This window comes from Spermophilus citellus, assembly GCF_964194105.1.
Source record: "Spermophilus citellus genome assembly, chromosome: 4".
NCBI lineage: Eukaryota > Metazoa > Chordata > Mammalia > Rodentia > Sciuridae > Spermophilus > Spermophilus citellus.
This window is the reverse complement of record NC_138185.1, coordinates 13,217,532-13,286,841: the sequence shown is the minus strand read 5'-3', so window position 1 is coordinate 13,286,841 and position 69,310 is coordinate 13,217,532. Positions and strand designations below refer to the sequence as shown.

The window sequence follows — 69,310 nt, the reverse complement described above, 5'->3', positions numbered from 1 at the left end:
ACCCTTCTATTCACTGGACCACGTGCTCCAGGAGCAGGAAGAGGTCTGTGCTGCTCATAACCTGGTTGCCAGGGGCCTGAACTCCAAGGAACATTCTTGGCATCCCATCTGGTGGCGCCAGCGGCTGGGAGATGGAGAGACGTGAGACATTCCCAAGAGGAAAGCTGCAAAGCCTGGACAGAGATGAGCCACGACCCACAACAGCCCTGCCCAGGCTGGACAGGAGGGAAAGAGGGAGACCCCAAAGGACACGTGCCACGTGACTCCATCTTTACGAAGCTCAAGAGCAGGTGAAACAGATCTACAGCGAAAGAAGTCAAATCGTGCTTACTTCTGCAGCCGTGTCAGAGAGCTAGTAACTGAACTTTCTAGAACATTCTCTATTTTGATCTGGCTGGTGGTTACATAGGTGGTTCAGCATAAAAACCCACGGGTCTTTTGGATTTTTGCACTTTATCCATGTTGTATCAAACAGTAAAATCAATGGAGGAGAGCTGTGTGGAGGTGATGGGGCAGGTTCTGTGAACCAGGCTTTCCTCAGGTGGCCTTTCCTGAACCAGCTAAAAACTGTCCTTGCTCTGTCAGGCTGTGGGCAGCTCCAACCCAGTCCCATGTTGATCTGGAAGACCTTGCCAGGCTGTGGACCTCTAGCAGGGCCCGGGAGGTTCATGGGCTGTGACATGGGGCTCTGATCCAAGAGGGGATGAGCTCTGCTACTCTCATCTTGAAATTCTTAATTTCAAGATTTTGAACAAGCAGCCTGAGTTTTTAGTTTGCACTAGACCCCACAGCAGAGCACACTGTCCCGTAGGAGAGCTCCCAGTACAGTTGGAGGGCATAGATTGGTACCTCTTGCATAGGAAGCTGTGGTGTTCAGCTTGGTCCTAAATTTCTGGACTGTTCTATGACAGAGAAGCACATGTATGCTACCAGGAGCAAGAAGGTGTGGAAGTTATAAAGCAGACAGACCTCAGCTCCAGCTAAGGGAGAAATTCCTGCCAACAGCCCTAAATGAACAGCTTCCCAAGAAACATAAATGACCCATAAGGGGCACCTATCCCTTGCCAAGTGCTGCTCCTATATGCCCTTGCTTCTCAGAGCAACCCAGCCAGAAGGGAACCATTGTTAGCCCCATTCTGCAGAAGAGAACTGAGGCTCCGCAGGTTTTGTTACCTACTCCAGTGACTAACTCAGAGCTGGCACCCACCACTGGGGTTTTCAGATGCAAACTGAAGGTCACAAAACCTCGGGGCAGGGGGGCAGTGGAAGATCCCCAGCTGCGGAGGCACAGAGCTCCGGAGCTCCAGAGCTCCAGGTGGGGCAGGAACAGCTGCCAGGTGCAGTCACCTCCTATGTGCCAAGCACTGCGCTAAGAATTGGGTCTTTGAAAGAATCATTCAACAAGTACCGTGGGCAGACCTCCACAAGGTACAGGGTACCTCCCTGCAGTCACGTCCCGGCCCACATCCCGCAGCTCACGTCCTTACAGAAGAGACAAAGTAGGCGTTCTGATAGGGCTGCCCAGTGGAGAAAGAGGGGGAGGTCACATTACGCCCTTGCCGGTCACTGCAGAGACAGCAAGAGTGGGATTCACACGCATCTCTGGCGTGCCACCTTTCCTGGCAGGCCCTGCGTGCGTCAGCAGATGCTCCCAGGACGGTGCTCAGAGGATGCAGCCAGGCTCAGCAAGGCTGAGTCACCTGGTCAAGAAGTGCGGAGGAAGTGCGGAGGAACCGCCCCGAGCCTTGCCCAGCAGCTCTGAGGGCAGCCGCAGCCCCGCCGCACCCGCACCCGGGTCTTTCAGCGCTGCGCAGCACAGGACCCCTGGCCACCACGTGGATTTAAAACCCACGGGGCCGCCGGGGTTCTGCCCCTCTTCTGCAATTGGCCAAGGGCACCAGCACTTGTGTCCAATGGAACTGGCGTCTCCCGGAATCCGAACTTGTGATTGGTCAGTCTGCTGTGCCATTTCGGGCTGCCTGTGACGTCAGCAGTGTCTGGCACCCCGCCTCTTAGGTATCTTGACTCCTGTTAAAGGGGCCGCAGGGCTATAACAGGCTTCTGTTGCTTGGGGGTATGTTTCAGGTAAGCTTTTGAAGCAATTTAAAATTAAAGTGTATTGTAGAAAATGTAGCAGATGAGGGGCTGGGGTTGTGGCTCAGGGGTAGAGCACTTGCCTTGCATGAGGCACTAGGTTTGATCCTTAGCACCACATAAAAATAAATAAATAAAGATATTGTGTCCATCTACAAATAAAAATATACTTAAAAAAAGAAACATAGCAGATGATATAACAGAACTATATCGCATTTAGTACATTACAGAAAGCTAACCAATAATATTTTGACATAGTTTCTTTTTGTACAAAATTGGGTTCTGAACCTAGTTTTTGGTTTTACTTTAAGAGGACTTCTCTGTATCTTCAAATAATCTTTGAAATCTTGATTCTGAACAGTTGTGTTGTCTTTGACCTTCTTTATTTAACCATTGCTTTTCCTTTTCATTGCATTTTTATTTTTTTACAAATAAAGATCAACATTCTTAACACTTTGTTCAGTTCACTGATGGTTATTTCTTAAGGATGTCCTGGACATGAGATCACTGGGTGAGGATGGACGTATTTTTAAAAAATATTCTATTAGTTGTTGATGGACCTTTATTTATTTATATGTGGTGCTGAGAATCAAACCCAGTGCCTCACACATGCTAGGCAAGTGCTCTACCACTGAGCCACCACCTCAGCCCCAGGATAGACATATTTTAAGGGCCTGATCAACATTGCAAAATGGGTCTCCTTTCATCCATCCAGAGCTATTTATTGAGCATTTACACACACACCAGTGAGTGCCGGGAGCTGTGAAGGCAGTCAGTGAGGACGTGTGGGCTGTGCTTTCTTCACAAATGCAATGCAAAGCTTCTTTGTCTTTGAAGTTGGTGCTTGGACACTTTCTCCCAAGCCCCACAGCAGAGCACACTGTCCCGCAGGAGAGCTCCCAGTACAGTTGGAGGGCACAGGTTGGTACCTCAGACCTGGCAGGGGGCTGCAGAGGAAAGGGACAGAATGTCTTCCTGTGCCATACACTAGTGGGCACTGTTGGGACCTTGTGGGACCCCTTCCTCTGGCTTCTGACAGTGCTCGCATCATTCTGGAGGGAGCTGAGCATCTATTCCCAGGACCAGACGCCGGGAACACACGGGACAGTTTGGCTAGGGCAAAACACTGAACAAAGCAACTCACAAATTCACTGAAAAAACTGTGATTTGAGACAAAGGGACAACATGGAATCTAGGGTTCATTTGGGACAGGGAGCCTCCAGAGCATACAGTAATGATGATTATCATCGTCTTTCAAGAGTTTTTTTCCAAGCCGAGCCCTGTGCTAACTGACCTATGTGAGTCTCCACTTAATCCGTCCAATTATAACAAATACTCTTGAGAGTAGGTGTCTTTCAGATCTTCACTTTAGAAAATGAGGAAACAGAGGCCCAGAGTAGTTACTTTCCCAAACCAGGTCACACAGAAGTGGTGAAGTATCCTTGTGTGCCTTGCAGTGCTGAGGACACAGAATCAGAGTTTGGGGAATGGACCAATGAATGAGAGACTCCAGAGGACAGGACAGAGCCTGGTGTGCCCTGGTCACTGTGTCCCCAAGGCCTGTGGTAGCACCTGCACATGGTAGGGAACAGTCTCTGTACCAGGCAAGTACCCTGCTGGCAACGGCACCAACAGGAAGACACCACTGGTTTGTCCTCCGTGGCCGGCTCAGCCTTTGTCATCCACTCAGCCTCGCCTCCTGCCTCTCATGGCAGAGCACCAGGGCCCAGCCTCGCCCCAGTGTCCTCCCTGCCATTGAGAAGCACAGTTTTACATTGTCAAGGACTCATGACAGTAGTGTGTGTGGTTCATGTGGCCAGAGATGCAGAACATATCTGTTCCAGTATTTCTGGGCCATGAAATGAGCTTGAATAACCAATAGTTATTTTAGGAAGTGTTTTAGGGACAAGTGGAGCATCTGGAATCTTTCTGGCCCTTCCCGGGCTCAGTCTGTGATGGAAAGGTCCCTAAGTGATGCCATTTCAAGTAACTGAAAGCCCTGTGGGACCTGGGCCAGGAGTCAGGAGCTGGGTTTGCCCTCGGCTCCGCCTTTCACGAGCAGGTTCTTACCCACGTCCGCCCCTTCTGGGCATCTCCCGGAAGACCTGATTGGATTTACTGCTCCTTTCTGTTCCTCCCAGCTACCTGCCTCCCTTCTTCTTGGAAAGCATCTCAGCTGGAAAGGATGCCCTGGGGCAGGGCACGTGTGTCCTGTCCAGCTGAGCTCAGCCCTGGGACATTTGTCCAGCAACTAAGTTCCTGTGTCTGCATCTAAACACACATGACAGAACCAAGAAGATGCAAAACACACACACACACACACACACACACACACACCATACAGCATGAATATGCAGATATACACCCACACATACACCTAGGAACTCACAACACAGATACACACACACACATACACACACACACACACACACACACACACACACGCCACGCATCTTTAGGGTTCAGACTTCTGGTCTGGTTTTGGTTCCAGGCAAGAACTTAAGAACTTGCTGCCCTTGCCTTGGGAGGTGATGGCCCTGGTTTCTGGCTTCCAGATGTTGGTTGGCAGCAGATTCTGGAGGTGGAGGAGGTGACAAGAAGGGAAAGAGGCTGTTAGCTGCCCAAAATGTGATTTGTATGTTTGTGTGCATAGGTGCCCCTCAGGTGCCCGCTCCACAGAGGTGGATGAGCCCCTCTGCTCACCCGACTGAGACACCAGGACCCAGTGGGGAACAGGCCACAAGGAGGGGGAGGGGCCTGCTCTCCAGGGGCTGCCAGCCAAGGGGAGAGGATAGTGAAGTCATAAGCACACGTGTTTTGATGCCCTGAGCTCTGTTGAGATTGTCCTGTCCACCTCCACTCAGGTGCAGGGGACACAGTCTAGCAAGGCAAAGACCTGCCCAGGTCACCCACATGGGTGCTGGGGCATGTGGCCGGAGGTGCCTCTCACCTCCCAGCGGCCCAGCCTCACACCTCAGCAGGCGACAGTCGCTCTGTGTCTTAGGAGTGAGCTTCGTGAAGGAGAACCACCAAAGACAAGTAGAGGGTCCAGGGGCACGAGGGACTGGTGTGCCTGGTCCCGCAGAGCTGAGCAGGGCTGAGAAGACGCAGTAGTTGCTGAGACCAGTGCCGGGGCTTTGGGACACCAATGTCTGCATCCATATCCCAGAGCCACCTTACTCCCGAGCCTGGGTCTCCCTCTCTGTCAAATGGGAACAGTGTTAGCTTGGACCTGCAGGGCCGTGTGGGAACACAACCTGCCAACCCCTGGCCACGGTGGGGTCCTGAGCTGGGCCTGTTGGCCAATCAGGCAGAAGACTATGAAGAGGGAGATCTGGGCAGGGCCACAGCCGCTCCAGTAAACACCAGCTCCTGTTGGTGTTTGAAAGGAAAAGGAAAAACAAAAACAAAACAAAGCCGACCAGGAAGAGTTGGGAGCTGAAGGACTTGGGATGAGAAGCTGGAGACGAGGTCAAGGGCCGTCCAGCTGCCCAGACTGCCCACATCTGCGCTCTGTCCCAGGTCCTAGGACACCTGCCTGCCTCCTGTCCTCCGCAGGGGACCTTCCACAGTGCCCAGACACCCCCAGCCAGGGGGCACCATCAGGACATTGCCGGCTACCTTGGCCATGGCCAAAACCCACATTGGCTCCCACTGAGCCCAGCTGGCAGCCGCTTGGGCCTGGCATCCGAGCTGGACTGCCTACAGAATTTTTGGAGCTCTTTATTAAAAAAAACTATTAATTATGACAACTTTCAAAACCTCATTAGACCCCAGGGCATTGAACTGGGCCCGGGGCCCTCCGAGCGACGGCCATGTGAGTGCAGGGGTCATACCCATGGGTGAGACCAGCGGCACCCACCCATCCACCCACCTGTGCGCTGGAGCAAAAACCCCTCCCCGGCTCACACAGACCTTTCCTCTCTAAATATCCAGCCCACGGCCAGGGCAGATGGCCATGCATGCTGTCTGGAGTCCCTGAAAGGCCTGTCTCGACAGTCACCCAGGGACACAAACCCATTTCACAATCCAGTGACCATAGCTGGGTTGGGAAATACGTTCCCAAAGCCACACTTTCTGGGACTTAGCTCCCCTGCCGCCAAGATCTTTGGCCTTGACTGCCTGTTGTCCCTGGCCTGGGACTCCTTCCCCACTATTGCTGTCCCTCATTTCATCAAATATCCGGCTCCCACCTCCCCACAGAGGCCACCCTGACTTCTTAGGCTCAGGTCACTGCTCTTCCTGGTTCTTGTCCTTCTCTGAAGTTGTCCGTCAGATTTCCATGTCTGCACATGGCCACATGGTCCATCTCACCTGGGACAGCATGAGCCCCAGGGGGCAGGAGCTGGCACAGGACCCTCGGTGGTGCTCAGTCACATGGGTAGAAGGAGATGCCATCTCCTCAGAGAAGACCTCTCTGACTTTGCCCCGACCCTGGCCTCTAGCACACAGTCATCATATCTGAAATGATGTGTGCATCTGTGATCCCTTTGGCCCTCCATGATGTCACACGAGGAGGGAGTCCTGTTTTGTTTTTGTTCTCAGCCCTGTGCCCAGCAGCTTGGCACTGAATAGAAACACAGTAGCTGTAGAATGTTGTAGAATGAACAGACAATTCCTTCCCTGATTTGTGGCCTCTCTCCCAGGAATCTGACTACCCAGTTGTGACCATTCACACACACACACACACACACACACACACTTCCAGAGACTGAGATCCTGCCTGGCCTCAGGCAGATGCCCCCAACCCTGGCCCCCTGTAGAATCACAAGGAGTGAGCTCTGCTGCCTGTGCTGGGCCTGACAACAGCTATGCTCCCTCATGGCTGAATTCCTAGCTCCAAAATGCCTGGCATACACAGGTTATCAGATTTAGCAAATAAAAATGCAAGACATGCGGTTACAATTGAATTTCAGATAAGTAACATGTACATTTTTAGTATAAGTATATACCAAATATTGCATGGGATATACTTATACTAAACCTTTAGGTTTATCTGAAATTCAAATCTAACGAAGTCTCCTGAGGTTTACAAGACAGCCTTAGGCACCCACATAACCTCCAGAGAGTGCAGACGGTGTAGTCTGGGTTCCTTCCAAAGAAATTTTGTGCTTTCCTAAGACCCAACTCAGCCAGGGCCTCTGCCAGTGGGCAAATCATCAATGGCTCACCCTGCAAAATGGAAAGTGAAGTGACAGCATGTCCCCCCACCCTCAGGGTTGCTGTGAAAGTTGAATTCGGCCTTCTGCCCCCCCCTTCCTCACAGTCATGCCATGTGAAGGTGCTGTCAGTGGCCACAATTTGCAGGGGAAGACACTCAGCCAAGGTCACATAGCTGTGCACCACTCATCTTTAGGGACCCAGTTCTTCCTCCCATGCTGGACACCTAGCATTAAGCCCTCCAGGTGGAATCTGTGGAACCAGGGCAGAAGACCGTAAGCCACTCCCACACAACACCTGAGTCAGGAAGTGGGACTGCACTGTAGCACTCTGAAAAGTGACCACTGCTCTTGTCCCAGACAGATCGATGGAGGTCAAGTGCTGTGAGTGGGTTTGTTTTTGTCAATTCAATGAATTAACTGGTTATTTTGCCTTTGGTGTTCTGCTCCATTGTGTAAAAGCTGCCTCATTTCCAAGACAATCAAAGTGTGATTTCTTGCAGCCAGAGGAGCCAGATCACCCAGAGACTTCCTGGAGGGCAGGGGCTCTGTCTGGCATTGCTGAATTCTGTGCAGGGCTGCAGTTTGTTGATTGAATGAAGGAAAGGATGACTGGTGGGAGGTGTGCCTAGAAGATGAGTGGAACTGGGGTCATGCCAAGGCCCAACCAAGACTTTCAATGCCCTCCAAGGATGTTCGGGACTCCCCAGCCTTCCTTCAAGTTACAGGGGCCACGCTGCAGCAAGACCTTCCCTAGTGAAAGTCCCTCTGGAGAAAAACCTCTTCCCCAAGGCAGAGGCACTACCTTACTGTTGGGGGCTTGGGTCCTGTCCTAGGGCTGGGTAGTGGCTTTACAACAGTTTGGCAACTGTGAACATCTCTCTAGACTGGACACTTGGGGGCTTCCCCACAAAGCTCTGACCAGCCATCCACTGGTGGCTTGAACCCTTTGGGCTGGTTGCCCAGCCTTCCCAGGAGGACTGGACAGTATCAGCCTGTGCTTCCCGGCAGGAGCAGCCGAAACCCGGCTGACTTTCTAACGAGGGTTGCAGAATGAACTGTTCAGGCCCCCATCATTCTCTCTGCACCACCACCTCCCAAATCGCCCTTCTCCTTCTCTATCCAGTCTATTAAAAATAATATGACTTGTAAAAGCTTTTTTCCCTCTGAATACAAAAGGAGCCCTTGCTCATTAATAAAACTCCAGGATTTATAGAATACTGCACGTGGATATTTAAAGAACTAGAAATGTGTGGAGGGGCAGATACCCAGAGACCCTGGTAGGAACTCCACCTCTACCACTGTGTGACCACAGGGAACAGCTTTGCTGACCAGCTTTCTGATTCGCAAAATAGAAACAATAATATTTTGCTTCTCCTAGTTGATACGGGGTTCAGTTACTATTTGGACCCCTTCTGGCACACAGTAGACGCTCCATAAGTGCTTGTTAAATAAGTGGCGATTTAGGGAAGAGTCTACCAGGCGCCACACCACATTTTTGAGAGGTTAGAGTTGTGCTAGGGAGGGGAGGCCTCTTATGTAATATTTTAATATCTCTTTAAACCAGGAGAATGTGTTCTTGTAGCACTCTTGTAATTAAAACTTAATGAAATAAAAGTACACCCCCACAGACCCCCCCCTTTGAACTCCGGAGCCACGCCCCCCACTCCGGGGGCCCCTCGGGCAGCAGACAATGGGTGTGGATTCGTCCGAGGCCCAGCCGGCTGGGGCAGCGACAATACACTAGTCCGGGACACGTATTTACATGACAAGGGCCCCCGGGCGTTTCTCAGAGCTGTCCCGGGCGTGTCTACCCGAGTTCCCGTCTTTCCAAATCGACTGCCTCGGGTCAGGTTAAAGTGCTTGGGGGGCCCAGTGGGCTAGGATCCTCTAGGGGCTGCAGAACTGGAGGCGGAGTCCCCTGCGATATCCGGCAATGGGTGACTGATCTGGGGGCTCCTCCCGCTTTCTCTGACTTCTGAGCCCTAAACCCCAGGGACGTCATGCTCTCCAGAAACAGCCTACCCCCAAAAGCCTGGGTCAGGGACCTCAGGGGTGAGAGTGGGGGGGAGGGCGCGAGCAACTCCCGCGAGTCTCGCTCGTGGGGACGCCCTCTGTGCGGGACCGGAGATCCGAGCTGACTCCAGTTGGGAGGGCGCACAGTGCCCCTCCTTCGCTGCGCGGGTCCCGGGTCTACACCGGCCGCCAAGCTCTGGCCCTTTAAGAGCCCGCCCCGTTTCCCGTCACCCCGCCCCCCGGGCCTGGGAGGGGGTGCGGGGGAACCTCGGCGGGGATTGGCGCAGCGCGCGCCCCCTCCCCGGCCCCCGCGCGGTGGGAACCGGCAGCCCCGTCTAGCGCTGACGTCAGACCGTCTGCCTGCCTCCGACCGCGGTCTCGGAGCGAAACCCGATCTCCTTGGACTTGAATGAGGAGGAGGCGGCGGCGGCGGCGGAGGCGCTCGGCTGGGGGAAGCCAGCGGCAGCGGCTCAGCCCCGGCGGCACCGCGCGCCCCGGCTGCCAGCCCATTTTCCGGACGCCACCCGCGGACACTGCCGACGCCCCCGGGGCTGCCGAGCGGCGGCCGCGGGGCGCGGAGGAGCGCGGCCCAGCGCACTGAGCCCCGAGGCGCCCCGGGAACTTGGCGGCGACCCGAGCCGGGCGAGCCGGGGCGCACCTCCCCCGCCGCGCGCCTCCTGCATGCGGGGCCCGAGCATCGGGCGCAGGCCGGAGCCCCCCCCGGCCGCCCCCGCGCCCCCCGCGCCCCGCGCCGCGCCGCCGCGCCGTCCATGCACCGCTTGATGGGGGTCAACAGCACCGCCACCGCCGCCGCCGGGCAGCCCAATGTCTCCTGCACGTGCAACTGCAAACGCTCTTTGTTCCAGAGCATGGAGATCAGTGAGTGACCCTGCGCCCCCTCCCCGGAGGCCCCATCAGACTCGGACCGGTGTCGGGGCGCAGCTGCGGGCTGGGGCCCGGGAGGTGCGCGCCCCCTCGGGCAGTGCGCCCGGCGGCCCGGCTGCGCCCGGCGCGTCCCGGGCGCGCCCTCCCGGCTCGCGGCAGCTGGCGTCCGGCCCGGCTTTGTCCCGCGGCGCTGCTAGCCTGGCACGGCCCCCCGCTGCCCGCGCCCCGCCCGCCCGGACTCGGACCCGGGGCCCAGCGGCGGCGCGCGGCGCGGGAGGGCTGGGGCGGCCGAATCCGTGAAGTTTAAATATTATTTCCCTCAGGGGCTGTCGCACTGGCGCAATTAGGCCGGCTCTTTATCAACTTTGGCCGGAGGGGGGGGGGCGGCCGTGTGAGACACTGTCTGGTCTGTGAAGTGTCTGGGGCCCGCAGTGTGTGTCTGGAGTGTCTGTGGCGCTGCGTCGCGGTGTCAGAGAGTGGATTTTGGTGTGTCCATGGGGTGTGCGCTTCGGCGTGTCTCTCTGGGGCTTTGGCGTCTCAGGAGTCTCCGTGCATCTCTGGGTTGTCCGTGGGTCTGAGGGAGTCCCAGGAGTGTGTCTCCTAGTCTCCCTGAGCACCTGTGTCGGGGGGGGGGGGGGGATCTAGCCATTCTCTTGCCTGTGTGCATCTCCTGGGGTCTGAGATCTGCTGAATCTAAGGACCAATTATGTCCAGGTGTCTGTGGTCCAGGGCTTAGCCACGGTGCCTCTGGCCCAACGTGGATCCCCAGTTCGTGCCATTGTGACTGTCTGTGTCCCGGCGCACCTATAAATAGCCTCTGTCTGGACAGCTTGGCTCAGTCTGGCTGGGACCGTGGTTACAAATGAGTCAAAGTTTGGGACCTTTGTGGTTGGGACTGCCTTGCCCCAGAAGGGGGCAGTGGATTAGGAGTGGGTGGGGAGCAGGTGTTGAATCCTGGGCTAGTCGCATCCTGTACAACCGGAAGCTGAGCAAACACCCTCTGCTTCCTTCCTCAGTAGCCCACCCAGGTGGATGTTAGGTTGGGTGGGGAGTTGAACCCTTACTCCTTGGTTCTGACTTCTAATATAGATCCCCTCCCCTGGTCCACTCTTTTGGGGACCCTTTGCCTCCCTGAGCTATAGTTTCCTCCTCCTTGTCCCCTAGCGCCCTGGGTACAGGGACACAGCTCTTCCCTGCTGATGGCAGCCTTCTTCCAGTTGGGACCAGGAGCCCACGGGCAACTGTCATGGAACGAGGGCAGTCACTAGGAATGAGGGCAGTCGCTAGGTGACTCATAAGCCAGTTTCCGCAGGCGGCTGCCACAGTTTGGGGCCCCTGAACCTGTATAGTGAGGTGCAAGAAGTAAAAATAACCCATGACCAGCCTGGCAGGGGCAGAGTGGCCAGGCTTCAGTAATGGGTCCTTCTACCCCTTGACCCACTCCGGCCCATCCTGAAATTGAAAACTGGGCTCTCTACCCACCCTCCCCACCCCCACCCCACCTGACCTGTGCAGACCAGGAGGTCCAGGAGAAACTGCCCAGAGCCAGAGTTTGGGGAAGTGGCTTGCATAGGCTCGATTGCTTCCCAGAGGCCATTTGTGCACTGGGGGAGGGGGGGGGGTCATGAAATGCATCATGATGTTATTAAAGTATGTTGGCACTGGTCTGGGGAGAGGCTGGCCCTTGCTCCGGGCTGCTCAGTACCCTTGCTGCCTTATTTATTACTTCTCCCACTCGATAAAGCTGCCTTGGGGGAGGGAGCTGCCTGGGGGACGAAGCTCCCCAACACGGAGTTCACATCACCTGTCAGCCACATTCCAGGATCTAGGTGTAGTTGAATGTTCTGGTTTTGTCCTCTCTTTACTTCCCGGTCATTCTTTCTGTCCCTTCTCAGGCTTCATGAGCACCACAGTGTCATGTTGAACCCCTTGCCTGGGCTCTGGGCACTTCCCAAATACACTCTTTGAGGGGAACCCTGGAGGTTAGTGCTTGAAAAGGTGGTGACCTATCCCTGGGTGTCCCAATTAGGTCCTCCCTGTGTTTCCGGGAAGAAGGCCTCAAGGCAGGGAGGGAACACATCTTTAATACTTGGGTATAATGTAACAGTTTGTTGCAAGTGTTAATCAGATTTCCCTGAAAGGCTGGGCTGGGGAGCCTTAAGGCCTCTGGTTCCCTGGAGTTTCTTTACAACAGAAGATAAGAAGGGAGAGAGGGAGGGAAGGATGGAAGGAAGAAAGGGGAGAAACTAATAAGGGCTGGTGAGTTCCACCTCCTACGTCTTGGGAGCTACTTGTAGCCCTTGTAGAACTTTGAAGATAGATTTGGAGTTGGGCCTCAAGGCAGTGTCCATGGGGTTCTTTTATTAAAAAACAAAACAAAACAAAAAAAAAACTTTCTGCAAAAGGAGATTGACTTCTGAGGTCCCTTAAGCCATCCGGAGCCTGTTTTCCTCACCTGAAAGGTGAGGCCAGGATGGGTGAAATCTAAACTTCTACAGTCTGCCCAGGTTCAGCCTTTGTTCTCCCAGGTCTGGCTCGGGGCTCCCTCCCTACCAGTGGGTTCCCCTGTGTGGCCTTCAGCTGCCCCAGTTTCAGACCTGGGAAGATCCTTGGTGAGCTTGGGCTTTGCACCCTTGGCTTGGAGATGAGGGAAGTCAGCAGTGCAAAGCGTTGCCCAAGGCCCCCTTCATCCCAAGTTTGGTCCAGTATTTATGCAGACTGCACCCTCTACCTCCTGAATTGGGGACTTGGGACCCAGAGCAGATGCACCTTGAACCTGGGAGCAGGAGAGTTTTAATTAGGTATTCCTGTGATCCCACTTTTTGGATAATTGAGAGGTGGAATTCACTGTTCCCAAAGCACACAATGAAAAAATAATACAGTTCTTTTACAGAGCCAGGGGTCCAAGGATTCAAAGCCACCTGCAGGAGTGAAGTGGCCCTAGAGGACTTTCTGGGCACTTTGGAGGAAGCTGTCCTCCTGGCTCACATTTCTGTTGACACTCTTTTCAGTTCTGCTGAAGCTCTCAGAAGTAACCTGTCTCTCTCCAGCCTGAATCTTGATGGCAGGTAGATGCCAACCACACTTTTAGACAACCCAGACTGTGGGCCACACTGCACTAGCCCCTGGGGAGGGTGCCCCCTGCCCTGGACCTGCCTCAGTGCCGTCACCTACAGTGGCTGTCTTGTTTGTCAGCACTGCTATCTAGCTGGGGCCCTTGATCCTCTGATTTCTCTTCTCCAACCTGTTCCAAAAAATGCTTCAAAACCTTAGAAACTCACGGGACACCAGTTCTCCATTTGGCGGATCTGGTGTGAGCTGCCCAGGTTTTGTCGTTGCCTGAACCCAGGGTCTGTCCGCCTCTCCACTAGGACCTTCTGGGTCAGATAAGTTCTGCTGGGTGACAGAGAAAGGCTGTTCTGCACAGTACGGTGTTAGCAGCACTCCTGGCCCCTACCTGCTTGGTGCCAATACTCTTCTCAATTGCCAGCCAAAGGTGTCTCCAGACATGGTTGGTGCCCCTGCCCAGCAACCACTGTCTACTTAGCTGTTGGTTCCCCAAGAGTCAGACTGCTGATTGCTAGAGATGGACCTTGATTCCCTTCAGAAATTAGTCCCTGTAAAGGCCGGGGGAAGCTCACTCTCCAAGTTGGCACCTGCCACTTATCCACTCAGCCTTTAGGGAGCACCTGTTGTGTGCCAGGAGGGAAGGAGGGGCGCCTCTGAAGATGAAGTTCCGGCTCTCACTGCGACGAGGGGAGAGGGGAAGGCATGGGTGTCAGCCAGCTGCTCTGCCCTGGGCCTCTGCGCAGGACTCTTGCCTGCCAGCTTCCTGGCTGCCTGAGTGTGAGGTCATGGTGCCACCAGGGAGTTGAGTGTTGTGGCTGTGCTCTGAGAGCAGACTCCCAGGGGACCTCACTGTCCCAGCCGCGCTGTGCAGAGGGTCAAGGGCCGGTCGGTATTTGTCAAGACGTAGAAGACTGCGTCTGCCCACACACGTACACCGGTGCTTGCACACTCACATACTCACAGCTCCCCCCACCTTTCCTGCCTTCTCTACCAGATTCAGTTTGGGTTGGAGATGGTTAAAACATCTAGGTATGCAGGGGAGAAAGAGGAAAGAGAGGGTGCCTCCCCAGGAAGCCCTGCAGAGCCGTGTGCTCCACCTTCAGAAGAGGAGGAAAGTGAGGGGGCTGTCCCCCAAGAGCCGCCAGCTCAGTGGTGCTCGGACTGCAGGACCAGAGTGTTGAGATGTCCATGATGTGGTCAGTCATAAAGTAAGGAGATGTCCAGGCACAGGGTGGGGTATAGGGCCCAAGCCAGAGGACCTGCGAGGCCTCCTCTCCTCGGGAGTTGCACTCCACAGAGCTGGGCACCTGGAATCCTGCCCACAGGGAAGCAACTCCTACAGATTGAACTTTGAAGGCTGTCGTCTGGCCAGCCCCAGGCTCCTGTATGATGCACAGGCTGAGAGGGGATCAAAGCTAAGGCTCCTCTTTGCTTTTAAAAGGTGTTGTGTAACGCAGGCATGGTGGGGACACGTGTAGGACCGAGTATCTGCGGCGCCTGCTTTCATGGAGCAATGAGGGTGGCACCGCACTGGTCAGGGCTGCCCGAAGCTGGAGGGCAGGGTTCCGGGGAAACTCAGTTGCCTTTGAGGTGCACCTCAGGGAGCTGGGGTGAGTCTTGTCTAAAGGGGTTCCTGCAGGCTGGGGGACCAGCACTCTGGTACAACACTTGCCTGGCATGGGCAAGGTCCTGGTTCCATCCCCACTATTGCAAAAATTAAATTAAATAGAATAAAATAAAATAAAGGGGCTCCTATTTCCACTCAGCTCTTCTTTGCCTGTGGGCCCCATGTGGCCAGGTCTTTCAGCTCCAGGGACCCAGCAGGCTAGATTTTGATGTAAAGCTCCTAGAGTTATTATGATTATTTAGTGCTTCTTTGCAGTGCTGAGCTGGGAACCCAGGGTGTTGGCACACTCTAGGCAAGTGCTCTGCCACTGAGCTGCACTCCAAGCCCCCTAAACTTCTGGGTTTTAAATAGTGACAGTTCCTTTTTTTCCTCCTCCCTGAGAGGCCCTACGAAACCTGCCCGCAACGTGGGTATGGTGGTGCACGCCTGTCAGCCCAGCTCCTCAGGAGGCTGAGCAGGAGGATCGCAAGTTGAGGCTGGCCTGGGCAACGAGCAAGACGCGTGTTGAAATAAAAAATGAAAAGGGCTGGTGCCCTGGCTCAGTGGTGGAGCAGTGCTGCGCTCAATCCCTAGGACTGCCAAAACAAACAAACAAAAAACAAAAAAACTGCTCACAGACCCAGTCTGCCCTGTCTAGTGGCTTGTCCTGCAGTGTGACCAAGGGTCAGAAGGATGGACATCCTGAACTTGCCGTCACTGGGCATGGCTGTGCGGTGTGGTCCCAGTGATGCCGGGTGCATGCTGTTTCTGGTGTTCAGAGATCCTCCCCAGGGCTGTGGCCCTGCTGAGACAGTTCATTGGTGGGGGATGGCAGTGGATTAGACTCCACTGGCCATTCTGCCTGGTCCTTGGAGGCCACCCCCGGGAACACTGCCTAATGAGACCACTCTCACCAGGAAAAGGGCTCCCCATCTTGGGACCAGCTGGGAACGCTACAACCAGCGGCCCACCTGGAGACCCCGACATTGAATGTGGAGGTCGTTGGATATTCGTGTCACATTTCCACATCTTTCCAGGCCCAGCGCAGACTGAGCCGCCAAAACCCCAACTGCCCACCCCTGGTGCAGGAGGCCTTGGGGCTGTCCTCGGGGACCTCCATACCAGCAGCCTTGGTGCCCAGGGGCTGGGAGGGGAGCAAGAAGCACAGAGCTAGGGTGGTGCCATCAGCACCACCCCACGTTCAGGTACTTCGCTGCTCCAGTCCACAAAGCAACCAGGAACAGAAAGCCCAGAAACCTGTGATGGTTTGAGATTCCCAGTTTGGGGGTCACTTTCAGGTTTTCAGAAGTGAGCGTCCATGCAGAGCCAACCGTCTCGGCCAGGACCTGGTCTCTGCAGCCTCCCTCCACTCCTCCCTGAACACTGCTGCTGCCTTCTCCCCCAGGTGGGCTGCACCCTGCGGGAAGCCATGGCAACACCCAGCCAGCAGCCAGCCTCTTTTCCCATCGGGTGACACTACAAAGCCAAACCCTGACACTTCTGGGGTCTCTTCGGGGTCTTGTCAGTCACTGGCAGAAGCGTCTGTCACCAAGCTGGGAAAAAATCACAGAACGGCTGGCTGATGGGGGCAGGAGCTTCAGCACTGCCAGGTGAGCCTGGGAAAGTTTGGAACATCTCTGCACTCTCTGAGAGTCAGAGTGGCTTCTCTTCTGTTCCCAAGTGCCTGGTAGACTTTTCCTTCTCCTGCTTTCCCTAGCTGGATGTGGAGACATTAGTTAGTATGTGCCAGGCACTAGTGACCAATTTTTCTCAGTCTTCAAAGCAACTCTGTGAGCAAAGCCATTGCTGTCACCAACTGCAAATATAGGCCCAGAGAGTGTAAGACGCTTGCTCCAGGTCACAGAGCCAGGAACTGGTGAGAGGCTGAACTCACACTCAGGCTCCCTGGCCCCATAGCCCGTGCTTGTGCACTACCTCGTGCACACCACGCCCAGCCCCTGTGCCCCGGGCTGCTTTGCAAGCCTCACCATTGCAGTGGTATTTTAGGTCTTGTCCATCTTGGCCCGTCCGTTAGGGAAGAATGCTGACAGCTCTGTCACCCCCGAGCAGGCAGCTGGGTCCACTCCAGAAGGCACTGGCTGACGTTCCTTGGAAACGTGCGTGTCAGTCTGCGTAAGGAGCCAGAGTCTACCTCCAGCGCCTGGGCACATCCGGACACCGGCATCAACAGATGTCTCCGTGGTTGCTGGGTGCATGGCTGGTATACACCCCACCCCTGGAGGGACCAAATCGAGGCCTGATGGGGACATTGTGGGACACAGAGCATCTTTCGGTGCTCGAGTGTTGGGTAGCATTTGTCATATGCCTGCTGATGTGATTCAGGTGAACTTGGCCCCTCTGAGACATCAAGGACGTGCCAGTCCATTTCAGGGAGGGAGTGGAGAGGAGTGTGTGCAGGGAGGTCCCCCCACTGGTCTTCCTGTTGGTGTCCAGGAGCTCCTGGTGGCTCTCCAGGTCACACTGTCCTGGCAGTAGCTGCGAGTCCATGTAGACAGTTGTGCTGCGTCTGTCTATTTCCCTCCAGTCGCCAAGCCCCTGCCTCCTGTCTGGTAGGCATCTCATGTGCATCTGGTGAGGTAAAGAAATAGGCAGGGTGGGCAGGCAGGCAGGCAGGCTCCTAGATGCTCCCAGCAAGGCAGGACATGGATGAGGTACGGACTTTGACAACCATCAGTCCCTCTCACGCCTGCACTTGCTCTTCTGAAGTGGGGGGAGGCGTTTGCACCCACCGTGAAGAGTTGTCAGGACATTCGCTGAAGCTATGACAAACCCCCCTGGCACCAAGTATTATTTTTAATGCGCTGAAGAAGTTTCTACCATCAGCGGCAGGAAGCTGTGCCTTCGCCTCCTACCCACCAGCTCCGAGACAGCCAAACGCAGCCCAGGGCTGGTGCAGAAGAGGATGCAGGCCTGTGCCTTCCCACTTCCGCCCGGAGGGGCGGGGGCATCAGGACCACAAAATGCATTGCCAGGGCCTGCCCCCGCCTGCCCGGAGAGAGGGTTTCCAGGGTGACTCTTCCTGCACACATCACTGTGGACTTGAGCAGTGTTGGCTACTCTCCTTCCCCAAAGGGTTTGGCAGCCTCAAGTGGAGCTTGCCTTTGCTCAGATGTGACCTTGAGAGGCCGCACGTGACTCACGTGCCTTCGGATCTTCCTGTAATTTCTAATATGTGTTTGTTTTAGAAGATGGCAGCTCAGAGTGGCCTGCAGTGATGTGGGAGGGTGTCCAGCGCTGGGAAATGCGGCGACTGCTTTGCTTTTCCTTCTCGTGGATTTTGACTAAAACCATTTGTCATTGTACCCGTGGGCTTGGGAAGTGGCTCTGATGGTAGAAGAGAGACCTTTAGTTATTTGGTCACAAGTTTCATATCCCCCTGGGCTCTGGCATCTGGGTACCTGGAGCTGGCTTGCATTTGGTCTCCTCGAGGTGACCCTTGGAGTTCCACTGTCCTCTAGAACTGACACCTCCTGCTGCTTCTTGGTGGCAGTGCCGGGCTGCCCCCAGCCCTCTGAACAGTCAAGCAGTTCAAGTTTTGAGAAAGTGTCCCATGTAGTCTGCCCCTGACATGGGTGCCGGGGGTGGCAGGAGGCTGTGTGGGTCCTGGCTGGGCTGTTAGCGTGGCCTTCTTGGGGCAGCGCAGAGGCGTGTGGTCCTCCTCAGCTGCTGGGGGTGTGGGTGTTGTTGGGTAAAGTGCGGTTTCTGGTGGGGTCTGTCAGGGATGGCCTCTGTTGTCACTGATAGGTTGTCATTGATTTCATTGATCAGAGATGGAAGAGTGTCTATTGGTCCCTCAGGTCACTAGGATGTGATGTGTCCACTCTTGGCTTTGAGAGCTTGGAGTGAAAGTGACAAATCCCACAGTCATCTGTTAGGGTGTCAGTGCCTGAGAATGTAAAAATGTTCTGTGAAATGGCATCTTCACATGTGTAAGCGTGCCTGTGTTTTAGGACACGTGTGCACACACACGTGTACTAGCTGGGAATGTGTGACTCTGTCCACCGGGGCCGGAGGCCTCAGTGCTCCTGCCTCCTCCCAGCCTCACCCTGAGTCCCACTGGCAGGTGAGGTCAGTTTCCCAGGCTCTGTCCTTGGCAGAAGGGCAGTGGGCAGTCATTTCCCAGAAGATTTGGCAACGTGAACCACCCTGTCCCCAGGGTTTTCCAGCCAAGTGGTCTGAGCCGCCTGACTGCCCGCTGCTCCCTGGGCTCAATGTTGAGGGAACGTTGTGCCCCCCCACTTGCCTCCCCTGGCCCATGGGACAGTCCCGCGGGGCAGGAGGCTATGTTGCCAGGTCCTGGGTTGAGGCTTTCAAAGCGACGAGGTCTCCAGGAAGGGACTCCTCCCTGAGCTTAGCTGCCATGCGTGTTCCTGAGCGAGGGTTCAGGAGTCCTGCATTGAGGCCAGGAAAGAAGTCATCCGTCCCGCCCCAGCTTGGGCTCCGTGCCAGTGGCGCTCAGTACACCATGGGGGGTGACGGGCGCTGGCAGGCAAGTCAGGTGTCAGCTGGGTCTCATCCCCTCCTGCACCAGGCTGCCCACGGGATTGGGACACCCTGGGCCCAGGGGCAAACTTGGCAGCAGAGTTCCATGTGATTCAGGTGCTTGGGCAAGTTGGTGCGGTGAGTGCTTCAGGATCCCAGGAGACAGGCTCTCCCTTCCATCTCGGCTGCCTTGTTCAAGGAACTCTGAGTCCCTGCAGAGAGCGGCTGAGCGCAGGTGCTCAAGTCCTGGTCACCTTTGCCGGCTCAGGCAGCTATGCCTGGGAAGGACTAATGGGAGTCTTGAGTGACCCTCCAGAAGTGGGTAGAAGTGAAAGGGAGAGGGTCCAATCCAGCCTGAGAACCCCACAAGAGTTTGGGACCTGCCCCACTCCCGTCCCACTGACCCGGGAGTCCCAGGGGCAGCACGGCCCCTGGCCGAGGCACTGGTGGCCTTCCTAACAGCAACTCAGTTGCTGATGATTCTGTAAACCTCTGAATCAACTTTGCGCAAACACCCTGAGTAATTTCTTTGTTCTTTCTCTTTCTCCTTTGTAATTGGTGTCTGTAAAAGCCAAAGGTTTGGTCTTGCGGAAGGTGTGATTCATTTATTGGTGTCTGTGCCGCCTCGCTACCCTGCAGTCAGTTTAGAATGCCGCTGCGGTGAGCCAGGGTGATTCACTGGGGCTGAGCTGAGCAGCCTATGGGGTCATGGCCACGGGAGGAAACTGTTTTTCTAATCTATTTATGGTGTGGGAGAAAGAGGTGGGCATATGGAGAGGGTGGAGGAGGGGGTGTTGATTACACTGTTGAAATGACTGGTTAAATGCCACCAGCCCCTTTAGATGCCACTCTTGAACACAGATCCAGCAAATGCACCTCCTGTCCAGGTGTGTGTCTCCCCAGGCTTGTGGGTGGTGGTCTCTGGGCAGGCTGGCACTAAGGGCTCTCCCTAGGACCTGGAGGGGAGTCTGAAGTGAGTCACAAGTGCAGAGACCGTTGCCTTTTTGACAATCTAGTGTTGAGTGGATCCACCATGGAATCATCTAGTCATCTAGGCTTAAGTATACAGGGCCACCCCCACCTCCTGTCTCTCTTAACAAAGACAGTCGTTAGGTCTTTGCAAAATTCTGGAGGGTGTATGAACTTACGTGCAATGCTACTGATTTTCCATAATTTTATGAGTTGCTTTGGGCCCCAAATAAAATTGTCACTGTCCTCCCATCTAGAGGGTAATTAGAGTTGCTTGCCACATGCCCAGAGGTGTGATTATAGGTCCAGCTTCCACTTGTCCAAATAAACCCAGGCTCTGCCTGTCAGTGCCTGGCCTCAGTTGCCTGAGTTTAGTTGAGGGTGTTTCCTTGGGATTTCTTTCCTGGAGTCCCTCCTCAGCTTGGTCCTCTGGCCCAGCTTCCCTGCATCCCCTACTTTGCACACTGAATGAAAACCTGGCTTGGGTATTTTTGTATCTACATGTCCTAGGTTGGGGCCAAGTGCAGAGCTTGGCTGTCCAGGTACTGGCTGTGAGGAAGTTCACTGGAAGAGAAATGTGCTGGTAACCCTGTAGTTAGAGGAGGATCCAATCAGGATTTATCAAGCTGCTTTGAGGCTTCCAGAGTATAGATCGGGGTGTTGAGTGCACGGCATTCGACCCGGCACTGTGATTGCTGCCCGTGGCAGACATTGCTAATCAATTGCAACATCCATCCTGGCTGGGCTCAAATCTTTACAGAGGTGGTGCTCTGGGTGTTCTGTGGGCTTGAGTGATGAAATCTATGGGCCATCCAGGATGTAGACAGGCCTCACAGGAAAACTAGAAGTTGTTTGCACAGAGAAATGGCTGAGAGAACAACAGAGGCTGAAGACACACTGGCAGGAGGAGGAATTGTCCCTGCGTGCAGAATCTAGGACCTCCTCCCTCCTGCTGCTCCTGTCCCTGTGGAGTCCCTCTGGGCTGCTTTCAAGCCAGGGCAATCCTCCCGTGATCCCGAGGCTGCTCCTCCTCCATCCCCTGCGGATGACCTAGCCCTACGGCCGGTGCTCAGGCTTGGATCCCCCTCCAAGCATGTATCAGAGACCCCGCAGCCCTCTGGTAAGGTAGCCTCCAGTGCAATGGAGAGCAAAGATCTTGCTAGATCACGGTTAGATATGGAGTGAGATCTAACCACTCTGCAATTTCTCAGTCCCCTGAGCCTTCACTTTAAAACCAGGGTCACAGACCCAGCTGTGCACGATGCCTCTACCTCCTCACCTGCCTCTTTCTGCAAAGGTCTGGAGCCCTCCCTAAGCAGCAGCCCTTTCCACTCCAGTGAGAGTGAGCCCTGGGGTCTCCCCAGAATAGACTCAGGTGAGTGGGGGTGGGTTCGGAAATCTGGGAGACTGTCAGGATTTAGAGAACAAACCCCACGCCCTGCAGCTGCGTGTACTTGAAGGCTTTTCTCAGTGCTCACCACCTCCAAGGTGCTCTCTCAGCCCTCGCCATTCCTGTGGAAGGTAGCAGGTGCCCACAAGGCACATTGCAGGCCCGCTCTGATCCTCAGAGCAGCCCCTTCCACCTGAGGAGGTGGAGCTAAGTCCCTTGCCAGAGCTCCCTCAGCACCCAGCAGCAGAGCCTTGAAACTTGGGCTGTGGGACTCCAAAGCCTGTGCTTCGCCTGTCCATGTGGGGATGGCCCCACCTTCCTCTGGGCCTCAGAACACCTGTCACTGGGCTTAAGGGAGGCTGCACTTGGCCTCCCCACGCCTCTGCCCTCTTGGACTTTCCCAGCTGGGCCCGTGTCCTGTTCAGCTGGCTGGGCACCTGCCCCTCCTCCACACAGTCCCTTCTTGGAAGGGTCACCAGGCTGTGATCCCTGAGGCTCAGAGCAGGAGGCAGCAGGAATCCTCCAGTGTCAGGTTGCAGCTGAAGGGAGAAGGGTCACCGTGACCCACAGGGCACTGGACGCTAGGTGGACTGAGAATCACAGAGAAGCTGGGACAGGAGCTGGAGCCCCAGGTCCAAGGGGAACATTCTATAACCTGAGGTTTTTCTGTCCCCAGAGCCCAGAGGAGCCCTGGCTCGCCTCTATCTCCCTTCCCTCTCCCTCTCTTCTCTTAATTTTCTGCTCTGTAAGAAGGGCCTCTCTGACCCCAGGGGTCCCATAGGGACAAGGAAGCCTTGGGAGGTAAAGGTTCCCTCCTCCTCCCCCCAGGAGCCCTGGTGTTTGTGGAGGGGAAGTTCAGGGCCCGAGGTGCGCCCTCCTGAGCATCTGGGCAGCTGTGTGCACAGCCAGGGCCCAGATCCAGGTGTGAGGCCTCTGCCCAACTCAGCACCTGCCCCCAGAGACCCTGAGGAGCCTGGGCCCCTCACTAGAGAGGATGTTTTCATTGGCAGATTCTGCACAGGGAGCTGCACTGCGTGTGCTTTGGTCTGGTCTCTTGGGGACTTTGATCCCCCCACCCCCGCCCAGTGGCTGCATGTATCAGCAGGGGCTTCTGTTGGTGGAGCATTGCATTGTAACCATTTTAAACAGGGCAGAGGGCTGTGGAAAGGCAAAGCTGGGCCCCTGGTGGGATCCAGGTGCCTCTGAGGGAAAACACTTTGTAACTGAATCTGAGTCCCATGAACAGGTGCCCAGGGCTGGGCACACATCCCAGCCCCAGCTGGTGGGGGGGACACTCAGGGTGGTGGCACAGCCTCAAAGTCACAGCAGCTCCAGCACTTCTGGGGCTCTGCAGCCCAACAGCTGCCAGTGCCAGCCTGGAGCCACCGCCCTCCCCTCTCACCTGGCCCACATTCCTGTGCAGGGAACGAGGATGTGGGTGACCCCAGACAGGTATGAGTCATGTCTTAGGAGGTGTTACTCAGAGGTGGTGAGGACTGAGGCTGCCTTCCTCCAGACAGCGTGGACCGCAGAACGGAGCGGCGTTCTGGGGGTTGGAGCCCGCCACTGATGTGTGCACGCACAGGGCCCAGAGTTAGGTTGCCCTTCAGAGTCGGGGCTCCAGCCCTGTGGCTCCCAGGCCCTGGTTCTTCCTCTGTGAAACCGCCGTGCCATAGGCAGCCCTGACCTCTGGGACTTCACCACTGTGATCCACTGAGGGCCTGCTGGGTGCACGAGTAGTGCCACGTGCCATCCTGGGGCACCCACCAAACCCCTTGTCCAGGTGGAGAGGCTGAGGCTCCGAGGACAGAAGGCATGGGACTGTCTGGCCCACCTGCCACACACACCCTACTAGGTCCACAAGCTCAGAGCAGACTGGTTGCCCAGGAGAGGGTGTCGGTGGCAAGTGGACGGGCTTTAACCCTTGTGTGCGTGGGTCAGTGCGTGTTAACTCTGCACTAGGGAAGCAGAGCAGGACTTCACGAGAGGTGTTGAGACGGGCTAAGCAGAAAAAGTGAACCAGCCGAGTGTGTGTTTCAGTTGGGAAGAAAGACATTGAGACTTTTAAATTCTTTTCATGGAGTATTTAGAGATGGCAAAGGTCAGGGAGACAGAGAGTGACGTTGGGAACTGTGTCCCGGGAACCTTCTGGGCCTTTAACAAGCAATTATAGACCTGGGGCTTCTCTTTCAGAATGGAAGCACTTGGCCCTTTCACCTTCTGAGGTTACCCAACCATTTGAAGGTCAGGGTCAGCTGGATTCTAATGAGATCAAGATCACTGGGTCACATCCTGAGGGAATGAGGGGCCACTGTGGCCTAGGCAGGGTCCTACCATGGGGCAGGGGAGGGGAGAGGCCTCCTGTCCTCACCTGCTGAGGGGCAGCTCAGAGATGCTTCTGGCAGATGCTGTCTCCACCTTGACCTCAGGATCTCTCTCGGATGATGGAGAAGCCAGCCGGTCACTGGGTGCTTCCTGAGAGCTCTGCCAAGCCCCGCTGGACCCTCCCAGTGCCCTCACGATATGCGGCTGCCCCAGGGCATAGCTGCACACATCCTCCTGTCTCTGTTTTTAGCCAACATCTCCATGTTCTGTTTTTGTTTGGAAAAAATTCTTAACTTAATTATTGCAATGCTTGAAGTGCTGTATGTTCCACAGAACAGGCCTGTGACCTCCCTGCCTTGGCGGCCCTCCAGCTCTGGGGAAGGTGGGCTAGAAGGCAAGGCAGGAGGACGCGAGGGCCCTGGGTTGCCGGGCGCCTGCCTGACCCCGAGGCCTCCCTCCCCCTTGCCCAGTGGGTGAGGTGCTGGCGCTGCTGCTGCAGCTTGGCTGGGTTTGGCAGACCTCCCCAGCCCCCTGGGTCCCGGGTCCAGGTTCATCTTGTTAGCTGAACCACGGCAGGGAGGCAAGGACCCGGGCAAGGCAAGGCACCCTCCTCCCCCCTGCTCATCCTGCTGCCTGCCTCTGACCTGACTACCTGTCTAGGAATTTTTATTGCAGCCCACAGGGGCATTGCAGGGGGTGGAATGCAGAAGCTCCTGGCCCTGGGAAGCGCGGGGTGGGCGGGCTTCAGACAGACAGCTCCTGGCACTGGGCAGGAGCCCAGGCTGTGGCCCCCGCTGTTCGCAGGCTGGGTCCGCAGCTTCGGGCCTGCTGGGGTTCCTGACGTACGTTTGTGCTTCGTCTGCTGATTTATTCTGATCTGATTTGGCTTGACCACTTCCTGGGAGACCTTGACCGAGGGCAGGGACTGAGTTAAACAGCCATCCTGATGAGGTGTGACAACCAGGACCCCAGTCTTGACCGCGGCTGGGCCCACGCTGCCCCTCAACGACTGTGGGAGCTGGCTGGTCTGACCCGTAGCTTAGCACCGCTGCACTGCTACAGTGGACGCTGCAGCCGGGCAGTGCTGTCCCAGCCTCGGGTGGGCTGGCAGCAGGCTCTGGCCCTCTGCTCCAGCTCTCACTGATGGCTCAAGCATCGGCTGTGTGCTCAGCCAAGGGACAGTTTCGGCCCCTCCTGGATCTGGTCAGCATTGCTGGTCAGCACCCACCTGAAGGGCAGCAACACAGGGCTTGATCACAGGCTGTCACTCTGGTCCCTGAGGGCTAACTGACCTGCCTGTTCCCCATCTGGCAGCCTTGGCCTTGGAAATTCCTCCAGGGCCCAGAGTGGCCATGCTTGTCCCCAGCTGGCCATAGGCCTGTTGCAGGTTCGGTTCTCAAGGAGCAGCAGCCTGAGCAAGGAGGGGTTTGGTGGGAAGGCCAGGCCTGGGGACCTCCACCCTCTCTCAGTGCCCCCTGGCTTCCTGCCTCCTTTGCCCACAACAGCCCTGTTGTCCAGCCCCTGCCCCACCCTCATGATTCCACCTGCTCACCAGCTCTGAGCCCAGCAGGCTGCACCCCCCAGTGAGGACAGGAGTCAGGAGCCATGGTCAGTCCTGAGAAGGAGGAGGCAGTGGCTCAGGTGTCCATACTCTGTCACGTAGCAAGAGCCTCTGTGGGCTGCTTCCCTTCTCTGAGCCTCTTTTTTCCCACGGGTAAAATGGGGTCTGTAATCCTCACCCCATGCAATAGAGCATGAGAATCAAATGAGATAATATGGGGAGAGTGCTTAGCCCAGTGCTGGGCACGTCTGCAGCTGAAGGAATGTACCTATTCTGTTTCTGAGACATGGTGCAGACAGGAGGAGAGATGGCTACGGGAATCCCAGCACCTTCGAGTGGAAAGAGAGAGGAGAGGGCCTGGGAGCCCCTGGCTCCAGGGGAAGAGCTGGGAGTCTTCCTGGGAGAGGAGACGCTGGAAAGGCGCTGAGGTGGGAGTAGGAGTCCTGCCCAGGGAGAGGTAGATGTCCGTCAGCTCCAGGATGCCTCTCCCCGTCACATCCAGGATTCTTGTCTCTCCATTCCGTAGAGAGAGGCACATTTGTCCAAGGCCACACAGTAGGGGTGGCAAGGAATGGATACTCTCTGTGTTCCATGGTGGGTCTGAGCCACAGGGATGGACTTTTCCTTGTTATTACTCCCTACACAATGCTGGGCAACAACCATTTACACAGTGCTTACCTTGTGTTGGGTCTTAAAAGTCATCTAGAGAGGCTCAGTGTGGCAGGTTTGTTGCTGGGCTGTGGCTGTGTTTCCAGTGGCCCTGACCCTTTGGAACCTGCAGGGGTGTTTACTCCACCCCTTCTGATTGTAAACCGTGATGTGTGCTCCTTCTTTAACCAAAAATTCTAAGAATTTGATAAATGTTAGAGACCAAAGTCAGAGTGCCTGGAGTCCAGCCCTGGGGCTTGACTTGCTCTGCTGACGTGGTTGCAGGTGCATTTGCCCTGGGGGCTGAAAACGGGCTGGCTGGGGGGTGGGTGCAGCACTGCCCTGGGCAGATGTTGGGAGAGGCCAGGAAAGGTCCCCCACTAGATTGTCAGCACCCTGTCACTGTGGCCAGCACTCTGGCAGTGGAGTGGGCGGGGGCTCCAGGGTGAGGCCCCCAGGAGGCCTGGGTTGCTGCAGGGCGATGCAGCCTCTTCCCTGGGGTCCAGGCAGTCAGACCTTAACTAAAAATCAAAGGCTTCTGTGGTTAAACTAGCCTGAAAACCATAATCTGACGTGAGCCTCTGTTTACAGATAGGGGTCCCTGAGACCCCGAGAGGGGCATGCAGCTGTCAGTTCCCAAGTTCACCCACGTTTCCAGGCTTCAGCACAAACCCTCGTCCCTGAGGTGGGGTGCTGCCCCTCCTTCCCCAGGGTGCTGGTCTGAGTGGGAAACAGGCCCCAGGCCCCCAGTTCTGGGGCTTCTCCTGGACACCATGGGAGTGGGGTTCAGGAATGGCTGGGGCCTTCCCCTGCTTGGAACAAGGTGGTTTCTGAGCCAGATACCAGAAGACCCTGGTCTCCTTGCCACCCTGACCTGGGCTGCATGGGACACTTCCAATTGATGATGATAGGCAGCTGAGGTGGTTGGGTGGCTCCAGAGTGCAGGCACATTTTGAGGACGTCCCTCAAGCTACCCTTTAGTTAGACAGGGAGGAGTCCCCGTGTTCCCTCTAGTAGTGACCCAGGGCCAATTCGCTGTGCTGGGCTCCAGCAGCATCCCTGACCCAGAGGGGTGGTGTGTGGGGACCCAGAGGTGGTGAGCAGCTGCTGCCTCCCTGCTCCTGATCCACCCTTGTGCCTGGGAGGCCAGGCTCTGTCCCTGCCACAGGATCTCGGCTCCCATTCAGACCAGCTGTCTAGACGCCCTTGCTGTCTTTTGTTCCAAAGGACCATGGGCTGGGGGTGGGCCCAGGAAGAGGGACTTGGGCCAAGATGAAGAAAGGCAGTGGCTGGTGAGCGAGGGGAAGCTGGCTTCAGAGGAGGCAGGGTGGGTGACCAACCCCACCGTCAGGAGGTGCACTGACTAAGGACCATCATAGCTGCTCCTGGGCGGAAACCCAGGCATTCAGAAGCCCAGTCCAGTGGACGCCCCCTTGGGCCTAGGCTCCCCGAGCCGCTTAGCTGACACTGTCTAAATAAAACCCCACATCCCGAGCCAGGAAGTCTGGGGCGGGCTGCCAGCAGGAACCAAGGCCCAGAGGCAGTGTCAAGCCAGGTCTGAGCCAAAGAAACCCCCGTGGGGAGTCAGGCAGCTAGCCACACAGTGCTGGCTTTCACCTGCCCAGGGGGCCGCCAGGCCTAGGTGCTCCAGAAGGGTAGCACAGGCAGGCTAGTCCCCAAGGAGGAAGGAACCCCAAAGCCACCTTGTTGCCGTGGCAGTTGGTAACAGGAAGGTCCCCTGTATGCTGCCCCAGAGCTGCTGCCGGCCTGAGAGACAGACATCTGCAGTGTGATGCTGTAGAACCAGGTTCTAGACCTGGTCCCTAATGAGCAGGGTCTGTGCCTCCTTGATCCCTGGTCGCTTTAATCTCAGCCGTGTTCCCTGCTTGGCACAGAGTGTGGCCGCTTGGTGTTGGTGACTGATGGCAGATGTTCAACTCTTCCTGTGGTTCTCAGCCACTGCCAGTGTCTGGAGACATTTCTGGCTGTCAAAACTGGGGGTGTCAAAGAGGGTGCTGGTGGCATTCATTGTGTCCAGGCTGGGGGTGCAGCCCAACCTCCCACAGTGCCCAGGACAGCCTTCCAAGGTGTCCACTCCCTAAGAACCATTGTGCTCAGGGGGAGGAACTCGGCTGTAACCCAGTCCACACCCCAGAGACCCCTCCCCACCATGATCCCAGCTTAATTATTCAAATGAGGCTGACGAGAACCTTGGTGGCTCTGACCTGGGTGGGAAGATGGAGAGCCCTTGGCATGGGGAGAATCCTGCCTCCCCAGGAATTCCAGGCCACTGGGGCAGTGCAGAGGCCACTGCAAGGTGGCCAGGCAGCTGGTCAGAAGGACAAGGGCCCAGAGTGGAGAAAGCTGCTGGGGACAGGAGCATCTGTGGACACTGGTGGCCGGCACCGAGCACAGGAGTCAGGCCCAGTGGGACTCAGCCCTGACCCTGTCTGCTTGGCCAGTCACTTGCCCTCTCTGAATGACCTGAGCCCACCAGAAGGCCCCGTGCTGCTCTCACACCCAGGAGACACCCCAGAGGTTAGCACTAAGGCCGGAGAAACCACAGGGCACCTTCGCAACTTCAGAGCTGCGGTGGTGGAGCTGACAGGCCACGGCAGGAACACTTAGGGACAGGGACAGTCAGGCAGACCTGATCCTGCAGGGTCTTAGAGAACTTGGGAGTAACTTGGGGTATGGGAGCCCTGCGGAGGTTTGGAGCAGAGGAGGTTGGCAGGGTCAGTTGATGTCATCTTCAGCCATCGATGCAGAATGGACTGGAAGTGGGTGAGGGGAGGGGTGGTCCAGAGCACAAGGAGGGAGGCTGGGCTGGAGGAAGGGCAAGTTCCAGGTGATGGTGAAGGCAGAGATTGCAGACCTGGATCGCCCTCTGTGACCTTGCGGTGTTCAGAGAGGGGAAGAGGGACTCACCCTCGGGAGTCCCTGGGGGCTTGCGGGCTTGAAGGGGCAGCTGGCAGGATCAGGAAGGCAGGCAGAGCAGGGCCTGGCACGGGCAGGGGTGCCAACGCTGAACTCCCCTGGGTATTTGAGGTGGTTCCCAGTGTCAAGATGCTTTGGTTTGTCCCCAGGGACCCTGATCTTGACCTGTTGGGTTTCTCAGACTTCCCCTGAATATTTTATTATTTCCTTTCAAAGATCCCTGTGACTATATTTGGGGAAGAGTTGGCCAGAAAAGTTTGATTTGCCTAATGGATAGAGGCCCCCAGGGACCCAGGGGAGAGGAGGTTCCCAGGGCCAGGGCTCGGCTCTTTGAAAAAGGTGCGATGTTGGATTAGTAGTGTCTGCCCTAGAACCGCACAAGGGTCGTCATTAAGTGTATGTAGGGGAAAATCACAAACACAAAGAGTCCCCAGGTTCTCTGCCTGCCCTGGGTCATCCTGGGCAAGTCACAGCATCTCTGTCTGTGGGGTCTGTGAAATAGCAGGGCTGGCTGAATCATCTGGCATCTCCTGCTCTGACATGCTGTCGTCGAGCCCCGGCCCCACTCTAGGACCGGGAGACCATCTGGAGGACGAGGAGATTGCTCCACTGAGCCCCTTAACAAAAGAGAACAAGTCCCACGTCCTGCTCTGGCTCCTCTGGGTCAGCAGGTGTCTTCCAGAACCCGCACACCTGTGTCTGGGGAGCAGAGGCGTTGCCCAGGTAGCAGAGCCCTGGGCCATTTGAGCAGCTTTGAGAAGCAGTCGTTGGAAAGGAGTGTCCCCCGCCCTGTAGCCCATGGCCCTGCCCGCTCCATGGCTGCTGTCTGGACCCTTGGGTGAGGTTCTCCAGGGCTCGTGTGGCCTGCCCACTGCCCTCCCATGCAGTCCACCCCTCCAGGCGGGGACCCCAAGCCTGATGACGGCCGTGTCTATGGCATCCTCACTGGTCCTGCTTCCTGAACACCTGCTTCTGTCCTTGTCATTGTATGAACAAGGCAGGTCCTCACAGGTGCCACTAGCCAGGCAGAGTGTGGGCCTGCCAGGGCCTCACTGTGGAAAGAGGCCCGCAGGCTGCTGGGCAGGGGCGCTTCCTCTCTGCAGCCCTCAGGTCACGCAGCTGGGCCCCAGTTTCACACTTGGGGACACCAAGGCTCAGGGAGGTGATTGGACCTTGCTGGGCTCTGATCTCTGTCTGGCTCCATTGTCTGGACTCTAGAACATTTGAAAGAAAGGAAGGGAGTGGGGAGGAAGGGAGGGCAGAGAAGGTCCAGAGGCAGCAGCTAGAGGAAGCACATTCAGGGAAGTGGCCACTGGCCGGCAGCTGGCAGAGCTGGGGCAGAGTTTGGAGAGATTGGCCCTCGCTGGGCACCTGGCAGACCCCGGGCTTTGCTTTAGAGGCTAGTGACCCCAGGGGAAAAAACCAGGGACCCTATCTGGGGCCCACCCTGGAGCCTGGTGGAGAAGTCAGCAGAGTCTGTCGAGTCCCCAGGAGTCCTGACTGTGGGTCCTTTGGAGCCCAGTCCTGCCAAGAGCATGTGCCCCAGTTCACCCCTGGAGCTGCCCACCTCCGGTTCCGTCCTTTCCTGATAAGGAAGGATGACTGTTTTGACAGTGTGACCCTTTGCACAACTAGGAGCAAGGACCCCCGGCTGCACAGTTAGAGGTGACAGCAGATTTGTCCTTCCCATGTACACTTGGCAGTGTCCCCAGAGGCAGGTGGAGAGACTCTCAAACACCCCACCTTTACATGAACGGTCCCGCTGCTCCTAGGTGTCAGAGGCATCCTAACTGCGGCTTCTCAGGAGGCAGAGCAAGAGTTATTGGCCGTCCAGCCCCGCTCAGCCCTGTGTCCAGAGCAACCCGGGGGGCAGCCTGATCGCCTGATCGGAGATAACGTTCTGTTTCTCTCCAGCCTGCAGCCCCCTCCCCCTCCCCATCCACCAGCAGACCCCAAACCAGACCAATAACTTAGCATTTTCATTTGAGTCCATCTGACAAATCGTTTTAGACGGAGAAAGCAATACTGCGTCTTTAAATGGCTACTTTGTCAGCGCGTCTCTGCGCTGTAAAAAGTCCTTTGTTATATGTGTCTAGACAGCACGCCAGCGGAATATTTGGTCTGCGTGAGGGGAGGGAGACCTGACAAGGTTGGATTCATTTACCGGCTTGTTTCAAGTGGGATTTCAAAACACTCGCTCATGAGCTCCTCCACACTGGCTTTTCTTGTTTTTATGATTTTTCGCCTGTTGGGGCAGTTGGTGGGAGGCGGCCGGGTCCCCTGGCGGGGAGAGTGGCTGAGGCTTGCAGCTTTTCTTCTTGTTCTAATTGTCCTCCTCACGACCGTCTAGACGTCCTGCAGATGTGTGTTCTCAGGGGAACCGGCTTTTCCCTCTGGTTACACTAATCGCAGGCGCCTCCCCCTCCCTCCCGGACTCTTCCTGAGCAGCTCTGCCCTCCCTGAAATCAAGGCGCTTTGCCTCCTGGCAGGGTCTTTGTGTTTGTAACACATTTGCTTGACTGTGCTAATTTTACACCACCACCAAAAAATAAAAAAAAAAAAAAGGAGAGAGAGAGACAGGGTCCAGACGCCAGGTTCCTCCTCCGGCAGCGCCTTCTCCCATCTCTATCTCTCCTCTTTTATTTTGGGTGGGGGGGGGGGACATAGACTATACAGTAAAGCACCAGGGTTGGCATTTTAAGGGTGAACGAACCAAGGCTCCCTGGTGTGAGGTCTCAGATCTGCCACGTAGGTACACCGATCAGCTTCACTGCCACAGTGGCTAGGTAGGTCCCTGTGGCCAGAGGAAAGGGGACAGGTGTGGGGCAGAGCATCTCCCGGCCCCCAGCCACTCACCTCCCATCCCCCAGGACAGGCAGAGAGGTGGGCCCCCCTGGCTCCCCTAGACTCAGCAGTTGACCTTACCTTGCCCTGCCCCCTGCCAGACCCCGAGGTCCCCTCCCTTGAAAACTCTCGTCATTGTTGTTGACCCGGCTTTTGACCCGGCTCCAAAGCCGTAAATTTCCACCCAGGACGGCCACCGTCATTAATCTGCCCTCTGGTTTTTACATAGTTGGGGGCACAAAAGGTGGGGAGGGAAGCTAGGGTGTGCAGTGACCAGATGTCTCCTGGGACCCCTGAATTGCATCTCGTTTCTGCCAGACGAAGCGAACCTAGCACATTGTGGGGAGGGGGTTGCACGTGTCATTGCAGGAGCCGGAGCCGGGATGAGGACATCCTACACCCTGAATGTCTGAATGTGGTGGCCTGGTCCTTTTATTTTTACCCCAAAACAGACAGCCCCTGGGGGCAGCCTGTAAACACGCCTCCCACCCTCATGGTGCGGGGGGGGGGGGGGGGGGGGTGCAGGGGGGGTGCAGGGTGCGGGCTCCTTATGGGCTCTGGGCAGGGCTCGGGGTGCAGGAAGCTCCTCCTCTTCCTGGCCGCTGGCCTGGAAGCCTGTGAATCCCTGGGGAGGGGAGAAGTCGGCCACGGGGTTTGTCACATTTTAAGTTATACAGTCACTGAGGTTTCCCTCCTTGATCCCTGTGATTATATCTGTAAGAAGAAAAATCAAAAAATGAAATATTTCGAGGGGGAAGGAAGGGACCTTTAAAAAGAAGAACCCAAGGCCAAGTCCAGCCTCCCGCCCCAGGTCTGGACAGTGTGCCCAGGAGGCCAAGTCCAGCCTCCCGCCCCAGGTCTGGACAGTGTGCCCAGGAGGCTGGCCCTGCTCCCGTCATGGCCTCCCAGTCAGGGTGCTGCTGAGGCAGGGGGGGCTGTCCAGGGCAGGGTCTTTGACGGGCAGATGTGTCTGCTCTGTAATTGGGTCTGTCCTGGAGTAATTAAAGGAACATGTTCACCTGGCCACCAAGCCCTCGTGGCAGGAGGAACCCGCAGCATCAGCTCTGAGGTTCCCTCCCCAAGACCGGCCCTTCCCAACACATCAAAACCACGCTCTCTACTGGAGTTGGGGGGTCTATTTGGCATGCTCCTTAACCATCAGACGTCCCCATTTTTGCTCTTTTAAGAAGCGGGGATCCCCATTCTCTCCAGTGTGCGCAGCTCCGGCCTTCTCGGGGAGATCTGAGCTGATGTGGGGTCAGACTCCCCGAGAGAGCCTGCCGCCCAGGAGGCGAGGTGGGCAGGTCTGGGTGGCCCTGGGCACTCTTCCTTTCTCTTCTGGAGAGTGGGAGAAGCCAGAGTTCCGAGACAGTCTTGTGTACCGCCTCATTTAGGAGGCGAATTGCTGCTCATTTATCAGGCAAAACAGATGTGGCAGGGAGACAACATCTATTTTCATAATTCGAAACAAATCTGGCGCGCCGCCTTCCTTTCAGCGGGGCCTGCTCATGCAGAAAGCCCAGCTCCGCAGCAGTTAGCGGAAGTATTTATAGCTCGCCCATTGAACTCTCCTTCCTCTGGGGAAAGCGGGTTTCTGCCGGCACTGGGGACGCAGACTCCCTGGGTGGGGAGTGGGTGCTGCTGGACTTTCTAACATCAGAGAAAGGGGACATGCGGCCGTGGCAGCTGCGCTGCGGTGGGACTCGCCAGCCACCAGCGGCTCTTTCCATCTTCCAGCTTTGAGTGTTGGCCAAGTGGGGGGGCAGCTAGAGGACGACCTTGGGAACACTCCTGGACACTCCAGGAAAAGCAGGGCCTGAGTCCTCATTGTGCAGGGACTATGTGCTGAGGTTGGCGGGGCGCTGGGCTGTCACCCCCCACTTTATATGCGGGAACACCCCGGCTCCGAGAGGGCGGCCCGCCTCAGTGCCCTTCAGATCCAATCAGGGCTTCCTTCCCACCTGGAGCCTTTGCCACTCTGCCCTCCAAGTAAGCATGGCTCTGTGTGTCCGGGTACCGAGGTAGGGACAGAGGGTGGGCCCCTGGGGGACCGGCCACGGCCAGCTTATTTGTCAAGTAGTTGAGCTCCAGCTCATTTGTCAAGTAGTTGAGCTCCTACTTTGTGCCCCCAAAGGAGCTGGAGACGGGAGGTGGCCAGGAAAGAGACCTTGCACCTGCCCCACCCAGAGCTCAACTGGGGGCGGGACAGGAAATCCTCTCAGAGGCTGGGAATGCCTAGGAGAAAACCCAGGTCCTGGAGCTGCCTGGGCTACTACCCTGGGGCAGGGTCTGCAGCCTCCCAGGACTGAGGCTTGAGGGATGAGGAGCCAGCAGTGGAAAGGACCAGGAGAGAATCTCAGAGGGAAGAAGCCCAGAGGGAGGGGGTCTGTTAAAGTACTTTCAGTGACCACACTCAGTCTCAGCCCCGCCGTGTCACCTTGACAGGGACTGGCCCGATTTCAGTGCCCTCATCTGAGAACCGAGGAGTGAGTCCTCATTGTGCAGGACTCACTCAAATAGCACAGAAGTTTCTGATTCATCTAGGAAAGCCAGAAATTATAGTTTTGCAAGACCCCACCAGTGGGGCAGCCTGGGTGTGGGGCACCTGGGATCAATTACTTACAACTGCATGTGAATCCACAGGTGTCCCGGGAAGCTGAGGGAGGGGCGCCGCAGGGGTCCCCTCACCTCCATGTGGGGCCTGCCCTGGGACAAGGCGACACTGCAGCCTCAAGCTGTCTTCATGGGCTGGGACTTTCTCCCACACTCACCCACATACTGCAGCCGTGAGCTTGCACACCACCCCTTGCTGCCCAGGGTAGGGCTTCCTCTCTATCAGGATGAGGTCCATGCCGAGGTCAGGGTGTCTCAGGACCTCAGTCGGGTGACTGGTTTGGGGACAGGGTACATCCCAGTGGCAGTGATGGAGGCTGGGTTTGCTCATAACACCTGCAGCAGCACCGTTAGGGGACCCAGCACCCTGGAGGAGCCGCACCTGCCTGACACCTGCCTGGCTACACTCAGGGCGGACACTGCTAGTCAGTCACAGCGTGCTCTGTTGCTGGGCCCAGCCCCTAGCCCCTTCCCACCTGACTCCAGGCAGCAGGCTTGGTGTGGGAGGCTGTCTGCCTGTTCCTGGTAGCACCCAGGGCAATGTGTGCCCCAGACCCAGGGCGTCTGGCAGGCAGGACAGCCGTCGAGAATGGTGCACTTCCCCACCGTGAGGCCCCTCCCCACGCCACACAGGGCCATTTCGAGGGTAAAGACGGAGTGAAGGTACAGCTGTCCCTTGGTGCCCTCAGGACACTCAGGTCCCTTCTGTAGGACACTGTATGGGTACAGAACCCACGTGGTCCTCCTGAACCCTTGTGTCATCTCTGGGTGACTTAGAATACCTACTGCCAAGTGACGGCTGTGACAGTCGTTGTGCTGTATTGTGTAGGAAACGATGACCAGAAAAGAAGGACCGTCCGCGTTCAGCAAGGACGCAGCCTATTTTTTCAGTCTTTCTTACCTTACCTGGTTGGTGGGCCCGGAGGAGGTGGAACTCACAGCTGGGGAGGCTGGCTGTACTTGGTGTCCTAGAGGCCCCTGGACAGCCTGAAGTTTAAGGGCCCTCCCTGCAAGTCCAGCACAGCTTCCCCCTTCAGGAAGGTTGGGTCTCCCTTCCCTGTGGCCTCAGCCCCTGGGTTTCCACTCCCCCTCCTCCTAGAAGGGCCTGTGAGGGAGAGCTCACGTGCCCAAGAGACTGCTGCCCACACCTGCCCTCGCCCACGCATTTGCTTCACGAGCACTTAGGAGGCACCAGCAGGGTGCCTGGCTTGGGTGCTTTCTGGGTGACAGGGTACCTGCAGCTCCACCCTCAGGAACGAGAATCCGGGTTTACAGTCAGCAAGCCCCTTTGCCCAGCTTCTTTGAGGTCATGCTCGTAGACGAGGTGTTGGTCCCCTGCAGGCTCACTGTGTGTGATGTGAGTCCTCTGCCTCCTTCATGTTGGGGCCTAATGGGGGCCCACTCCCTGCCTGGCTGGCGTTTGCTGGACCGGCTGTGGGCCGGACACTATGCTTCAGATGTGACCTGCTGTCTCATTAACCCGGAGTTTCTCGGTACTGTTGACATTTGCGGTGGGGGGGGGGGGGTCCCTGGGCATTGCAGAACGTCCCTCAGCCCACAGATGCCTGTAGCACTCCCTCCCCGGGTTCTCCGATGTTGCCAGATGTCCCCAGGGGGCTACAGCACTCGGGAGGAACCACTGCCGTTCCTACCAGCTGCTTGAGGTGGCCACGTGGGTGCCTCGTCTCTTCATCTGTCCTATGTGACGATGACATGGCCGGTGGGGACTTGAGTGTGGGTGATGTGTAGCTCTTTGCAGCGAGGCTGAGCTGTGTCCCCCAAGCTCTCCCCTGAAGGGTGAGTGACAGATAAAGCCACCCTTACCATTTGCTTGTTCCCTGGGGCTTGTGGTGGGAGCCGGGGCCTGTGCTGAGTAGGAGTCCTGCCTCACGGTGTCGGGCAGGGTCCTGGCCAGTGTGGCTCTTCCCCAGATGTGGGTTCCAGTGTCGGTGTCCTGTACCCAGGGACTGGAGGACACAGGCTCCACTCTTCCCAGCTTTGCAGAGATTGCTGTGACTTTGGGAAACCCCCTGCCCCTCTCTGGTTTCTTCCTGTTCTCATCTGACCCATTTCGGGGACTCCCATCCCTTCAGTCTCAAGAGACTCGACATCTAAGAGGCTCGGCTTTTGCAGTGTTTTCCCCTGGGTCCTTCGTAGTCACAGTTGTCCCTGGGACCCAGCGCCACTCGATGCCGGGTGACCACAGCCAGTTTGAATATCAGCCTCTGGCATCTTCATGGACAACCTGAGGTGTCAACTTAAGGTAACTGAATGTTCCTCCAGTAAAGGAGTGACAGCCCCAGAGAGTGTCGGACCCCAGCAGGAACTGTAAACGCTGCAGCTCCTGCACCGGCCCCCCAGAGGTGGAGTTACATGTGAACCATCTTCAAACTCTCAACTCTGTGCTCATGGCCACCCCCGGGGAGTCCTAATGCAAGTTTGCCCAGCCCTGAAGCAGCCCTCCTCCAGGACCCTCTATAGATGCCTCAGAAGCATCCACTTTCTCCCTTGAATGTGACGGATGCTCCTGCCTCAGGGCCTTTGCACTTCAGACCCCAAGTCTGTCTAGGAGTATTTTTCTCTAGCTCTCCTCGTCTTTCAGGTTTTAGCTTAAAGGCCATCTCCTCAGAGAGGCCATCCCTGACTGCCCCATCTAAGGAAGTCCTCCCTCCCGGGCACTCGTCACAGACATCTCCAGCTGGGATCAGGCCTCCTGGGACAACAGAGGACCCTGCTCTTCAAAGATACCCATGGTGCTTGGAACCCTGCAGGCCTGACTCCAGGGCCTCAAGTGGCCCCTTGTGTGGAGTGTGCGGTGACCTCATCATGAGTTACACATCCACATTTTATAGGGGCGCTTTGCCTGGAGGTGCTAGGGTGATGGGGATTGTTGGAGCTCTCGACCGGGGCCTCGCTGCTCGCTGGCAGGGGTCCTTTCCTGTGGCAGTGCGCTGGCACTTTGATGCACCGTATGGAGCTATTTGTGCTAGGGATCACAGCCCTGCTTCCGGGGCCTGCGCTGGTGCTCTGACACAGCTGCTCTGGAGGTTTGCTGGCTTTGGGGGTGCAGGGATGGGCTGCGGGGGAAGCCTGCGGGGCCGCTCCCCGCCCTCAGAAAGGAGGCTGGGGACTTTGCTGCTTGCCCCGGGGCAGACACCAGGAGCCATTGCTCCAGGTTACTTAAAATCTTCCTTCCTCCTTTGGAAAATTTAAATGACATGTTTAGAATTTAATCTTCCAACCTGGGAGCCAGACTCGCAAGTTGCGAGATGACAGCCGAGCTGTGGTTTCGTTTGGCTGGCAGCAGCGCCAGGTGGCAGATGCTGCGGGGAGGGGAGGGGGCTGGGGCAGGGGAAGGGCTTCCGCTCGGCTCCCTCTCGCCCTTGCAGGGAGCCATGCCCCAAAGCTGGCCCCACGATGGCTGCAGGCTGCAGGCTGCCGTGCTGTCTTCCCCAGTGTGATCCTAGTGAGACCAAGGCCTGGGGACCTCCCAGACGTTCATTTTAAAAAAAGAAAAAAAAAATCCAACGACCTTGCTATTTGGGGATAGTTGCTGATGGGGGCAGTTGTAGGAAGTAGACCTGGAGATGGCATGTCCACGGGCCCAGCTTCCCAGCTGTCAAATCCCATGTAACGCAGCAGTCCAGAGCGAGCGGCTGGTTCGACCTTGTGAGCTTATGTGGATTGGTGTGTGTGTGTGTGTGTGTGTGTGTGTGTGTGTGCGCGCGCGCGGGTTTTGATCACATGTAGATTACACAGAGTCCCACCTGAGGACTCCTCCTTCCACTGTTCATGGCCACAGTACCTCCTTCACTCCCGACTGTTCTCTGTCTCTACAGTTGTCATTTCAAGAATGTCACATGAAGGGAATCACGCGGCTGACCTTTTGAGATTGCTTTTTTCACTCAGTATAATTATTTGAAGGTCTGTCCCTTTGCCGTGTGTCTCGCAGTTGTTCCTTTTCGGTGCTGAGTGGTATTCCTGGGTATGAGTGCACTGTGCCTGGCTTGGCCGCCACTCCTGCAGGGCGCCGGGGCTGCCCCCATTCCGGGCTCTGACAGCACAGCTGCATGAAGACTCCTGTACGCCTTCTCCTCCCGTGAACTTGAGCCTTGGCCTGCGGGCTTCAAGGCCCAGGAGTGTAGCTGCTGGGTCCTGTGGTAGCTGCATGTTGAGTTCTGAGAGACCCTGCGCTGGTGTTACCCCCTGCCCTCTGGCCTCTGGGGGAAGAGTCCTGGTGAAGGATGTGGACACAGATTCTGTCCTCCTTCAAATATTAGTCAAGGGCAGCTGTTGGGGAATGGCATGAGCTGCCAGGGACTGGGCAGGACGAGGAGCAAGCAGCATCCCCAGAAGTGTTCTTGCTGCTGAGGTCAAAGGAATGATGGACAGGCAAGCCAGCACCCACACAGCACAGGTCGCTTCTCATGGTGGCTGACTCAGTGCTTTCTATAAGCCAGCTGCTTTCTGGGCATTTTACAGGCATCACACAACAACCCCGTGAGGTTGGTTGTCTTTCAAACAAGAAAGCAGAAAAGAGCCACAGAGAATAATCCAAGCAAGCCCCTCCTGGCAGTGTCTGGCCATTGGGAAACACACAGAGCAAGAGTTGAGAGGACATTTGTGAAGAGCCACCTAAGGAGAGTGCTTTTGGCAGACAAAATGCCTGTGCAAAGGCCCTGGGGTAGGGACAGGGAAAAGGCCAGTGTGTCTGGAGTGTGGTGAACCAGGGAAGGAGATGGAAAGTGTGGCAGTGGGGTGGGGGCCTCCTGGTGGTCTAAGGTGAACGTGATGGGGCAGCTGAGACTCATGATGCTTTTGAACTTTCTGTGGCTGCTGGGTAGGGTACAGCCTGGGTCAGTGTGCACAGGAGGACATGGAAGTGAGTCTTCTACCCTTAAGGGATGACCCTCGAGTTCCCCCAAGCCTCGGCCGGCCTGCAGGGCTCCCATGTTGGTGGCCAGAAGTACGGGGCCGTCTCCCGCAGCTGGGCGCACCTCTGGGCAGTTCTCACGCTGCTCTGCCCTGAGAGCAGAGGGGTGACTACAGCAGGTACCCTTAGGAGCTTCTGCAGCCGGAGCCTGGGCGCTGACCGCCTGATCCGATGGGTTTCCTGGTTCTCGCCCTTTCTCTCTGCCCCCCTCTGTCCATGTTGATTGTTACCTGTAAACAGGTCACCTGCTCAGTGTCCGTCACTCCAGGTCACGAGATGCCGGGCTCGACACCTGTGCCACACCCGTGGTGCCTGATCCCCCCAGGTCTACACCATAGGGCCTCCTCGGGGCCTGGCCTCCTGGGCCCCAGCCCACGGCAGCCTCCCCTGAGCCTGGGTCTGTCTGCTTTGTCATCTAATGATGGTCTCCGTTTATTGTGCACTTCCTGGTGCCAGCTGGTGTCAGCAGCGAGCTGGTGCACAGGTGCTGTCCCAGGTGGTCCGTGGGCATCCCGAGAGGCTGATCCCTAAGGTGGAGGGCAGGGCCCAAGGTCTCAGACAACCAGGGACTGCATCTGCTCAAACCGAGACCTGGGCCACCCGCCTTTGTGGCTTTCTGTGTCGTGCCACGGAGCTCCAGGGAAAGGCCTCGGAGGCGGTGGCTCGGAGCCTCTGTCTTTCCCTCAGCCGGGAGTTGGTGCTTCTGAGATTCACTGTTTCAACAGGAAGTGGCCCAGACAGCTGCCGGCTGCTTCCCTGATGAGCACCACTGTGGGCAGGTGCTGGGGAGAGACTGGCAAAGGGGATGCTCTTCCTTGTCCCTGGGAACTCCCCATGCGGTGGCTTGGGTGGGTGCTCCTGTTGGCAGGAAGAGGAGGAGGTGGAGGCTGCTGTGGGGCAGCCAGTCCTGGGTTTTGAGGGCTGAAGAGGAGTCTGCCAGTTACAGACAGGACAGAAGGGCGCCTGGTGGAGCCGCTCGGCGAACGGGCCACCAGACACAGACCCACCCATCATGCTAAGTCGATCGTGAGTTACACATTTTCTTAGAAGTCACAGCAGATGTCCTGTGTGGTATTTACAAAATTAACCGCCACATGGGAGAGTTTAGAACTGCCAGGGAAATCCAGAGAAGGACGTGGCTGCCCAGGCTGGGCAGTTGGGAACGGGGCTCACAGCAGGAGAGCGAGCGTCCCAAGCAGATGGCCCGGCCTGTCACAGGGGCAGCGCTCGGGCAGCTGCAGCCGCTGGGAGCCAGGGTGCTGGCAGCTTCAGGCACGCAGGCTCGGGAGGAGCTGGGGATTGGAGGAGGGATGCCCCCCCCACCCCGCAGCGCTGCGGGGGGCCCAGCAGGTAGCCCTCGTGGATGACAGCTGAAGTCTGCTGCCCACGTCACACACCAGGCTGAGGGCCTCGCACCTGGTGTGTGCTCACCACCCTCGGCTCCCCCCCACGGCAGCACTTGGGGTGGGTGCTCGTGGGGTTCTGCTGCTCCAGATGAGGAAACTGAGGCACACAGAGGAAAATAATTCCCTGATGCCACGTTGGGCCCCTGGGAGGCCTGGGGTTCGGAGGCCGGCAGGCCACTTCCAGAGAGCCCCCTGCTCCTAGCGAGCACTGGGTGAATCCAGTCCCCGCCCAGACCCTGACCACCTCCTCCGCCCTCCCTGCTGTCTGACCCTGGCCATCCGTCCACCTCCCACCTCTGCCCGGGGCAAGACCAAGAATCGCTGGGCCCCTCTTGCTCTTGAAAGGCAGGGCCACCTCCAGGTCAGCGCCGAGACCCCTCCAGACGGTGCCCGTCGCAGGCTGACCCGGGGCCGCTCTCCAGCACGCGGCCGCATCAATGAGGCCCCTCGGGTTGAATGAGGCGCTATTGAGAGGCTGCTGAATGCCGCCCTTCCTGCCGCCTGTTCAGAGCGGCACTTTTTGTCCAAGAGGCTTGGAAACAGGCCCCCCCCCCCCACGTCCCTTCTCCCGGGTGCTGAAGTCCCGGCTCATGTCAGGAAACACCAGGCTCTTGAAAGTCAGTGATTGAGAGAAACATCTGCTGGTTTCCAAGGAGCGCGAGGACGGCGCTCGGAAACGCACCCGGGCGCACGTGCGGGGCTTTAGGGGCGTGTCAGGATTTTTAAAACTGAAATTACTGGTGCTCGTTGAAAAATGCACACAGCGTAGAAATACAGAAGAGGAGAGTCTCCCCCTTCCAAACGTAGCCATCTTCATTTTGATTTTTTTTTTCCTCTTTTTCCCTACAAAAATGGGTCCCTGTTATATTCTGTTCCAGTGTCATCGATGCTGCCCCGGGACAGTCACCAGTGACCGCTCATCATGAGACCCGTGGACTGGTGGTCCTCAGCCAGGAGTGACTGGCCCCCAAGGACATTTGTAGTGGCTGGGAACACTTCTGGCTGAAATGGGGAGGTGACCGTGTTTCCGGCGTCTGGTGGGTAGAAGTTAGGACCCTGCTGTGTCTGCTTCCTGGTCCCACTGTGTCCCATGAGGTGACCCTTCAGGGCTGGTCGGTGGCACTTAGGTGGTCTCTGGTTGTTGGCTTTGGAAGCACCCCTCGCCCTCAGGATGTCCTTGAGCGCCTGTCCTGGAGGTTCGGGGACCTTCTGTGCATTTTTCTGGTGAAATGATCCGAAGTTCAAGGTGCTGAGTTGAAAGGTGATGTGCATATTTATGACGGTACCACCGCAGTGGCCCCCCCATGTGCAGCCGACAGGACCCCTGGCAGCAGACCCGCTGACCCACCCACTCCCCATTTGTTCTCTGCGTGCCTCGATTAACAAAGCACATCTGGCCCATTTTAAGAAACTTTCTGTCACCCGGCAGCGTGTCCATCGACGGAAGCCACTCCCGCCGTGAATCCACTCCATCCTGCCAATAACTCTCCAGAGGCGATTGATATTTTGCTGACAGTGGGTGTTTAAAGATGTTCGATGTCGGTGACAATAGAAAAAAAATCCCATTAGTTCTTTCCATTTGGATAATAGCAAGAAAGATAAAAGGCGCGGCTTGGTCTTTCCTATGGAAGGAGCGTTTAATCAGGAGGGTCCGTGGTGGCGCCAGGGCCCCTGTGCTTTCCCAGGGTCCTGACTTCCCCACCCTGGTCCCCATGCCCGCTCAGACTCAGCATTCACTGTGGCCATGGCCACAGCCTCCAAGATGACCTTGGGATGCAGGGGCAAGGCCCATGGGTCACTCAGGGGAGAGGGGCTCTGTGAGCTTCTGCCCCCTGGGGTGAAGGGGGCAGCCTGCCCGCCCCTGGACCCTACCGACTAGCACGAGGTGCCCTCAGAGGCGAACACCCAGCAGGCCGTGTGGTCAGTTTGCTTTGGTTTCTTACACCCAGCTCTATTTATGCACCTGGGCTGCGGCTTCCCCAGGGCCCCCTGGGCTCCTGCCTCCTGGGGAGACCAGCGTGGAGCCCTCTCTGCCTGGCCCTCTTCTGGGCCCTGGCTGGGGAGACGCTGAGCTGAGGCAGGCCCCGCGGCCCTCCAGTGGAGCCCAGAGGGACAGAAGCCTCCACCTGGAGAGCCCAGCCCAGCAGGGAGGGGTGGGCACCCCATGTCCTGAGGTGGGGGCTAGGGTCGGGAATGTCAGGTATGGCCCCAGCTCCAAGCAGGGAGGGAGGGAGAGATAGGGTAGCAGCGTGCTGGGCGGTTGGCACAGGCTCAGAAGCAGAGAGAAAGGAGCCCAGGTTCAGTGCTGTGAAGCTGACGTGACCACACCCCCTGAACCTTCTGCCATCCCTATTTGCTCCACAGTAAAATGGAGGCCCAGAGAGGAGGCTTTCCTGCTGGAGAGGCCCAGTGTTAGGGAGAGGCCATTGTATACCTGCCACAGAGACCTGCACATGATCACATGGACCATGGCCCCCTCCAGGTAACTGGAGGGAAGTCCCTTGGGAGGAAATGAGACATGGTCAGGTGTCTGGATGTCACCTTGGGCTGCTCAGCCAGGAGCACATGGAGGGGTGGCCTCTCCCGCCCCGTGAGGGCACTCAGGAAGTGTTGCTAGGGCCAGCGGAGGCCACCTGACTTCTGGGGTTTGTGGGGAGCAGCTCGGTCTGGGGTGCTGGGTGGTTCTTACGTGGCATCCTTTGACCGCTGTGTGTCCGGGTAGAGGATGCAGCAGCGCTAGGTGCCAGGGGCCTGGGGTGGCAGCTTTGTGTGCACCTGCCCCCCCCAGCCTGGCAGACACAGATCACCCGTAAAAATAGGTGTTATTTTGAGATTTCAACATTATTTTTAAAAACGAGCATCTGGAAAAATTCTCAAACCGAATGGGCTCGTTCTCCTTGGTGATGTCCTGTCTGCACACACTGATCCACTGGCGCCGGCGCTCCCTGGGTCGTATCAGCCCTGCCAGGGACATTGACATGGCCTCCGTTGACGCTGGCCTCTGTGTGGGCCTCCAGGGGGTCTCCTCGATGCTCACCTTTGCCCAGGAGAAGAGATGTGCTCGTGCCTGGCACATCTGTCGTGTGCTCGCTTGGGGGAAGGCTGTGGTCTGGGTGCTTGGGAACAGACAGTAACTCTGAGTGCAGCCTGGAGAAGCGGGATGTGAACTGCTGGGTCATGTTCAGCTTGGAGGTGACTGCTACAGGGAAAAACAGACCACTGGAGAGGTGAGGTCCCTGGGGCGTGGGGAGGAGAGCGGCCCCTGGGCGGGGACTTTGGAGCAGAGACCAGAAGGCAATGAAGGGAACAAGCCGTGGGCGTGGGGAAGATCAGTCCTGGCCACCAGAGTAGCACCTGCAAGGGTCCTGAGGTGAGGTGTGCTTGGGCCCCCACAGAGCCAGCAGGTTAAGGAGGGGTCCCAGCAGAGGGTGGGGGTTGACTTGCCTGTCCGAGGCTCACACTTGAAGATTGGGGGTTGCCGTCTTCACCCCACAGAGGTGCTCTACAGGACAGGTGCCTGAACTACGGTGCCAGCAGAGGGGACACACCTTGGTGAGCTTCTCCTGCTGCTGCCCCGGTGTGTGTGAGGAGGGGGGACGAGCACAGGAACCAGGCCCAGGGCCTGGAGTTCACTCCCAGAATCCCCTGGAAGTGGACCAGTCACTCTTGCCCCGACCACAGGACGTGGACTGGGTCCCTCTGTTTCTCCCCAGGTGAGGACACTGAGTGCTTCGCCAGAGGCCACAGTGAGTGGCAGGGCTGGAGCTGGAGCCCAGGCTCCAACCAGAACCTCAGGTTCTACCCAGAACAGCAGAGCCAGGAGCCACAGCCCATGACCCACCTGGGTGGGACTCGACCCGCAGCTTCGGCTACCTCCCGGCACCGGGCAGGATCTTAGGGTCACCTGTCCAGAGGCCAGCCGCCCCGCTGCACCTGGGAGTCCTTCAAAACCAGGGCAGCCCATTTCTGAAACGGCCGGGCTCACCTCCTGCCTCCAGCCTTCAGAGGAAAAGCCGGGTTAACTCCCAAGAAATAAATGTGCCGTTGGGGGGTATTTGAACCGGCACCAAGAGTGTTCAGAAAGTTATTCCTTTGACATCTGGTTCAATTTTACTTGAAATGCGAGGCGGGGAGCTGGCTTCTTATTCAAATGCCAGGCGGCTGGGTGGGGAGGAGGGGCGTTAAATGAAGTGGCTGGAACCCCATCAGGCCCGGCTCTGCGGAATGACAATGAGGCCCGCCCTGCGGGTCTCATCCAGGCAGGCCTAACAAGATGAGATTTTCATAAATTTCAGACAGCGCCAATTCCTAATTCCTGGGTGTGTGGCCAGGAGGCCAGACAGGGCCCCCGTGCAGGGCCAGGAAGGGCGCCGCTGCCCTCCCCGGGGACAGATAAGGGGATAGGCGTGGGCGGTGTGGGGGGGTCCGTCTGGTCTGGAAACCCCCAGGGTTGGACTGGCAGGAGGGTGGACTCTGCCCAGCCCTCCAGCCCAGGAAGGACTGAGCTCCAGCTCATTGTCCCGAGGATGAGGAAAAGCCACACCCACGTGGGGGGCCCCAGGCCAGCCAGGTTCCTCACACACTTTAACAGGGTCTCCGCAGCCCGCATCATCTGCACCTGGGAAGTCCCCAGCAGGGACAGGGATGAGCTGAGGCTGCTTCTCGGGGAGCTCCAGTCTGCCACCCAGGTGGAGGCCAAAACCTCCAAGGGAAAAGAATGGCCTCAGCCTGGAGCTGAAATGTAAGGTCTCAGGGCCGCAGGGGCAGCCCCTGTGTGGGCCTCCAGGGGAAACCACCACGGGCCGCCCTCCCCCATGCTGGTGGCTCTCATAGGCCCCAATACTTCTAACCGGGTGGCATTGGACCTGTGCGAAGTCCGATCTAAAGCCACTGTATTCCGTGTTACACGGACGTGACGCCGTGGATCCTTCCTTTATCAAAACTGAGGCTCGGAGCTTGACAGCTGTATTGCAATTGGCTTTTTTAACCCAGTAACACCCCCAGCCGCGGCCACAGTGCAGGCGGAGCAGGGCGCAGCCGGCGGGGTGGACGCTGGCCCTGTCTGGCCTCCGAGCCACACACCCAGGAATTAGGAGCTGGCGCTGTCTGAAATTTATGAAAATCTGATCTGCCTGGCTCAGCCCCCACCAGCCACAGGGCTGTAGCCACACTGCAGGTTGGAGAAGCCAGAGGGGACGCGGTCCTCGCCACCAGGCCCGGTGTTTGTCATACAGGAAGTGAGAGGAACATCTGTGGGTACTTTCTCTGGTCCCTGGCAAGTGCCCCGAACTCCTGGTGCATGGTTCTGTCCTGACCCCCCAGGATTTTACTGTGCATCTGTAGGGCATTGGCCCGCCCCCACGGTCCCCTTGACGATGCTCCTGGCATTCAACTCCACCTGGCCTCCAGGCACCTTCATTACAAGCCCGTGGCTGGTGCCACCATCCTGCCCAGGATGCTGGCCCGGGGCAGTGGGTCTAGCCACAAAAGCTCGGGCCTTGGGTGGGAGCTCGGCTGTGTGGTCTCTGACCAGCTGCCCACCCCTCACTCAGAGTCTGTCTGTCTCCTCTGTGGAGCAGGGTGGGCACATTGGTACCCGCCTCCCGGAGTGAAGTTTCGAGTCAGCGAGACACTGTGAGCAGGGCCGGGCACCGTGCCTGCCCCTGGCCAGTCTTGGCACTTGGTGAGTCCTCTCGCATGCCAGCCCAGCCAGGAAGGAGCCAGAGGGGGCACCTACCCCGCAGCCTCTGCAGGGGAGCACCAAAGGGAGGGCAGGCCGCGCCGGCGAGGCCTGTGAACTTAGAGCCACTCACGAGGGAAGAGGGTGCCAAGTGAGAGGGACCTCACTGTGCCATAGGAGACGGGCTTGGTCACTCCTGAGGGATGGCCATGGGCACCACCACCCCCAGCGGAGACTTACAGAGGGGAGTAGCAGGAGCCGCTCCATGTCCCCATGATGAGGACAGGTGTGACACTGGACTCCGTGAGGGAAATGCTGGTTTTCTCCCAGGGCCCTGTCCCTTGGCACCCCTGAGACCCTGAGCTCAAACTCTCGGCCCTGGGGACAGAGGCCAGGCAGAGGCTTTGGCTCTGCAGCTCAGCACACTTGTTGAGTGTCAGCAGGGGGTGTCAGCAGGGACAAGGGATGCTTTTGTCCCTAAAAGGGTGTTTGTAACAGACAGAGTGGGACTCTCTTTCTGCCCTGTTCTGAGCTCTTGCTTCCGTTGTCTCGTCCCTGCACATAGCAGGCGGGGGGCTTGGCTCACAGGGGTAGATGTGCCCTGGGTCACAGGGCTCAGCAGGCACACGTAAGGGGACAGGGCAGCACTGGTCAGACTGCACCTCGAGGTGTCATTGGGACCCGGGGCTGGCAGATGCGTTGGGAGAATAAGACCCCAGCCCTGTTGTTCCTAGCTGTGTGACCTAGGGCACCCTGTCCCCAAGCTTCCTGTGTTTACCTGAGAATGCTCATGGTGAGTGGTGTCAGTGAATTTGGACTGTGGATAGCACCGCCTACCGTCCTGCCTCATCCCTCTTATCTGTGACCAATGGCCATGAGTCCTGTAGTCACAGCTCAGTGACAGCCTTGGTCTGAAGGGAGTGGTAGGACCCACCCATGGTTGTCACAAAGTGGGCATTGACTTAGGACGTCTGTGCTTCACATCCAGGTAAAGGGGTGCAGGCTGTCATATTAGGGAAACTGAGGCAGGATCAAGTGGTTCCATATGTGACATTAGTAGCTGAGTGACATGCAGCCTAGGTATCTGGTTTTGGCTTGAAACTCTTGAATGACTGCCGGGTCTCAAGGGCGAGTGTGACACAGGTGGCCTTTAGGTTCTTTGGAGGGTTCAAGGATGTGGCCACACCTGGACCTGCCCCCATGTGGTTCCCACTCCTTTGCCAGGGCCATGAGGCAGCTGCCCAGCTCTCCAGCCTCCCAGCCCCGTCCTCCCAGGCCGGCCTCCCTGTGTCTTGTGAAACAAACGAAGGGCTCAGAGGACTTCTGGGTGTCGTGGTGGAGGGATGTGCGCCTCCTCGTGCCGCCCTGGAGGCGGGGGAATGCTTCTCTTCCCTCGTAGACCTCTGCTGAGCAATTAGAGAGCGGTTCAGACTGGTGGAGAAAGGGGCTCCTTCTGCACTCTGTGGCCTGCCGTGGGCACAGGCACGAGCCCTGGAGGCAGCGAGGTCCAACTCGGGGTGTTGGCAGGGAGCAGGCAGATTAAGACAGGGTGTGGTCCGTGCCGGCCGTGTGGGGCCAGGGCCAGGGGCCAGCACCAGACCGTGTGGGTGGACACCCACAGCTCCTTTTGTTTGATGCCAAACAGGAACATAGTTGAGGCCAGGGACTGTGGAAACGGAGGGCATCCAGCCTCCAATTGGTGGCCTCGACCAGCGGGTGCTTGCCACATGGTGCACTTCCTGAGGTGGCTCCAGTGCCTGAAGGTGAGGCAGGTGTCTCCCAGGTGTGCAAGTGCAGCAGAGGGGTGGGGGCTGCAGCCCCCCAGCCCACAGCCAAGGGTTGACTTAGTGAACCCAGCCGAGGGCCCTACACTGCTGGAGTGGGATCTGGGTCTGAGGCTGACCTGCCTCCATGCTCACCGTGTGGGAGAGCGGGTTCAGCCAGACTTGGAGGAGAGTTGGGGCCCCGTCCTGTACCCATGACACCTCCACGTCAGTGTCTGCCCGGGTGTCCTGCCTCCAGCCTCTGCCAGGAACCCTCCTCTATCCCCTGGGCCTCTCCCTGTGACTTCCACGCCAGGGGGGCTGCTTGCTTGGTCCCACCTTCCAGGAAGTCTCCCTCCACCTTCCTGGGATGCTCCTTTCTGTTTCCAGAGCATCTCCGCGGGCTGCTGGGGGGATCCCTGTGTGCCAAACGTGTCCTGCACACAGCTCTGCCTCACCTGCGGCTCCCCTACCCTCTGCCTCAGCTGCCACACTGACCCTGGTCCCTGCGCCAGCCTCAGGAATTCCCGTGACCCTCTCTCCCCTCTGGGCCTGGATCCGGGCTGTCAGCTTGCAGATGTAGCCCGGTGGCTGGTCAGTTTCTCTTTTTGGATAACTGTCCCCTCTGCCGCCCTTATGTGAGTTTTCTGGGTGTGTGCCCTAATGGGGTCAGTGGCCCAGGGACCCAGTAGCCACGTTGTGCTTGTTTCTGGGAGTGGTCTGCCACTCTGGACAGGTGCCCATTTTGTCCACCCCACCAGGCCTACATGGGTCTTGGTCCATGTGCTGCCACCCACTGCCCCCTGGGCCCCAGACCACCCCAGGAGAGGGCAGCAGCCCAATCTGGGTCCCACAGCTTCAAGGGCCTGGGACAGGAACAAAGCAGGCCACACCACCCTCCCTCCAGGCCCAACGTGGGCAGAGGCCTGGAGACAACGGAGGGGGTGTCCCTGGCCGGGGTGAAGAGTGCATGGGCTTCAGGGGCACTGCAGGTCCTTCTGGGGTGTGGGTGTTGCACAGAGCAGACCCTGTGTGTCCCTGAATGCACGGCTTTGTCCTGGACCTAGCAGACCAGCCCGCGCTCTGCAGAATCAGGTCAGGATGCCCAGGCTCTGGACACGCCTCGCCTAGGGAGATGGGCAGGGTGACCACAGTGACCAGCCCAGCCCAGCCTCTGCCCTCCCTGTGGAACCCAGGCAGCCCGGAAGCTTCCCACCAGGAGGAGCCCCGCCTCCTCAGGGTCTGCTCTGCTCACCTAAGCCCTTGGTACTGCGTTCCCTCGCCTGGGTCCTCCAGGGTCAGATGGGGCAGTATCTAGCCAGGAGCCGCGGCCAAGCTCTGGTGGGAGGGCCCGCCAGCTCTGGGCTCTTGGACTTGGGGATCCCACCCCGCACCTCTGCGTCTGCAGGGGCATCGCCCTTGGGGCCTGACCAGCCCTCAGTCCTCACCGTGCAGGTCTGGCGGGGCCAGCTGAACCTGGATGGAGAGCTGGGGTGTCCCCCGACCAGGGGGGTGACAGAAGCACTGGTGTTTAGGACGTGCCCTGCACGGGGCTCGAGGGGCTATTCTTTGGCTGGGGTAGTGTGGCTGCCCAGTGGGATCCTTGGCCCACTCCAGACACCATCTGACTCCCAGCTGTGATATCATAAGTGTCTCCAGACACTGTTCTGTGTCCCTTGGGGACACTTACCCCAGTCAGAGGCACTTCCTTGATGGCATGATGGAACCAGGGAGCGGTGGTGCACGTGTGTGATGTGGCAAGAGAAAGCAGTGTTCTGACGACCTTGAGGGACACGGTGGCGGGAGGTCAGGGCTCAGGAAGTGGTCTTGGGGAGAAGCTTCTCTGACTTGTCCCCTAGAGGGGGATGCTCTTGCCTGAAGCTCTAGGGAAGCCGGGGCTGGTGGCAGGAGAGTCCCCACGGGGTCGGTGGTGACGTTCAGTCCCCTGCGTCCCATTGCCCGTCTCGGGAGCAGAGCTGAGGCAGTGCCTTGTGTTGCACATGTGGCCCGGAGGGCTAACTGCTGCGACTGCCGGACAGCACCGGAACCTTCTCCCGCCAGGTCTGGGGGAGGCATATTCCTGCGCCGCAGGCCTCCTGGGCCAGCTGCTGCCACTCTGCCAGTGTCACTTCCCAGGCACCCGGCATCCTGCCCGTTGCTGGGGGCTCTGCTGGCACCAACTGCAGCCAGCTGCCAAGGCCCCAGACCCGCCTGAGTCAGCAGAAGCTGCCCGGCTTGGGCAGGATCAAAATAACCTCCTTCCTTTTCCAGGACTTGAGGGTTTTTCCGCCCTCCAGGGGAAAACACGCCCCCTGCCAAAAAAAAATCTAAAAAATGAGAATTGTAACATCTGAGCCATCTGGAAGGTGTTTTCTGAGGCCTCTTGGTCAGGAGGGGGTGCTCACAGCCCTGGCCTGTTCATCTGTGTGTGTCGGGGCGTGTATGGGGGTGTGAGGACATGGGGTGAGCTCTCGTGTGAGCACGCCCGTCTCTCTGTTCCGCCTGTTTCTCCCACACCCAGTCCCAGGTTCCCCGTAGAGGTGAAGGGGCCCCACCTTTTGCTACAGGTGGCTGAGAACCCAGGGCAGTGAGTCCTTCCCTAAATGCGCCCCCCCCCCCCCCGCCATTGCCGCTTGGGGTCAGGTCCTGCACACGGGTCTCACCACAGCCCTGGGCACAGGCTTTGAGCTGCATCCCAGGCACACAGGACAGGGTGTCTCGAGATCCCACCGTCCTGAGTCTTCCGGCCTTCCCAGGCCACAGGGGCTGTGGGCATGCAGGGCCCTGCGCCGGCAGCCTGGGTGGCCTGGGCTCACGTGTCCCTTGTCCCCACAGCGGAGCTGGAGTTCGTCCAGATCCTCATCATCGTGGTGGTGATGATGGTGATGGTGGTGGTGATCACCTGTCTGCTGAGCCACTACAGACTGTCGGCGCGCTCCTTCATCAGCCGGCACAGCCAGGGCAGGCGGAGAGAGGACGGGCTCTCGGTAAGTGTAGCCTCGTCGGCATCCCAGGCCCCCTTGGCAGTAGGAGGCCCTGGTGAAATGCCCTCTGTGTCCCCACCATGGTGCTGGAAGGAACCGAACTTCAGGGACAGAGGACAGGGCTTGGTCCCCTCCTGGCCTCTGCTCCCTCCTGTTTACAGGAGTGAAGACACCTGCCTGGGCACAGCCCTGAGTGCCGAGGGCCTGGGAGACATGGGGAGCAGGTGGAGGCAGGCCTGGGAGCCCCCCTTGCTTCTTGAGCCTCTGCCATGTGCCACAGGTGGGACGTTGCAAGGGCCAGGGTGGGAGCAGTGCCATGAGGTCCATCTTCCCGTCTGTCCCCACTGTGGTCCAGGACAGGCCTGCAGGGGGAGCCAAGAGCAGGAGGCCACTGGGGCAGGTGATGGCAGGACAGGTGTTCGAGGGACATTCAGAGACCAGAAGGGACAAGCAGCTGGCATTTGACTCTGCCCAACAGGGTTGGGTGGCAGGAAAGGTGGCTGCAGTCCTACAGCCATGACCCAGACTGAAGGGATGGGTCACAGGCCAGTTCCTGCCAGCGTGTGGTCACAGTGCCCTGGGGAGGCAAAAGGACCCTGGGATAGACCCTTCTGGAGCCTGAGTCTCAGCCCAGCTTCACCAGTCCCAGCTGGGCACTTTGGCCAGTTCCTGATGCAGAAAACGGGGCCCTGGCTCCCTTGGTGTGAAAAGGGTCACGACGCCCACCCCCAGGACGCAGGTCTTCCCCACCCCCAGGACGCAGGTCTTGGCACAAAGTGAGGTCTCTGTCCTTAGTGGCTGGAAAGCACTTTACCCATTCAGTCCCTCAGCCGACGACCTGTACCCAGTGTGCGCTGTGTACCTGGAGTCCCCCTGGCCTGGAGGAGAGCACGGGGGCCAGTGTCCCGCAGCTGCTGCTGGTGGCCACGCACCAAGACAGGGAACTCTCAAGCTCTTCGGAACCAAGGTGGCCATACTGGGAATCCCAGGGCAAGCCAGTCTACGGCCAGGTTGCTGGGGACAAAGGGGGATTGTGGGGGCGGGAGAAAGACAGCACGGTCCCTCCGCACCCTCAGACTGAACCAGCCTCAGATCAGAGATAGCACGGGAAGAGTGTGTCTGTCCTGGACACAGCCGGTGGCTTTCCCTCTGACAGCCCCTGCAGCTGAGCAACCACTTGCTCAGTTGTTGATTAGGCCACCTGGAGGTGACATGGGGAAGGTGTGGGGGGTCCAGGCCAGTGCCACGCCATCCTCGGTGCCCAGGGGTACTCGGGGCCAACTGCGCTGCGCAGGAGAGCGCTGGCTCTTCGTCATCATCCTCTCTCAGACGCTGGAGCTGTGAGCACCACTGGGCCTTCTGAAAACCCCGGCAGTGTCCCCTTCGGACTCGAAGCCTCGCCTGAGGGGGGAGCCCCCAGAGTAGGAGCACCCAGCTCCCTGGGGTCTGTCCTGCTGTGGGGGTGCTTTAGCAGGGGCAGGCTTGTGCAGCGTGTGCCTGGGACACAGAACTGAACACCGTGGGTGGGAAGCAGCTGTCTGAAAGGCAGGCTGGAAGTGACAGGGAGGAAGCAGCATGTGACAGTTCCAGGGCAGTGGCCTGTCCCCAAGCTGGTGCTCGCAGGTGCCTGGAGGGTGGTGACAGTCTAGGCAGTGGTGGGCAGGGCTCCCCAGTTCCCAGGGACTCCTGGGGCTGGCAGTGGCACCCAGAGTCTGGGCTGAGCCAAGTTGGTGTTGGCCGAGGCCCAAGCCAGCAGGTGTGGACATCTCTGCTCACGTCAGGCCCAGCCTCAGTGCGTCACCAGGTTGTCAGGGCAAGAGCAGTGGCTCTGGCACTTCTGACGGGGACACCGGGCACCCCGGGGCCCAGCGTAAGTCAGGAGGCCGACCGAGTCTTCTCTGAACCTGCCGCCTCCGCCGCCCGGGGCTCTTGGTGTTTATTTGCTGTTGTCACCCCAGCAACGGCAGCTGCTGTCTGTGGAGCTGTGGAGACCTGGAGCTCACCCTGCTATGCAGAGGAGAAATGGAGGCTCAGAGAGGTGGAACACTTGCCCCGGGCCACACAGCCTGTCCGTGGCTGTGTGAAGAGCCCTGGCCCCTTGGAGAGGATGGAGTTAGCTGAGCTGTGTGGGAGGAGCAGCACCGAGGCTCTGGGTGTGGGGACTTGGATGTCATCATCAGGAGGCACTCAGCCCTGCAGCGGCACCTGGGGCTTGCTGGAGGGACAGCAGGATCCTGGCCATTGCTTCCCAGACACCTGGGCTAGGAGTCTCCCCAGGGAACCTCATGGGGTAAACAGGAGCCCGTTCAGCCTGCAGCAGGAGGCGGCACCTCCCCTGGGGACCCCCTGCCAGACAGGGCGCGTCTGAGGAGTCTCTGGGCCCTTGACCTCCAGGGAGCCCTGAACCTGCCTGGGGCTGGGCCTGCCTCTCCCCTGCCCACCCTGACCTAGTCCCTGGCATAGCTTCTGGCCATGGTCCCTTTTCAGGTGACGCGGGAGTCCCCTCCTACCAGCAGCTCTCCTCGCCTTACTGCCTTATGAACAGGTCATCTCTGCTGTCCCAGGATTTGAGGGCCACCCCCTCTTGCTGTCCTTTGGCTGTTTCCTCACGTGTCACACAGGGCAAGACAAGTGGTCAGGGTGAGGCTGGAGTGCAGGCCGCACCTGGCCGGGGAAGCCAGGACAGACGCATCGCTGGATACAGTGACATCCAGCCACAGTGACACAGACCTGGGTCAGAAGGGCTTGTCCAGCTGGATAAGAAAGTTCTTAGGCAGCTTTTTCACCTCCTGACGAGAACGACATTAGAGGAGGAAAACCTTATTTGGGGCCCACGGCTTCACAGGTCTCCATCCATAGACAGCCGACGCCATTCCCTGGGGCTCTCGGGACCCAGTCACCCCACCTCCGAACTTTCTTGCCTTGACTCTGGTGAGCTCTGGGGGGACTCCTCCCACCTGCACCATAACAGGAGGGGATTTACCCATAAAGGCAGTCAAGGTCTCACCTGGAAACAGGTGTCACCGAGTGGAGACCTGTCGGGGAGGAGGAGCCCTCCTGCCTGTTTCTGAGCATCCCCGAGCCTTGCCCTCGGGCGCCAGTTGGGCAGGTGGGCCCTGCTCTGGGTCTCCTTTCCTGCTCTTGTTCAGTCTTCATCCCCCCCTCGAGCAGCCAGGCCCGCCCAGCCGAGGTCCCTGCGGAAAACCTGTGCAGAAGGCCATCTCAGACCCAGAGCTCAGCCAGGGCCTGGGATGGAGCCACCCTTTGTCCTCTTTGTCCCCCAATCAAGCCACAGCCTGATCTGCTCTCTATGGGGGCCTGCCTGCCAAGGGCCAGTTTCCCAGGGGCAGGGGCAGGGTGCAGCCAGGCGGGGTGGCAAGCAGCCAGCCGGGAGAGGGAGCCAGGCCCCGGGAGGCCGCCGTCCCAGAGCCAGGCCCTGTGCTGGCCAGAGGCATCTTCTTTCAGTCTGTAACAGCCCCCGCTGCGCACCTGCCAGATGTTTGGCCTGCAGAGTTTCAAGGGTGGCCATCTCACCCACGCGAGGGAGAGACTGTTACTGGAGAGGTGTCAGAAGCGCTCCCCCTGACCATGTGGTACTGAGGGCTCCTGGGAGTCTGCCGAGCAGCCTGTGGCTCTCAGTCTGGAACTGAAGGCAGGTGGGGGTCATCAGGATCCTAAACTGGCCCTGAGGGCCAACCGCCTGCTTGGTTTTTTGGATTTTTCGTGGTGATGGTTTTGTTTTGGGGGCTTCTTGTGGGTTTTTTTGGTAGTGGGGATGGAACCCCGAGGTGCTTACGACTGAACCACATCCCCAGCCATTTTTATTTCTTATTTTGAGACAGGGTCTTGCTAAGTGGTTTAGGGCCTTGCTGGGTTGCTGAGGCTGGCCCCGAACTTGCCACCCCCCATGTTTGGCACGTGTTTGGCACCAGCAGAAGAGCTGAGTGGTGACAGACCAGCAGGCCCATAAAGCAGAAAACCTCTTCCTCTAGCTCTTTGCAGAAGTGATTGGCGGGTCCCCTGTCTGATGGGGCTAGATGGGGCAGCTGTGGGCAGCCTGGATGTGTCCATTTACAGAGAGTGTTTGGGGAGCAGAGCACACAGGAGCCACAGGTGTTGGGGAGGAGGGGCAAGAGGAGACTGCAGGGGAGCAGATGGGAGGGGAAAGCAATTCTGTAGGGGAGCCGCTGGGGCCTGTCAGCGGCTGGGCTTGGGGTGGTCAGTGGGAGCTGCAAGAGTAGCTCCCCCCCTCCTGCTTCCCACCGCTGACTGCCAGAAACCATCAGGGATGAGGTTCCAGAGAATTCTGAAACTTGTGTCTCTTCTGTACCCGAGGTCACACTTGGACCTGGTTCTACCCAGCAGCTTATGCACTCAGATGGTAACCTGAGCACCTGCTGTATACCATCTGGATGCTGGGCACTGGGGACAGGCAGTTATGGGCCTGGTGGTGCTAAAGGCGAATGGGGAGAGGGCTTGTGTGGCAAGTGCTGACACCGGCCTGCTATAGCGACAGGAAGACCTGCTGGGGAGCCACTTAGGGTACAGCAGGGCTCTGCAGGGGTGTGGGGTATGGAGTGTGGGTCCCAGGGAGGAGGTGGAAATTTGGAGGCAGCAGGAAGCCCAAGGTTTTCAGCAGAGAGGTGGTGGGTAGAGGTGGGTTGAAGGAGGTGACCCCAGCTTCTGTGAGTAGGAAGGGCCCTGGGAGTGGGGGAGTAGGAAGGGTCCTGGGGGTGGGGGAGTAGGAAAGGCCCCGGGAGTGGGGGAGTAGGAAGGGCCCTGGGGATGGGGGAGTAGGAAGGAGGCAGAGCCCAAGCAGCAGCCCATCTGCAGATCTTCAGGGACCTCACAGACCAGAGCACCTACAGCCTCTGGGCCTCTGGGAGCTGTTAGACAGGCGTCAGCCCGCCCAGCCCCCGGGGTGGAGTCTGCATTGTACTAGGTCTCAATTGGCTTGTCTTTGGGGTCCAGTCTGGAGGTTCTGGTTTAGGTCTTCCCTGTCTCCCAGATGCCAGGGACGGGGCTGGGGGGACACAACACTCTCCGTATATTGGAGGAGGAATCGGGAGGTGGGTGAGATGAGTATGGCCAAGGAGGAGGGTCAGGCATGGCCTGGGGTCTGCCTTGTGCAGCCTGCAGGTGCCGTCCATGTGCTAGATCACAGGCCAGGATGAGACCTGACCTCTGGTTAAGTGCATTCCTGCAGGGACAGTTGTGACAGCCAGCGCCCCCAGTGGCCTACAGGAGATTGCGGCCTTCTGTCCCCCCCCCCCCCCCCAGGCTGCCGGTGAGGCAGGTGAGGGACCTACAGGAATCATGTCTCCAGCAAACCTGAGGCCATACAGGAGCTCATGATCTTGGTTGCGACGTCGGTTCTTGGTGTAGATGTTTGCCCAAACTTAGCTAATTGTGTGCTTTGACTATACAAGTTGACTGCACATGAGTCACATCTCTGTGAAGCCCCTCAGTGCCATCTGGGGCAACTTACACAAACTGCTCCTGGCAGTTCCACTTTCCGGAGAGGAGCTGCTGCTGGCCCAGAATCCCAAAGCAGGGGACGGAAGCTTCTGGGCCCAGCACTTGGCACCATGTCTACATGGTGGATGATGATGTTGAAACCTGTGGAGACACTGGAACTGGTAGTCAAAGGAGTTGGGCACACAGTGGGCAACCAGTACAAAGACCCTGTGGTGTGTCCAGTGTGTTATGGCATGGCAAACCTGTCTGTGTGTCTCCAGGGAGTGCGGTGGTGGCACCCAGCACTTCTGCACACTCCTGGAGAGCACACAGGCTCCAGTGGCTTTTATGTGCAACTTGTTAAATTCTTTAGCAACTCCACACGGCAAGTATTATAATTATCCTCATTTCCAGACACACAAAGTGTGGCCTGGAAGTTAAGTACTTTTCTAAGGCCCCACAGTGAGCGAGTGGGCCGGAGGGGAGGAGGCAGGAAGGCATAGCACCCTGGGCTTCTTTCTGAGCCATTAAGGATTTATTTTAAGGTCTGCAGAGCTGCAGGGGAAAGGGACCAGTCAGATGTATATTCTGGAATTTTGAAAAGCAGGAGATTGACAGGGACAGCAGTGTGAGCTGAGAGGGGTGGGTGAGGAGTCCACTGTGGCTGTGTCCTCCAGAAATCTCCAGGGTGGAGGCTGTCGGGCTCACCCTCTGGTTCCAGAGCCAGCCGGTGGGCCCTCCAGCCTCTGACTCTGCCTGTCCATCTCTGCCCCTGCAGGAAGGATGCCTCTGGCCCTCGGAGAGCACGGTGTCCAGCGGCGGAATCCCAGAGGTGAGTCCCAGCCGCTGCCTCCCCTCCGACACCCCTAGCACTCCAGCCTCCCCCGCTGCCACAGAAAGGGTGTCACTGCATAAGGCCCATCCCTGGGCCCTGCTCTATAGATTGCCCCTGGGTGGCCGGGACCCCTACCCCAGGGAGAGCCTTTTCCCACGTGAGGTGGCGCAGCCCTGGTGCTGCCCACAGGCGAGGCCGGTGGACCCCAGCGGAGACCCCACCCCGACCTGCTCCCCCCGCCCCTGACCCGTCGCCCGCCCCACAGCCGCAGGTCTACGCCCCTCCTCGGCCCTCGGACCGCCTGGCTGTGCCGCCCTTCGCCCAGCGGGACCGCTTCCACCGCTTCCAGCCCACCTACCCCTACCTGCAGCACGAGATCGACCTGCCCCCCACCATCTCGCTGTCTGACGGGGAGGAGCCCCCGCCCTACCAGGGCCCCTGCACCCTCCAGCTGCGGGACCCCGAGCAGCAGCTGGAGCTCAACCGAGAGTCAGTGCGCGCGCCCCCCAACAGAACCATCTTCGACAGTGACCTGATGGACAGCGCCATGCTGGGCGGCCCCTGTCCCCCTAGCAGTAACTCGGGCATCAGCGCCACGTGCTACGGCAGCGGCGGGCGCATGGAGGGGCCGCCCCCGACCTACAGCGAGGTCATCGGTCACTACCCGGGGTCCTCCTACCAGCACCAGCAGAGCACCGGGCCGACCTCCCTGCTGGAGGGGACCCGGCTCCAGCACCCGCACCTCGCCCCGCTGGAGAGCAAAGAGGATAAACAGAAAGGACACCCCCTCTAGGAGCCGGGGGCCAGGCCGGGGCAGCGTGGCTTAAGGCAAAACACTCGGCACTTCCTAAAGGAGAAGAGAGGAGGGCAGGGTGACACACACCCTCCGTGTATAAATATTTACATGTTATGTCTGGTCTGAATGCACAAGCTCAGAAAGCTTGCAAAAACAAAACAAAACAAAACAAAAAAAAAAAAGTTTCTTTGTTGAGCTGTCTTGAAGGCAAAAGAGAAAAAAAAAATCCTGCAGTAGTCTTTTGTTCCCAGTTGAGCTGCGTGGTGAATGCTTAATTTTCTTTTGTTTATGATGATTTCACTTAACTTTAAAGACATATTTGCACAAAACCTTTGTTTAAAGATCTGCAATATTATATATATAAATATATATAAAATAAGAGAAACTGTATGTGCGAGGGCAGGAGTATTTTTGTATTAGAAGAGGCCTATTGAAAAAGTTGTTTTCTGAACTAGAAGAGGAAAAAAAATGGCAATTTTTGATGCCAACTCAGAAAGTGTGTATTACCTTGTAAAGAAAAAAAAAACCTACAAAGCAGGGGCTTAGAGTTATTTATATAAATGTTGAGATTTTGCACTATTTTTTAATATAAATATGTCAGTGCTTGTTTGATGGAAACTTCTATCATGTTTGTTGAGACTTGGAGGAAGACAGGTCAGAGCTTCAGAGTGGACCTCAGGCAGAGGGGTGCCCTGGGGTCTGGAGAGGCCCACCAGGGCTTCTGCAGCGCACATGCTTCTGTCTCGATAGGTTGTTGCCACGTTATACATTCCCTACCGAAGGGGACACATTTCTTCCTTCTGGGCCAGAATAGCCTTTGGATGGCAGGCGAATCAGGACAGTTCCCCCGGAGGCGCCAGGTTCCAGCTGGTGGATTTCGCCTTTCCCAAAATGAAAATAAACTGCTAACGAAGGAATTTTAGTTTTTCTTCCTCTTTTTTAAACTGCAAAGGTCCCATGGGAAGGGCAGGGTGCTGCTGGCAAGCTGGGGCCGCCCGCTGTGCGTGCTGCTAGGGATGCTCTCTAGGGGCTCTACCCGGCTTGCTCCTGCAGAGTGCTTTGGTGATTCAGCTGGCCCCAGCGTTTGCAGGCCAAGGTCAGTGCCAAGGTCAGTGCAGTGCACTGACTCCTAGGAAAGGCCTCAAGCGTGGCATTTGGCGTCCTCCCCATGGGCTCTGATTCACGTATCAATTTTGACCTAAGGGGCCAATAAACAGACCACCTGAGGTGACAGGTGACAGCCAGGTGTCTCCCTGGCATAAAAAAGGGTTAAATTGGGATGATAGTCAGACCAACAGAAAGCCTGCTCCAGGCTTTAGAATTCCTTACCTCCCTCCCCACGTTTGCATTCCCTTCCCCATGGAAACAGCCACTGCTGATGGCTATCTGTGTCCTCACCTGCATCTTTCTCTGGTCAGCTTTGTCCAGCAAGTCCTTACTGCGCAGACTGGGACTGGCCGGACCCTTGATGAGGAGTAGGATTGGGCACAGGTGAATAGAGGTGACAGGAGACAAGAGGGGCCCTCGGGTCCAGCAGGGGCTGTGGCTGGAGCTCGGGGTCTTCTCACAGTGGACTTGCTACACAGGAGGGACCCCTACCCCTGCGGATAGGGCAGGCTCCCACACTGCCGTCCCCTCTGGGCCTGGGAGATGTCCCCTCGTTTGGGGCAAATGCTACCCAGTCAACTGACCTAAGAGAAGGATCTAGGAGGCATGGGACATAAGCCACTTTGTACCTGAAAACGGCTCAGAAGTTCTGACCGCTGGGCCTCTGTTTCGAGGGGTATTTTAAGAATGTGATGACCCCAAAACCCGGGCCCGAGCTTTCCGCAGAAAGTCCCCATACCTCAGTAGCAGAACCTGCCTCTGTGGGGCCTTGAAGAGGATTCTTCTCAAGGTCGTGCGGAGAAGTCAGTATAGCTTGCCCTGAAAGGTCCAGGGACACACAGATATTCCAGCGAAACCTTCCTTGATGGGAAGCGTCTCTGGTGCCTTAGTAAGGAAGCAATCACCCTCTCGTCCCCTGGCGGGACGTTCCTGGACAGTGCCTCACTCCCCGGGACTGGCATCCTCTCCCTTGGTTCACAAAGGGCTCCCCGTCACCCTCTGGCGTCTTCACCCCTCTGTCCTGGATGGGCCCACTCGGCGAGGCACCGGCCTCCTATCCCTGTGGTCTTCTTGGTCCAGGACTGTGCGTGACTCCCAAACCTAGAAAAGTGGGCTTCATTTGTGCATGTGTCCTCAGCCACAGCCAGGGGAACCGTCCTGCTGTCCCTCTGGGGACAGGCTGTCTGAATCTTGTTGCTTCGTGGGGTGGCCTGTGCTGTAGTGAAGAGGGAGGGGGAGTGCGTGGCTTTGACCTCAGCTGGCCTGAGGGCAGGGCCCATCCCCACCCCTCTGGTTCCAACCAGTGTAGAAGTCCAGGGTCCCTGGCCTTCATGCCCATGGATGACTGTTGCCGAACTTCAAGGAGAAGGGGGTTGGCAGGGCAGTGGACACCCAGAAACCCGATGGGGGGTGTTCATCTGGAAACCAGTGCTGGAGAAGCTCCCCGCTTCCCCGCGGGCCCCCACGGCTCTGGGCACACTCTGCTGGCGATGTTGGTGGTCACCTCATTGTCTTTGAAGCACCTCTCGGAGACCACCCTTTTCCAGTGGGAGGTTAGGTGGGGTCCTGGGAATGGCTGGTTTGAGGGGGACCAGTTGGTTTTGGGGTGCCCATGGGTGACCCCGATGTTTCCTTCAGAGAAACACTTCTCTGCAGAGCCGGGGTCTGTGCACGGACCCCCAGAGTGCACCAGGAGCCCCCGTCTTTTCAAAAGCCCGATGTTTTTTGCAAAGAGTAAGCGACCCCTTTCCCCTCATGTAGCAAAAACCAGGGCAGGCCAGAACCGGGTCCGTCCCCTGTCCTATCCGCTGTCCCCGTGAATTGTACGTTTCAGATAATTTTTTTCCCCGTGTGCAACACAGCTTCCAGAACCTCAAAACGTCCGATGATATGGAAGGAAATGTGTCTGTTTTGTTTTGTTGCTTTGTTTTTCCGGAAGCTGTGCTGGGAACCTCGCTGGGCCCTGGAGCTCAGAGGCCACTCGACTTCCCGCCGCTGCCGGTCGCCCGCCATGCTTGCACGTGGCCTTCTGCCGTTGACCGCTTCCTTTGCAGCCATTTCCCGCGTTCTGTTAAGTGAAACTCCTGTAAGCTCTCCTTGCACGCCGGGTGCAGCCCGAGTGGCTGCTGCCTAAGACTCTGTATCTGGACGCCCATCCACAGGCCTGGAGAAGCTGCTTGTTGTGTATCAGTGATCATTAGTGGCAATGATGACACTCTGAAAGCTGCAATACTTAGACAATAAATTTTACAATTCTTTGGAAAAGGCTTCTCAACTTCTTTGGCTGTATTGCTCTTCTCCCTTCCAAACTCCCACCCCCTGCCACTTTTTAGAACAACCCCAGGGTGCATTTAGTGGGGAGAGAGAGAGAGAGAGAGAGAGAGAGATATCTCAGCACTGCTTTGCAACTTTAAGTTGAGTGGCTCAACCTTTCTGTTTTAGCTCAGGAAGCCCAGTGAAAACACCTACTCCAACATCGTTCCAATAAAAAAAAAGGGTGGCTACTGGGGTTAATAGTTTCCAAAACATTGTATGCTTTTCCTCCCTCTGGGGAGATCATTATTTACCAATGCATGATGAAAATTCAGACAAGGTCTGAGAGCAAGGAAGTATCTTAAGTGGGTTTCTTCCAGAAGAACCGTGAGACGTGGCCTCGTGTGCAAGGGATGGATGGATTTAGGATGTGTCCTCCTGGGTTCAGGGGGTTGACTAAGGGAGGTCAGAGGGGGAAGAAAAGTGAGGGAAGGAGGTGGTTTTAGGTCAAGTCCCAGCTCAGCCTATCCCTCTGGGGCCTGTGGGTCTCTGGGGTAGCTGCACCAGGAGAGGTGGACACCCAGGCCCTCTGACCTCATGCATAAGACTGGAGCAAAGAGGACCCAGAGTGGTCCACCCACTTGCCAGCCCTCAGCAATGCATGCGGAGTCTGGAGGAGGGGTGTGCAGACCCCTATAAAGGTTTCCAGGGATCCTGAGTGGGACCCCACAGTAGGACCCCACAGTATCCACTATAGAAACTGCACTACAGAAACTGTCTTAAATAGAGTCATCTTCAAAGTCCCATCAAGCCAGTTCAGAGGTGGGGGCCAGGATGACTGCTATCTGGCCTCAGCCAGGTTGGAGCTTCTGGACCTCGCGCCGTGGGAGAACACAGCCCACTGGACTAGGGCAGCACTCAGCACCCATTTGCCTTGGCTTTCCTGTTCCCTCTTCCTGGTGGGAGAGGAGCTCAGAGATGAGGATCTGGGGAGAAGCCAGACCTCCCGTCTCTAAGCACTGAGAGCCAGGGCCATGGGCGGTCCCTTCTAGCTTTGGAGTCTGAGTCACTCTGAGCTGCGAAGGTCACGCCCCTGCAGATCCTCGTCACCCTGTCTGTGGACTAGGGTTGATGGCGTACCATGAGATGCTTGCCCTTGGGTCCACAGGTAAGGCCTGCAAGTGCCCAGCGGGGGAGGCACCAGCACACGGGCGTCAGCTGCTCTTTCCAGGAACTCGGGCTCTGCGTAGGGTTCCTATGCTATGAGCAAAGGCTCCCTGAGCCTCCTGGACCAGTTTGCAGGCCTTTCTTCCAGGAGTCAGGACGGACCAGGGAGCCTTTTCCAGCCATGGAGAGGAGTCTCGGGCTCCAGCCGGGTGGGACCCCTCCCAGAAGGACAGCTGGAGCAGTCAGCAGCTCAGCTCCAAACTGGCAGTGAGGGCAGCTGAGACAGCACGGGCAGGGAGCAGGGACACGCCACCCTTCCCAAAGCTGGCGGCTCCACATTCCCAACAGCTCGCCTTTCACTTCCCTGGGTTTTTTGTTTCTATTTTTTTTTTAACACTCTGGATGCCAGGCTGGCTGCAGGGAGGGCCCGTGCCATAGACCCCCTTTGTGCTGGTGTCAGAGACGCACGTGCTCACCGGCACCTCTGCCAACAGGAGAGCGGCCACAGGAGCCAGTGGGAGGCCCACGGAGCTGCGTTCCAAGCTGGGAGATGGTGCTCCCCCACCCAGGGTGGGGGTTACCTCCAGATAAACCCAGGTAAGCTGAAAATACTGTAAGCATCTGGTGCCTTCTGAGAAACTTCTGGGGTCTGGTCGGAGCAATGAGCAATGAGCAATGAGCTTGTCCATCTGGCCAGAGCCCTGTCTGTCCCCCATCACTGCCTCTGACGTCCCTCTTCCTTTCCTGGATGTGGGTGGGGAGCACCTCCTAATCAGCAGGGGCCCCTCCTCGCCTCCACCATTCAGCCTGGGGCCAGGCTGACACCCCCACAGGGGTACCCCAATCTGGTGGGGGTTTGGAACCCCCGCGGTTCCTTGGAGGAAGCCTCAGGAGGATGCTGACACTCAGGAGCCCACAGATGCCCCAGGAGAAAGCAAATGGGGTGCACCTCTGAGCTTTCTCACCACGTGCCTGTGTCACCACTGCCCTCCTGCCCAGAGGCCCTTCGCTCAGCCCCTTGGCTGTCCTGACCTCCTCCAAGCATGGGGACCCACTCAGCCAGCACCTCCTCCAGGAAGCCTCCAGGATGCCCAGGCTTCTCCACGCCATCGCCACTGACACTTGCTGCATGTGGCATCCATGGCTCCCCAGGACGCTGAGCTGCCTGAGGCCAGCCCCAGACTCCCAGCCATCATCCAGAGGGGACACACCCCCAGGCAAACAGGCCTGCACTCCCCAGCCGCCTCCATCCTCCCACTGCCCCATCTCCACCCAGGAAACGGAGGGCAGAGCACTCAGCCGCCTGCCTCACCAGCTTCCAAGAGTTGGGTGTGCTATCCCAGCGTCCCATGCTGCCCCCGCGCCACTTCCTCAAAGTCTCCACGTGACAGTCAGGCCAGCAGGCATGCACTGCACAGCTGCCCCACCCGGGTCAGAATGAGCCCTCTCACATTCACCCTGGGGGCCAGGAACAGCTCTCTTAAGCTTTGTCCAGGGTTGGGGGCTTCTGGCTGCAAATAATGGAAAATAAGTGTCCAGTGGTGTGAGCCCCAAGGAAATGCGCTAGTTTCAAAGGGAGTGCATGGCCTCCTGGACCCTGCTGTGTGCATCTGCCCTCTAGAACAGGGGCCAGCACACTGCAGCCCAGACACCAACCCTCCAGCTGCCCACTGCCAGCCTTTGTAAATAAAGTTTTATTGGACACTAGCCACAACAGTTTAATGATTCAATGTTTATGGCTGCCTTTGTGTTTCAAGGACCGAGTTGAGTAGTTAACTATAGATACCACGTGGCCCAGAGAGCCAGAAGTATTTGCTAAGTAGCCCTTTGCTTTAGACTCCCACATGGCTGCAAGCTGGCTGCTACTGCCCCAGACATCACGCTCAGACACACAAAAGGGGGCATTCTTTCTTCTCGGCAACATTTTAAAGAAAGTTTTAAAGACATATTTTATTTTCATAACAGGGTTCATATTTAACAGAAAAATCGAGATGATAAGGTATCCCTATATCCAGTTTTACATATGATCAACACCTGGAACCAGCGTGGTATATTTGTCACAATTAACAAATCAATATCAAAATGACCTCGAACTAAAGCCCCGACTTTATGCAGAGTTCCTTAGTTCTTCCCCCTCTGTGTTCGAGGGTCCCATCTAGAAGTTTCCACTGTGGTTAGTTCTGTGTCAACCTCCAACCTCCTCCCGTTCCTCTGGACTGTGACAGTCTCCCAGCTGTCCCCTGTGTTTGAGGACCTAAGTCCCTCTTGGCACTGCTTGGCACCTGGTGGAAGCCCCTTACTGTCTCTTTACCTTGGGGTCATGGTCTGGGGAGGAGCCAGAGAGGGGGACACCTTATCAATGTGCCCAGAGAGGGGGACACCTTATCAATGTGTCCATGTGGCCTGTCACTGCGGAGGTTGGCCCTATTCCCCTGAAGGAAGTGTCATCTGCCGAGGTCCTCACCTTCCCACTGCACTCTTAGGAAGGGAGTCACAGAGCCCTGCTCACTAGGAAGGAGCGGAGGGCTGATCCCCACCTCCTGGGACGAGGAATCTGCACAAATCGTTTGAAATTCTTCATAAGCGACTCTTCAGTCACTCCTACCCGTGTGGACGCAGCGATGCTCATTCTGTTTTGCTGCTCAGATCACTCCAGCTTTGGCCAGTCGGCCCCTCTGTCCCGGGGACCCCAGTCCACCTCATGAGCTGAGTCATCAAGGTCAGGTGCTGTGCTCGGTGAGCACCCTGACTGTGGGGCATCCTCCCGTGCCCCAGCCTTGCCTTGACCACCGTAAATCGTGTTGGGAACCAAGGTCCAGGTCCTGGGTGTGCTTGTGGCAACCGAGGCACCTTGACTTCCAGGCCCCCTCAGATGCTGGGGCTAGGAGACATGGGTGCGTCTGCTGACCTGGGTTGGCCCCTCTGTTGGCTTGTCTGCACCCTCCCCGCCACAGTGGAAGGCCATTCTCGGGTGATGGGACTGCTCCAGACCGTTAGTAGCATCCTTGACCCCCAGGGAAAGCACGTGGACCACCAGAGCCAGAGCTGTCCGGCAGGCAGGGCCCTTGCCTTCGCCCTAGCAGACTTCACTCATGCCTGAAGTCACTTAGGTTGGTAGCTGTCTCCTGTCCGTGAGGCTGTTTTGTACGCTTGGCAAATTCTGCATTCATCATGGGATCCCCCAACATCCTGGTTAAAAAAAAAAAATTAAAAAGGTTTACATACATTTAATTTCATTCTTTTTAAATTTTTTTTCTTTTAGTTATAGATGGACACAACATATTTATTTTGTTTATTTATTTTTGTGTGGTGCTGAGGATGGAGCCCAGTGTCTCACACATGCGAGGCGGGCGCTCTGCCACTGAGCCACAGCCCAGCTCTGTTTCCTTCTCTGTGTTGTAAAGATCTACAGGTTTTGGTAAACATGTAGGGTCATTTATCTACCACTACAGGGTCATTACGGAATAGTGAACTGCCCTTTAAAAGATCCCTTTCACATCACCTATTTAACCCTCTCCCCCCCCAGGACCCTGTTCTCAATGTCATTGTAGTTCCATGTTTCAGAGAATGCCACGTCCCTAGAGTTATATGGTACGTGACCTGTTCCCACCAGCTTCTTTCATTTAATAATATGCATTTTAGATCCATCCGTCTCCTTGTCATGGCTTAGCAGCTTGTTTCCTTTCATGGCCAACAGCATTCCATATGTGCCCTATTTGATTTATCCCTTCACCTATTGAAGGACATTTTTTGTTGCCACTTTCTAAGGAGGACCAGAGCTGCTAGGACACTCCCACGCAGAGTTCTGTGGGCACAGGTATCAAGCCAGCTAGGTCGGTCCCAGCTACATGACCTCCAGATCATACGATCTGTTGTGAGCGGGTCTTGCGAAGGGCTAGCTTTGTCTAGGTGGACGCTACCATGTCTGGTTGTTCCAGCACTCTCTCTCCTACATGGAGCCACCCTGCTCCTTTGTCCAAAATCAGTTGCTGGTATGGGTCTTTCTCTAAGCCTTTATTCTGTTCCACTGATCAATTTGTCAATTCTTACGATTCCTATCGCTTCCTAGTAAGTCTTCAGCTCAGATGCCCCCGACTGTTCTTGTTCTCTTCGGTGCTGCGGGTCTATTGCTTTCAATATCTGTTAAATAGTTCTCTGCGATGGAGATTGCGCTGAGTCGATGGGTTGAGCTGGGAATCCCTGTCTTCTTCAGGACCTGGGATTCTGGAATCTCCTGATCCACGAACACAGGCTGCCCATTTACTTAGATCTTCTCGGATCTTCCATCAGAGTTCCACAGTGTTAGGCATAGCCACCTCACACACACTTCATTTCTCTTACAGATGGGGCTATTGTTTCTTCATTTCCAACCCCAGCTGGTCACGGTAGGCGTGTGGGAAAGCCGCTGCCTTTTGTACGTTTTGCTTGAGTTCTGAAACATGCTTACTATCACCTGTGGGTTCTGGGAGGTTTTATTTTTTGCCATTGTCATTTCTTGGGGATTTTCTACACAGATCCTCCTGTCATCTATGAGCAGAAGCAGTTTTATTTTTTCCTTTGCTATCTCTTTCTTTGTTTTTTCTTTCTTTTTTTTTTTTTTTTTTTCTGGTTTGGGTCTTATCACACTGCCTGAGGCTTCCAGTGCAGTATGGAGCAGAGTGGAGTGTGGGGGGGGGGGGCAGCCTTGCCTTGATCCTGATCTGGGGAGCAGTTTTTCACCACTAAGCATCATGTGAGCTTACAGCTTTTGTGTAAATGTTCTATGTCAGCTCGAAGCGCTTCTTTTCTCGTCACTGGGCTGCTTTTACAAAATACCACAGGCTGGGGGCTTATAATCAACACATTTATTTCTCATAGTTCTGGAGGCTGGAATTCCAAGACCAAGGTGCCAGCAGATTTTGTGCCTGGGGAGAGCCCTTCTTGGTTTACAGACAGCTCTCATTTTTCCATGTCCTCTCAAGAGGGAAGGGTCAGGGAATCATCTTTCCAGGATCCTCAGATTTCTTATAAGGGTAATGCCAATCACGGAAGCTTGGTCTTTATGAGCCAGTCACCTTCCATGGACTCCACCTCCTAAAACCACCACCTTGGGGATGAGAAGGTCAACATATTAATTCAAGGGCCACAAGCATTCGGTCCATCAGACCTTCGTTCCTACCTTTCATCAAAGATGAGTGATGGGTGTTGCCAGATGCCTTTCCTGTGTCCCTGGTGTCATCCTGTGGTTCTTATCTTTAGTCTGTCGATGTGAATGCTGTGGTTAGAACTGACCTTGTATACCTGCAGTACATCTCTCTGGGTTGTGGTGAATACTGTTTTTATACGTTGCTGAATTTGATTTATTTTTGTTTGGCTGAAAAGCTCTGCTTCTATCTTCATTAAAGATTTGGGTCTGTAGTCTTTGTTTAGGGTATCATTTCCTATTTCTGTTTAGGATATTGGCAATAGGAGAATGGTAGCCTCATAGAAGGAGTTAGCTAACTACTTTCTGGAAGAGATTGTGGGAAATTGGTATTTCTTCCTTAAATGTTTGGCAGAATTCACCAAATAACCCATTGGGGCCGGGGTAATTGGTTATAAATTAATTAGGTTATTAATTATAAATTAATTTATTTATTTATCAATATAGGCATTCAGGTTAGAGAGGTAATATATAGGTATTCCATCCAAGTTACCAAGCATGTAGAGATAGGTATTCCTCTGTACAGGAGATTAGTAATGATGACACTTCTTTTTTTCTCTGACATTGGTAGTCCATGACTCCTCTCTTCTCCTTGGTTAGCTTAGCTAAAGGTTTGTCCGTTTTGTTGATATTTTTAATGAACCACTTTTTGGTTTTGCTGATTTTCTTTATCGCTCCCCTGTTTTTATTTCCCATGGTCTCTGCTCTCGTTTTTCTTGTCTCTCTCCTCTCTGTGCCTTAGGCTGACTCTGATCTCCTTTGCATAGTTTCCTGAGGTGTTAGCCTAGACTATGAATTTGAGACCTTCCTTCTGTTCTGACCTATACTTTTGAGTGCTATGAATATCCCTGAAGGCACTACTTTAGCTGCATCCCTTACATTTTAGCTTATATTTATTTTCATTCATCTCAAATTATTTTCTAACTTTCCTTACCATTTTTTTCCTTTATGCATTAGTTATTTAGGAGTTGTATAGTATCCAATTATGTGGGGATTTTCCAACAATCTTCTGTTACTGGTTTCTAGACTAATTCCATTGTCATCTAAGAACCCACCTTGCATGATTTCTATTTTTTTCAATGTGCTTAGATGCATTGCATGGCCCATACGTGGTCCAGCCTGGTGAAT

General features: G+C 56.9%; 1 protein-coding gene across 2 annotated transcripts; it reads left to right on the top strand.

The window, feature by feature from the left end:
• The first annotated feature begins 9,520 nt into the window (after positions 1–9,520).
• Positions 9,521–59,395, top strand: PMEPA1 (prostate transmembrane protein, androgen induced 1). 2 transcript variants are annotated; one of them, XM_081289837.1, is made up of 4 exons: positions 9,521–10,148; positions 51,237–51,388; positions 57,621–57,674; positions 57,949–59,395. In XM_081289837.1, exons 1-4 carry the CDS (start codon positions 10,040–10,042, stop codon positions 58,468–58,470), a joined length of 837 nt encoding a protein of 278 aa, XP_081145963.1. In that variant the 5' UTR covers positions 9,521–10,039; the 3' UTR covers positions 58,471–59,395. The 2 variants fall into 2 exon arrangements, with proteins under 2 accessions (XP_081145963.1, XP_081145962.1); XM_081289836.1 differs by having other exon boundaries at positions 9,527–10,148; positions 57,943–59,395.
• Positions 59,396–69,310: the final 9,915 nt, after the last annotated feature.

Excerpts from the sequence above, each read along its gene's own strand:
- PMEPA1 (XM_081289836.1), top strand. The coding sequence starts at position 10,040 with ATGCACCGCTTGATGGGGGTCAACAGCACCGCCACCGCCGCCGCCGGG. Across the intron at positions 10,149-51,236 it reads GTTCCAGAGCATGGAGATCA|CGGAGCTGGAGTTCGTCCAG; the intron begins GTGAGTGACCCT and ends TTGTCCCCACAG. Across the intron at positions 57,675-57,942 it reads CCAGCGGCGGAATCCCAGAG|CCGCAGGTCTACGCCCCTCC; the intron begins GTGAGTCCCAGC and ends CCCGCCCCACAG.